General features: G+C 40.3%; 2 protein-coding genes and 1 long non-coding RNA gene across 12 annotated transcripts in view; 2 read left to right on the plus strand and 1 right to left on the minus strand.

Moving 5' to 3' along the window:
* Positions 1-3,686: 3,686 nt before the first annotated feature.
* Positions 3,687-42,345, minus strand: FAM120B (family with sequence similarity 120 member B). Of its 4 annotated transcripts, XM_087937674.1 has the most exons (12): positions 42,179-42,345; positions 40,524-40,605; positions 37,047-38,110; positions 36,302-36,482; positions 32,398-32,493; positions 26,217-26,389; positions 23,072-23,164; positions 11,832-12,038; positions 9,799-9,907; positions 9,152-9,289; positions 7,116-7,173; positions 3,687-6,669 (listed from the first exon to the last, which is right to left on the minus strand). In XM_087937674.1, exons 3-12 carry the CDS (start codon positions 38,070-38,072, stop codon positions 6,657-6,659), a joined length of 2,094 nt encoding a protein of 697 aa, XP_087793800.1. In that variant the 5' UTR covers positions 38,073-38,110; positions 40,524-40,605; positions 42,179-42,345; the 3' UTR covers positions 3,687-6,656. The 4 variants fall into 4 exon arrangements, with proteins under 4 accessions (XP_087793800.1, XP_026560936.1, XP_087793811.1 ...); XM_026705151.2 differs by lacking the exon at positions 40,524-40,605 and having other exon boundaries at positions 42,179-42,320; XM_087937685.1 differs by lacking the exon at positions 9,152-9,289 and having other exon boundaries at positions 6,390-6,669; positions 42,179-42,323.
* A 5,851-nt stretch (positions 42,346-48,196) lies between these two features.
* LOC113439324 (uncharacterized) lies at positions 48,197-55,407 on the plus strand. 7 transcript variants are annotated; one of them, XR_015744429.1, is made up of 8 exons: positions 48,197-48,532; positions 48,748-48,873; positions 49,048-49,181; positions 49,292-51,373; positions 51,579-51,738; positions 52,153-53,057; positions 54,540-54,687; positions 54,810-55,407. It is a non-coding gene; the product is annotated as an uncharacterized LOC113439324 (long non-coding RNA). The 7 variants fall into 7 exon arrangements; XR_015744410.1 differs by having other exon boundaries at positions 49,292-53,057; XR_015744422.1 differs by having other exon boundaries at positions 49,292-53,057; positions 54,618-54,687.
* Positions 55,408-58,252: 2,845 nt separating this feature from the next.
* DLL1 (delta like canonical Notch ligand 1) overlaps positions 58,253-72,089 on the plus strand; it is a 17,057-nt gene continuing 3,220 nt past the window's right edge. The window contains exons 1-8 of the mRNA XM_026705149.2: positions 58,253-59,896; positions 60,597-60,935; positions 62,941-63,001; positions 63,370-63,627; positions 68,874-68,934; positions 69,695-69,825; positions 69,968-70,137; positions 70,243-70,459. Of these exons, the coding sequence (XP_026560934.1) occupies positions 59,837-59,896; positions 60,597-60,935; positions 62,941-63,001; positions 63,370-63,627; positions 68,874-68,934; positions 69,695-69,825; positions 69,968-70,137; positions 70,243-70,459 (1,297 nt within the window). The 5' untranslated portion in view covers positions 58,253-59,836. The remainder of the gene's footprint in view (positions 59,897-60,596; positions 60,936-62,940; positions 63,002-63,369; positions 63,628-68,873; positions 68,935-69,694; positions 69,826-69,967; positions 70,138-70,242; positions 70,460-72,089) is intronic.

Raw genomic sequence — 72,089 nt, forward strand, 5'->3', positions numbered from 1 at the left:
CAAAATTGGGTTTTAAATAGTTACATCCATTTTGTTGGTGCAATTTCTAATCGTGGTTTGATCCAGCTCTGCTCTACGTGCCAACCTTATATAGCAAACTTTCCCAGGTTCAGAAGTGCTCCTGGCTTATTGGTAACAAAAGAATGAACAGCTCTTGCTTGGTATTTGCAGTGTTAAAACGTTTCCTGCTCTTCTTCAGTTTGACCCGAAGTTGAAACTGCCTTATCACATTTTCCACGAGCCATCTCCATCTCTTCCCTAATAGCTTGAATTTGAACTAACCATCCTAGGCTGCAAATATTGGGGCAATAACAAAAGATGCAACAAACCACTGTTGACCAGTCATCTGGATTTTTGCAATCCAGATTTAGTAGCCTAATTCTACTGCTAAAATATCAGAAGAGGATCTGGCTGAGAATTGCTTTATCTGTATAAACTGACACATTAGTGATACCCAATTTTAATCAAACCATTTGTATTTCAAAGCTCATGTGCATTGTAAGAAAATGTGTCTTTAGCCTTGTTTAAAGTGGCCTTATAGCCTTTTTTACTCCATAAAGGAGCATCGTAATACTAGTATTTAGAAGGGGAAAGCTGTGACCAGATCTTTGTTGGGAATGAAAATATCTCCATGTAACTATCTTCTGCTCTTCATTCAGATTTATTTATTTAAGACAATTTATATGGCTGTCCAACTCACTCTCAGGACTCAAAGTGATGCAAAGTTCATGTGTAAATTAAGCAAAGCTGCACACCACGTGTTCAGCTTAGGATATGATATAGTTGGTGCATAATGTATCACACACATTAATCCCAAACCCCAAATATTGAAAAGCAGTACTTCAGATTCAAACTCTATTGCTAGAATGATGTAAATATAATACTGTATATCAGAGTAAAGGCACTTACCTTGCTTGCCAATAATGGCCTAACATACAACATTGGGGTTTAGAGAGAATTTCGAGAATTAATGTGAGCCACAGTCAGAAATATATAATCTTGCTGCAAAGGAACTGAAAATAATAGCATTTAGATTTATACACTGCTCCATAGTGCTTTACAGCACTCTCTGAACAGTTGACAGAGTCAGCACATTGCTCACAACAATCTGGGTTCTCATTTTACTGACCTTGGAAAGCCAAGTCAACCTTGAACTGGTTAGGATCAAACACCAGGCAGCAGGTAGAGTTAGCCTGCAATACTGCATTCTAACCACTGCGCTATCAGTGCTCATTATACAATAAAATCAGTGCTCATTATAAAATAATAAATAACTGAAGACAATGTTTAATTTTTTTCCTTCAGGTTTTGTGAGTGCAAGAGCTAGTACAATCTCTTAATGATAAGGGAAATTGGATATAATTTGGATATAATCCCCTTCTGAATTGAGACTCACTTGTGGCAATGGAGCCAGGCAATTTACAAACATTGTCATTTTTCTATTGAGGATTTTAAAAAAATCAGAATTGCCAGGCAACAGGGAGTTATTTTGGGTCATTACTTGCTTTTCTGTCATTTGACTCAGAAAGTGGATTTTCCCTGGGTTTGCTTTTTTTCCCCTTTTAGTTTCACCTGAATGTTACCTTGTCATCTTCACATGAGAAATATTTTTGTTTGAATGGCTTGTATTCTGGCTCCCAGGGTGGTCTGCCTTTTTGAACTATTCTTATTCGTCTTTATCAGCATACATAGATAGCATGAATGTTAGAAGGCTTTTCATCTTAGGCCAAGTGGTTTGTTACAAATGGTTTCCACACATTCCATGTAGCTTTTACTGGGAATGGAATACTCCTTGTGGAATATTGAAAAGGGAAGGAGAGGTTCTAAGGCTCCAAGATATTCTGAAATTAAACTTTATAATTTAACAATAGTCCCTCAGTTGGCAATAGTTTTCAAATGCTGCATGTGTGAATAATTGTATATTTGATATAACTTCAGACCTCAGTAACTTAATAGCATCCATGTGGAGATTTGACTGCATCCTGCAAAATCAAATGCCAATTTTTCTACGGGCAATTTCATTGTTCCTTTGCTCCTCTTGTAGGACAGAGGTGAGCATTTTATACTCAGAATGACCTGGAGCCCCTGAATCTTCTTGTCACTTCCCTGGTGCCCATTTGGATCAAGACAACTGCAAACTGAGGGTCCTGTTTTCCTATCCCTTTGAGATGGTGGACAGATGAAAGCTAGAACTCTGCAATTAAAAACAATGTAATGAGCTGTGAGAATAACCTTGGGAGACAGGCTCTTAGCCTCGACTACCATATGATAAGAGACATCCAAAAGGCCTCCCAGGCTTGAGAATTCTGTATTATACTAAGGTAGTATTAATACTCATGGTTTGTCTGGACAATCTCAAAAGGGCTGATAGCAAGGGTGGGATTCAAATCTTTTAACCACCGGTTCTGTGGGCGTGGCTTGGTGGGAGTGGCTTGGTGGTCATGTGACTGGGTGGACGTGGCTTGGTGCTCATGTTATTGACTGGGCGTGGCCAACTCAATATCACTCACACTGAGGCACGCATCTCCTCGCCTGGCCTCTCATGACTGTGGGGATGCTGCAACAGTCGTCAGTGTGAAAAATGGTCATAAGTCACTTTTTTCAGTGCCATTGTAACTTTAAATGGTCACTCCACACAAGCAAAGTACCAGCAAAGGAAGGGAAAAAAAACTCCAGAGAAGTTCCTGAGATAGGAAGTCTAGTCCTGCCAAGAATGTAATAAGGGTTAACCGAAAGGCAGTTTCTGTAGGCAACACCACCAAAATGTTTCCTTCCTGCCTTCCTTACAGGATTAGGCCAGTAATTTCTTCTGACAACCAGTTCTCTGAACTGTTTAGAATGTTAACAGCCGGTTCTAGCGAATAGGTGCGAACTGGTAGAATCCCACCCCTGGCTGATAGACTCACCCAATTCCTCCCCAACCTTCCCTGTGTGATAACCCTACCCACTTTGCATCTCTCTTCCTCCCTCCCCCTTATTAATGTACCTCTTGGCCGCCAAAAGGTTCCCCACTAAAGCAACAGAAGATGATGCAATATTTTGTGCTGAGACATTAATATTTTCCCACTCTTTAAAATGCAACAAACAGATGATGCCTGGGCAGTCTTTTCCCATTCCTACTACTCTTTCTTTTCTTTTGGGAAAATACCAAGCAGATGCACAAAACTTGCAATAAAGATTGGTGGAAGTAGAAGAAAATTAACTGAATGCCACTATAGCAGTCTCCAACCGAGGGAGCAAAGATTGATTTATGGTATTCTCAGCACTTAAGAGCTTTGAAAATCATCAGATATGGGTTGGGGTTTTTTTGCGGGGAAAAAGGGGAACTGGAAATTGGGATACTTGTTGGTGACCGTAGCTGCTTCTTAAAAACCCTGGCCTCTCATGGAACTTGTAACATAAATGTCAAATTATAAAAGCATGTTAAAATATGTAAACCAAAGATGAACCCATAATAATGAAATCAAAATGAAGACAACCAACTGATCATGACATACAGTAATTAGGTTGACATTTCAATAGTTAAAAAAGTTAATTTGGCCTGAAGTACAGGGGCAATTAAAATAAGTCACAAAAATAACAACATAAAGAATTGATCCTGAAAGTTATGTTGAAGTTCCTGAATAAGTAAAAATAGATATTTCCACATAGATTCATGGAAAAATGAAACAAAATAGGTGCGGTAGATAGGTAAGGATTTTTATATGGATATTTCCAATAATAAGTTATAATTATCAGGAAATAAAAAGATCTAGTACAGACACAATTCCTAAGAACTTTTTTATCATAAATATTCTCAGTTTATCTGAATACTCTCTGCTTACATGTTAAATCTACAGTATTTGAGAGCTGTACAGTAGTTTATTTAATTAATTTTAAGTGCTGCTTTTGTACAAGCGACATCCAATTTAAATTCTTATTTTGCAATTATATCCACAAGGACAAGTATGAGCTACAGGCCATATTTACATGGACTAATGCCAGAGATCAGCTTAGTAAGCCAGAAAAATAAATGATAGTAGACCCAGCTTGCATTTGAATCTCTTTGATTCCTGCGTATTGCCAACTGGCATCCATCCAAGGTGCTTTCTGGGTATGCTAATGTATAGACATGGAAATGATTGTGCTAATAAACGGCATAGCTATTTCCTGAGTGACTTGCCAGGAAAAAAAAATAAAACTACTTTTACAAGATCAGTTATGTGTGATTGATTGTTGCAAATGAGAATAAAAACAGAAAAAAAACCCATATTATTTGCTGTATTCAGACATGCCACTGGTTTCTTTTTTCCTGTGATGTCTATGTTCACAAGTCACATAACCCTTTTTTTTTTTTTACAATAATAAAGAAAACAGTTCCTTCCTATTCTTTCCCATGTTTGATCTGATATTCACGACAAGATATTCTGGACAAGCTTGGATTGTTTTATTATCTAAACCCAACAAACTGTGGTTAAACTTAACCACAGTAAAGCTATTCTTTACGTACAACAGCAATTGGCACTGGAATTTGGATATACATTGTAGTAGTTGTAACTAATGACCAAATTTTTGACAGATTTTTTTTTTTTACAGTGGATGTAAATAAAAGGCACTCTCCCAAATGGCCAGGTTTTACCAGAAACCAGCAAAAAATCTGGAAGCCAGCTCTCTCTCTCTATATATATATATCTCAAATAATGACTCCATGACCATGGTAAACTTCACCAATTGTAAATGTGAGCTGGTTGCCAAGTGCCCAAAATATGGGCGGGGAGACAACGCAACATTTTAAGACAACCAGAAATGCTCCATAGGCCATAAGGCATCCTTCCCAAAGCTGTCATGACTCAGAATGGTCTTTAAACAATTGATGACAAGTTGAGGACTATCGGTAGTCCTCTACTTACAACCACTTACAACCAAGCGGTTATTAAGCAAATGACTGAGATTGTTAAATAACTTACCAATGGTTAAGTGAATCCACTTTCTCCCATTGACTTTGCTTGTCAGAAACTGGCTGGGAAGGTCACAAAGGACAATCTCAAGACCCTGGGAGTCTGACTGTTGTAAATACAGGTAGTCTTCAACTTACGACCACAATGGAGCCCAAAATTTATGTTGTTAAGTGAAACATTTGTTGAGTTTTGCCCCATTTTACACCTTTTCTTGCCACATTTGTTAAGTGAATCACTGCAGTTGTTAAATTAGTAAATTTAACAAAATGAAATTCAATGTAGAGAAAAATCCTACACTTAGGCAAGAAAAACCAAAAGTACACATATAGACTGGGTGAAACCAGGCTCAATAGCAGTAACTGTGAGAGGGATCTTGGAGTCTCAGTGGACAAACAGCTAAATATGAGCCAGCCGTGTGCAGCAGCCGCCAAAAAAGATAATGCAATTCTAAATTGCATTAACAGAGGGATACAATCAAGATCAAGTGAGGTACTAATACCACTCTGTAAAGCCCTAATAAGACCACACCTAGAGTACTGCATCCAGTTTTGTTCACCACATTATAAAAAAAGATGTTGAGACTCTAGAAAAAGTACAGAGAAGAGCAACCAGGATGATTAGGGAACTGGAGACTAAAACATACGATGAACGGTTGCAGGAACTGGGCTTGGCTAGTCTAGTAAAGAGAAGGACCAGGGGAGACATGATAGCAGTCTTCCAATATTTGTGGGGCTGTCACAGAGAGGAGGGGGTCAAGCTATTTTCTAAGGCGCCTGTAAGCCAGACAAGGAATAATGGAAATGGATGTAAACTGAACAAGGAGAGATTTAACCTGGAAATAAGGAGAAACTTTCTGACAGGGAGAACAATCAACCAATGGAACAGCTTGCCCTTGGAAGTTGTGGGAGCGTCATCACTTGAGACTTTCCAGAAGAGATTGGACTCCCATTTGTCAGAAATGGTGTAGGATCGCCTGATTGGGCAGGGGGTTGGACTAGTTGACTTACAAGGTCCCTTCCAACTCTGATTATCAGTTACCTGTTAGTAACATGTTTGTTAAGTGAATCTGGTTTCCCTATTGACTTTGCTTGTCAGAAGGTCACAAAATGACTCTTGAACTCTGCAATCGTCATAAAGATGAGTCGGTTATCAAGCATTTGAAGGTAAATCACGTGACCATTGGGATGCTGCAATGGTCGTAAGTGTGAAAAATGGTCGTAAGTCACTCTTTTCAGTGCCGTTGTAACTTCAAACGGTCACCGATGAACTGTTGTAAGCTAACGGCTGCCTGTACATGTGTTATCAGTGCCGAAATTTTGATCAGGTGGCCCTGGGGATGCTGCAACCGTTGTGAGCATAAAAACTGGTCGTAGGTCATTTTTCAGTGCTGTTATAACTTCGAACAGTTGCTAAATGAATGGCTGCAAGTCAAGGACCACCTGTACTTGTATATTTAGAGTTGTAGGTTTTGAAAAACGATTTATTTAGGAAGAAAGCCTATTGGCAATGGGTGCAACAATATGAGGACATGCAACTTTAAAGGGAAAGGCATCTCCCATCTTTTTTTTGTTGAAAGAGATATTGTGCCTCACTAAGCTTTGCAAATCATAAGAACAAATCAGTCAAAACTCCCATTTGTTCAAAAATTAACTGCATACATTATAAGAACAGAACTTCTCTGCTCAAACTCTTCTTATTCATTGATAGCCTTGAGAGGCGTCATCTTGGCCATCTAAAAATCAAAAGGAAATAGTTAGGAAGCCCAAATGAACACTTCATTCTAATAAGAGAGAACCTCTCCCCTGTCATTATTTACATGGGAAATAACAAAAACAACAACAATACAGACAATCCTGTTTAGCAACCACAACTGGGATAAATCTTCCATCATACAACTGGCTCCTAGGTGACCATTCACTCCTCAAAGACTTTCAGAAACAGTTACGGGTTCATTTTCAGTCTGTTTCATTCCACGTAGCTCTGAACAGCCTCCATTTACTAGGTCAAGATTCTGATAGCATCTGCAGCTTGGTCCAGGATAAAGATGTACAGATGAGTATCATCAGAGCATTGATGATAACTCACCTGAATCAACAGATGGCTTCTCCCAGTGGCTTTATACAAATGTTAAAATGGACTTTTTCATCCCTTATCCCCTTTCTTCAAAAAATTACTTACCGAGGAGCAAACCGGAATTGTCCCCTCAAGGATTGGTGTCTTGGTCTATATTGTGAACCTGAGGTGTGGGAACAGACTAACTTATAACATGCGCAAGAAATGAAGAAACAATAGCAATAGCACTTAGACTTATATACTGCTTCATCAGCATATTGCCCCCAACAATCTGGCTCCTCATTTTACCAATCTCGGAAGGATGGAAGGCTGAGTCAACCTTGAGCCTGATGAGATTCAAATTGCCAAATTGCAGGCAGCCGAAGTCAGCAGAAGTAGCTGCAGTTCTGCATTCTAACCACTGTGTCACCGTGGCTCATATTGAAGAAATATTGTTATTGGTAGAAATATTTGGTATTCTTCAAATATGGAAGAAATGAAGAAATATTCTAAAGAATATTGCAAATACTGTTTATTTCTTTTAGGAAGTGATAGTCCCTCAAAATGCTCAGAGTTCTTGATCCATCTCCATGCAATCTTTCTGTTTCAGTCCTTGCTATTTTAACTCATATGTAACTGAAGGCCTTCTCATCAATCACAAAACATTTCAGTATTAAAAAGACATGAGTGGGAAAAAACCCTGGAAGGACAGATTGTAGATTTTACCATGGATCATGTGATCAATAGTCTGAGAAAAGAATGTTCATTTTTACAGAGGGGAGAAGAGAGAGAAAGAGATTGAGGAAGTAACATAACAAACAATGAAGCCAATATTCCACATATAGTTTCTCTGTTACCTAGCAAGTCTCTAGACCAGGAGTCCCCAACCCCGGTCTATGGACTAGCACCAGTCCAAAGCATGCCAGAAACCGGGCTGCACAAACTAAGTGAAGCCCTATCTGTGGGATGTAGGCAGCATGCAAAACCAAGCCCCCTCGGGTCCATGGAAAAACCTCTCTCTATGGAACTGGTCCTTGTTGCCCAAAAGGTTTGAGAACCTCTGCTTTAGATCAGGGGTCTCCAACCTTGTCAACTTTAAGCCAGAATTCTGGGAGTTGAAGTCTTCCAGACTTAAAGTTTACAAGGTTGGAGACCCCTGATCTAGATCACCCTTCTCCATTCTGGCACTGCAACTCTTGGAATTAGCCATCAGCATGGCCTTTGTTTCAAAAAGTAAGATAAATGTCTATCGAAAATATTGCAGAGGGATAATCTTTTCCTCAAAATTATTTGAATGTGGTAAAGTAGTTGGGAAGTCCCAGATGACTTCTACTTCTCTTCCAAGGAGCTTGAAGGCAGATTAAGCTAAAACATGATGACCATTAAAAAGCCTTCCTAATGTTACTATTAAAAAAAATCTTTTTACTAATATCGTTTTTCAGCCCATAAAGCAGCTAAGAAGTGCTAGTGAGAGAGACTTGATCAAACTGTGGTTTAAAATGGTAAATCACACTTTTGTCATTTCAGCTGATAAATTAACAGATGCTCTAAGCTTGATGTTTTAAGAGGACTAATAATATAAGGCTGCCAACTACAGACAATTACAAAGCCAAATTGCAGACAATTAAGTGTGATATTTTAATTGTCCCATTGAAAAACTGAAGAAAACTCAAGCTTGAAAGTGGGAACCGCCTTTATTGCAATTCAGAGCTCATTTTCAAGTATGTCCAAGAACCATTCAATAGAGATTCTGGACAAAAGCTTTACTCAACTGAGGAACAAATTAGGATAAGAGAACACAGGCAATTGGTGGGCTGGCTAGTGAAATTCCTTAAGAATTTGATACAAAACAAACACAGAACATCTTTGCTTAAACAGGGAACTCCTGCTGATATGTGAGAAAGAAAGATGTGCTGGAATAAAATAACTTTGCTTTGATGCGGTTATTTCTTTTGCTTAGAAAAGTTAGCTTTGTCTTATAATTAAAATAAGCCCTTTTCTTGTTTACTCAATATTTTCACTGTATAAAAATCAACTGACCATTCTCAGGGGTTATGATCAAGACCTTGACTCATACTTTAACTTAAAAAAAAAAAGGTGTGAGTACATAATTTCAAAAATTGTAGCTTGGTATTTTTAGTTTTGTGTGATTTTGTTTTTACCTGAGGGCTGAAATTCAGAGAAGGAACCAGTTGGTTGAGGCTCTCTCCATTGGGTTTCCCTGCCCTGGGGCTGATAAGAATGAGATGGATTTCCACTCAGAAGTCTCCGGTGAGAACTTCTTCCCCTTCCATGCTTCCCTAAAGAAAATATTGGACTGTGATAAAATGAAGTTTCTATGGACAAAAACAGTTAGGATCCTGTTTTTAAGCTAGCGTGGAAAAAATATGGAACATGTAACTACCAGTTCTTTAAATTATAGAAGCAACAGAGGTGAGATTATGCACATGTTTCAAGCAAGTTAAGATTTTATCAATTTCTTGAATAAGCAAGATTTGGTATACTCTGCATGCTGTCCTACAGGAAGAATGTATATCTCTTTTTGAAAGAACACATTCTCCCATATCCATGGAGCACATTTGTTCTTTTGCATGGAATTCAATTTACACAGGAAATCAAATACGGCATTTATTTCCAATTTGCTTCTCCCATGACTACTCAGTTTTTATAACAAATGCTGTTGGCCTACAGCGCATCAACATTTTATCTGCCAAGCTTTGATTCATTGGAACTTAAGTCTTGGCAAAGGGGGTTATATTCCCATGAGTCACATGCAGTGGATTTCCTGAAGAATTCAGGTAACACCTACTTATCATGAAGCTGCTTGGCCTTGGTCTGCTCTGGATTTTCCTCCCATTTGCTGAGCTTGCTTTGCAAATAAGGTCCAATAGATTATGAAACTTTGTGCACCGTAACTCCTATAGGTGAAATAATATTGAATAACTCTGAGAAATTTTCACTTGAGTCAAATTAAGATGAAATCATTAAACTTTGTTTCAGATGTTAAAGATAAAAGTATGTGCTAGTTACCAGTCCATCCCTAGTCCAGCCAAAGAAAAGGGCAAAATATGGTTAGATCAGGCTTTCTAAAAGTTGACAATTTTTTAAGATGGGTGCATTTCAACTCCCAGAATTCCCCAGCCAACATGGGGAATTTTTACCCATCTTAAAAGTTCCCAAGTTTGAGAAACACTGGATTAGACTAAACCAGTGTCTACTTTCCTCTTCCTGTGTTCTGTATATCCAATTCAAGGTATGGCTTCATTTAAAAAAATAGCTTATGGTCTAATTATGATATCAGATCTGCCATCCTCAGCATACTTCGCTTCACTGGCATCCTGCCATAAAATGCAGGGAGGGGGGAGATAGAAGGTAGAAAGGGGGATGACAGGGGATGATGACAGGAACCAGAGGTGTCAATCCAGCACAGATTGGCCAATGAGGGATGGAGCCATGGGAATGGAATGCGAAGCTCCACCAAAGAGGCACCAAGTCTCAAAGCCGTTTCCAAAATATCTAATTCGAATATCATTGGACTGGTCAAGGGGGGAGGGCCAGGGAAGAGGGGAAAATGCCGGCTTTGCATGGGAATATTGAGATCCAGCTTATGCTGTAACTGCCTGACTTTAGAAAAATAAACCTTGAGCTTAAAAGTGGAGTAGAGAGTCTTTCTTTCCTAAATGCTCAAGTGGGCACAAAACCTGACAGAATGAATCAAAACTCAACTGTCTTTTAATCTTCACCACGCACAGGGGAAAGAGTGAAATGGTGAGCATGAATCTTAAATTCACTTATCAAATATTTAATCATGATTTTGAACTATGCGTAAACCAGCCTCTGGGCTGGTATCTTAAAAGGCTAGTTTTAATTTAGGAAAGGCTGGGCTTTTTTAACCAAAGAGTTATTTCAGATAGAAGTGTTCATTTTTATGAAACACCTTGAAATATCAACATATCAGCTCTTCAGTGGACAGTTATCTTTGCATCAACATTTCAACATTTATATAGTCCAGTGTTTCTCGATCTCAGCCACTTTAAGATCTCCAGACTTCAATTCCTAGAATTCTAAGAGTTGAAGGCCAAACGTTTTATGGTTGCCATGGTGATCTAGTCCATTCTTTATAAACATAGAGTGCTTTTCGAAGTATCTGAAGAGAATACAAATATTCCATGATTGTACAGCACTTCTAAAATTAATAACCTGATTAGTAATGCTTAGAAAAGATTGTGACAAACTTGTGTCCCACCAAATTAATAATGTCACCTCTAATTATGATTAAAGCTGAGGTCCATTTCTCCACATTAAACAAATATTACTATCAACCTGAAGCCATATCGGAAGCCATCTTCAGGGCTGCCATAGTGAGGCTGGTTGAAGCTGTAGTAATGGGAGGGGGAAAATAAAGATAGCTGGGGTGTGTGTGTAGCCAAAATAAAATTCTTTCTTCTGGAAACCAAGGATGTTCTCACCAGGTGTGGGGAAGGCATCGACTGAAGCCAGCTGAAGTTGGGACTGTGACCTGGTTGGACCATGTGATGGACGTGTGACTTGGGGGCATGGACTTTGGGTTTTAATTTGGAAAACCTCGGGTCCTTCAGAGTTGGGTTTTCACCAGCTGTGCCAATATGACATTCCTAATAAATTCATACTTCGAGAAACTCCAGGCCTCAGAATTTTGATTGTGTTGGGCTTGTTACTTGGAACCCTGACAGTTAGTCAGGAAACTCTGGGAGGCTTCAGAGGCTAAATGTCATATATACATCATACATATATACATGTTTCACTCATCTTTTTAAGTACAAAAAGGTTTTCCTCAACATAAAACCAAGACTGTATACTTGCATTATGTTCTAGGAGCTGATATAAAGGACATCCTCTATGAGCTTGGTCGTATTTCTCTTGAAAAAGTTTTCCATCAAATACATGCCATGGCATCAAATCATCCATTTGAAAGGGGAAACCGCAGGCACTATTGGCCATCAGCAACACGCCAAGGCCCCGGACAAAGAGAGAACCAAGCTGTACTGCTCTTGAATCAATTTGGGCAAGCTGTTAAAAAGAGAAAGGGAAAGCAGCAATTATTGGCATTTAATACGGTTCCTGTAGGTAAGCATGGTAGAATCTTATATTTTAATACAATACATTCTCATCTTGATGGCTTGGCATGAATGAAAAATGCAGTAGTTCAATGTTTTGCAACAAGATTTTCCGGGCCTGTTTTTTGATCACTGGGGGACTCATCAAGCAGATCATCGACAAGAAAGGACACCCAGAAGGCCACCGCACAGCCTTCCCGGCCTCCTTTTTCATCACTGGAGGCCTCGTCAAGCCTTTTGCTGATGAGAAGGGAGGAAGCAGGCAAAGAAACAGGCTGGAGAGGAGCCAGATCTTCATAAAGTAAGTCACCTGGTGCAGCAGGATTGGGGGTGGGGGGAGCAATTGTGGGGACCCCAAGGGAGGGAGAATGAGGTATCTTTGGATCAGGAGAGGCCTTGGGTGGTTTGAAGCAGGTCGCCTGTTCCATCACTAGCCCCCCCCGATAGCCTTCCCCACCCCAAAATACCTCATGTACACTAACAAGCCACACATTCGATTATTGAATGCGTGGGTGAAAGCAGGGACTGATTGCATTCAAGATATGAGATTCACTTCTACGAATCCTCAGGTCACGAATGGAATGGGCAGGCTCAAGGACTACTTTTATGTCCTATGACTTATGTATTCGTAACTCAAGGACTACCTTTATGCCCTATGACAGGGGTCCCCAACCACCGGGCCCCGGACCGGTACCGGTCCGCGGAACATTTTCTACCGGGCCGCCGGTTTGCTGGGCGCCGCCATCTTGTTTTGATGAGAAAGTGCTTCGGGTGAGCTTTTCCGGTTGGAAAGCGGCATTTGGGTCCTGAAGGAATCCTCGCGCCTTAGTTTCATCGAAGGGCGGGGGCGGCTTCGAACAAAACTAAGGCACGAGGATTCTTTCAGCACCCAAGGCAAGGCGAGCCGAGCGACCGTCCCGAAGCCGTCCCGAAGCCCATCGACAAAGGTACAAAGGAGGAGTTGAAGGTGGCGTGGAGAAGCGGGGGATGGCTGGCTGGCCGGTCGCTCGGCTCATCTTGCCATGCGTGCTGATGCCGGTACTGGGCCGCGGATCATTTTGTGATGCAGATACTGGGCCGTGGCACAAAAAAGGTTGGAGGCCACTGCTCTATGACACATGTAGGCCAATATGACATATGGCCTATGTTCCTATTCTTTCGTTGTCTAGATGTTGGTATGGGTGTGTTTTTAATTAAACCACATAATAAATGGCTGATTCCAAATGTAGTGGTGAATAGGCCCATCTACTTGGAAAATAAAAGAGTTGTATTGATCCAGAATGGCAGATGTAGAAGTCATTTCCAGTCAATATAATGCAATCAGATGATAGCATAATGAGCTCTATAAGAATTTTTAAAACAAACACATACAGGTTTAAGGTTATTGGTAGCACCAGCATTGTATAGCTGGCAGAACTGAATTCTGATTACCAATAATTGGATGAAGATGTTTGTTTTGATAGAGACAACTTAATTTTACTTTACCAAATGATCTAGCAAAAGAACAAATTGAGTTTAATTTATTATGAGCATGTTAACAAGGAGAAAGCTGAAGCAAGGATATGGTGATAAAAAGCTTTAAGGTACTATTTCTGCTTTGGACATTTTAGTAAAATTAATTTACTTTGTGCTGAAAGTGAAACATCTTAAAATAATTATTTTCTTCCTAATGTCCTTTTTTTAATAAAAATGCTACTCATTGCCTAGGACCATAGAAATTTGTAGGCTGTTAATATATATCTAATATACCAGTTCCTCCAAAGAGATGATGAGTTCAGTTCCCTTCAGTCAGTTTAAGTGACATCAAACATACCGAATATTAATTCTGTGTTCTCTTTTCCCACCAGAATGCAGTGTTATTTATTTTGAAAATACAGTTATATTATGTGTGCATTAAAGATTAGAGCTCATGTTAGTCCTTCCTGCCTAATCAAAGAAGTAGCACAGACAAGAGGACTAAAAATAAGAAAGTTCTTACAAACTACAGCATTTGCTAGAAGAGACAAACTAGAATAACCAGTTTTTAAAAGTCCATAGTGCTTCACAGTAAATATTTAACAGTAAACAAATCATCAGTTTGGGGTTTATATGCTAGAAAGGTTTATTTGCTGAGCTTCACAAAGGCAGATTTGTGTAAAGTGATACTTTGGTAGGACAAAACTCATATTTACTGTAAGCCGAAGCTCAGAGTTGAACCTAAACAGTCAACCCAAATATCGCTTTACATTTCAGTGTTCCAACGAAGAAGAATTCAAAAATAAAAACAGACCAAGGAACTCACTACAAATAAAGCCATGTTTATTCATCAAACTCAAGCCAATTAAATTCCTTTCCAAAGTTCAAAAGGGTTTCTGCTTGAACCAAAGAACTCCCAGAACCTCCCAACCAGTATGGCTTTTACCAAGAATTCTGGATTATGAAAATCATACACTGGGGGGCACTCAGATCAGAGAAAGCTGATGCAGAAATGACAAATCCCCAATTTTCACTTCTAACGTAATGCTAGGAAGTCACTCACTACATGTGTTTCAGGAAGGCAACTCCCACCAACAAGCCCCTTACCCTCCTTTCTCAAGTATGGAATAGAAAATACTAATCTGATAGGGCTGTTTGTTATGTATGCTGGAACTCAAGCCTGCTAAACAAAGCCTATTTTTGTTATTGCAAAGAACACATGTTAACAGATTTATGTACTTATTTTCTGAAACTCAGAAATTGAAGCCTTTGTTTTTCTGATGCCACTCCTCATTTTTAAAAAAAATAGGGTATGCCTCCAATGTGACCTATTTCAGATATGTCAGATTAGGCATTCATTCCAGATCTAAATTTTACTGTAAACCTAGGCAGAAAAGACAAAATTAAAAAGTAGAGTCCAAAATGGAAAAATTCTTTAAAAAATAATAATAATCTGCATTAGTGCAACCTTGTAGAGTAACACAAATACTCTATGCAGATAGTCCTGGACTTACAAGCCACAACTGAGCTCCGAATTTCCATTGCTAAAGGATACAGTTGTTAAGTGAGTTTTGCCCCATTTTACAACCTTTCTTGCTCCACTGTTATGTTAATAACACGGTTGTTAAATGAATGTGGCTTCTCCATGGACTTTGCTTGTCAGCAGGTCACAAAGGGTGATCAGATGGCCTCAGGAACCGTCATCAATACATGCCAGTTGCCAAGTGTCCAAATTTTGATCACGTAACCATGGGGATGCTGCAATGGTTGTAAGAATGAGAAACAGTCACAAGTCGCTTTTTTTCGGTGATGTTGTAACTTTGAGGGGTCACTATATGAATGATTGTAAGTCAAGGACTACCTGTGAATTGGTTTTAATGCAGAATTGAAGGCAGGTGTTGGTACAGGACCGAGGATCAACACAAAGTAAGAGATCCAAAGTCTGGAAGTGCTCCCTGATCCTCATTTGATACTGGACTCATAGGAAGGAACTGTAGTTGGTTAGGAGTGCTTCTGCATCATTACATCTACTGTAGTAAAAATACACTTTATTATTGCAATGGTGTTACCACTGAAAAGTGTTCAGGAATCATATAATCATACCGGCTAGTACAGATACAAGGATCACATAATGCTTGAAATTAAAGATCTACACGGGTTGTTTATTGTCATGCCCCAGTTGGAATCTGATTCCGAGGGAGAGGTGGAACAGCTGACAGGGAATGGGAGTGTGGCTCCGGTGGCTGTGGAGGAAACTAGGGAAGGATATAGGCCGGCTGGGCATTCAGAGGAAAACCCAGGCCCACCCCCTCTTCATCCTAGGGCACACAGGGAGGAACGGATAAGGGAGCAAGGTGGTTTACGGGGGAGGAAAGGGTCCTGATCCCCTTCATGGGCTGCAGCTGGGAAGACTGTCTAAAAGGGCAAACTGCGCATGGCAAAGTTGCTGGAAGCAAAGCGTGCATTAACTCTGTCGAGGCTTATCTGGGTTTTGGCGTCCTCCCAACTGTGTGTGCTTCATTATCTTTTGGAAGTCTGCAAGTTCTTATCCTGGTCTGTCATGTTAATTACTTCAGCGTGGTTTGTGTTGGTTTTTTTATTTCTACTTTATCTGTATTTTGGGTTTGGACTGCATTTCTTTCCTTTGTAGACGGTTTTTGGAAGAGTTTGATCTTCTGCTGAGGATAATTGGACATTGTGGGCCAAGTTGGAGGCACTAAAGGGAATGTATCAACTTTGGTGACTTTGGTTATTTTTGTGCCACGCCCCGGGTCATCACATTTACTGTGCACAATTTAAGATGCTAGTATTCACTTTTAAATGCAACAAAAACTTTAAAAAAGCAGAATTATATTGAATATCATTGTTACACCCATGATATGGACAACTTTCTATCCCCTTGGAGTGGAACATGTCTAGAGCCACCTGTAGGTGAGTGGGACCGCTCAAACTGCTTCCCCCCATCTTTGTCATTCTCTCCTGCTCTTACATAGTCATACTGTAAGAGCGGAAGTTGACGAAGAGGGAACCAATGGGCCTTGGATCAGACAGACTTATGTCCTTAGGTGTCTTCTAGTCTCAAGGGTGGCTAAACCTATAATCCCCCCATCATCATCACTCTCATCTTTTTAATTACAATAATCTACCATCTCTCTCTCTCCGTATAATCGCTCTATCACTACAGTTCTATGTTTTGTAGTTTACGTTTTTGCTACTATTTTATGAATGTGGGGCTGGGCTTCTGGAGTACAGAGATTTACAGTAGCATTTCATATATCCAAGTTATGCTTCTCCCCACAAAGTCATAAATGTTCAAGAGGGAAAAAAAACTAACACGAGGTGCAAAGGATGCATCCCTCTATCTTTGTGTATGTCAAACATTATAAACAAACCTTTGCCAGGTTATGCAGAGCACAACTTTCATGGAAAAATATGGGAGAAGCAGATGGGGAAATTTAAAAGGTTTGAACCCTTCTGGTGGGCTGTAATGGAGGCCTTCTAACAGACTGTGCTCTCCACTGAAATAAATGCTGAGATAAAGTCATAAATATCTTTTTTTTTTACATTGCATTGTCTGAATTAGTTTTAAAATGATAAGAGGAAATGCCAGTTGACATAGCAACATCCATCCATTCAATACTAATACAATCATGAATGAAAAATGAAATGTTTCATTGACTAAAATATGTCTCGCTCCTGCAACAATAGTGAGAAATGGAGGTATATAAATGATTTCTTTTTCTTATTTCAACTTAGGGCAGTTCCACACCACCAAACTTTTCACTGATCTGCAACAATCTTCCCTTCTCTCCTGACCTTGAAACACAGAGAACACTATGAATCAATCAGTGTTTACTCACTCCAGCTGGCCAATAGAAAAACACAAAAAGTATAATCAAATCAGTATCTTGCCTCCTGAGCTACCATCAATCATGGAGTAATAAACATTTCATTTTCACTTTGCATAAAAAAAGAAAATAGCTAGCACCCTGTCCTTATTTGTTAATAAAAACAAAATATTTATTTGTGCATCATCATCTGCTAGCTAACTAAAAATATGGGAGGTTACTATGAGGGGGAGCTATATAGATGGTGGTGTGTAGAAAAGAATGCAAACCCGTGCAGCAGCACGGGTGACTCAGGAGTAAGGCTGCAAGGTAATGGCCCCTCCTTCAGGAAGATAAAAGCCAGCTGTGAATCGGATGTTCTTTGTATGAAGCAAAGACGTTTTGGAACTCCAGCCTCGTGGACATTGCAGTATCTTAAGTTGGTATTTGAAGATTCTTGTGTTGTAAAAATTTTCTTATCTATTATTTTTGGCAGCCTTGCACAATTTTGGCGAGGCTTGTGCTTATCAAAGTTAATTAGTTTGCAGCCTTTAGTTCGTGTTTGTTTTATTGGAAAAGGGTTTGGGTCAGAACAAGTGTATTGGCTGGAAAGTTGAATTCCAATCCATTTGAAGGGCGCCATTTGGGAAATGACTGGACAGCAGAGGCTTGGTGGTATAGGAACATTGTATAAGGATAGTTTGAGTGTAGATGTAATAGCAGCAATATCGCCTTTAGAGACAACTAATTAATCTTCTGATTCCAGTTCAACACGATTCAGAAAACATTGTAGCTAGGCTACCACAGTTTTACCTGACAATATGCCTAATTTCAGACATAGTGCCCATGACTGATATGGAACAACAGTAGATGAAAGAATGCTTTCCTATGTACCGAATATAATACAGGTAGTCCTCCACTTACAACAATTCATTTGGTAACTGTTTGAACGGCACTGAAAAAACGTGACTTATGACCGTTTTTCACACTTACAACCTTTGCAGCATTCCCATGGTCTCATGATTTACATTCAGATGCTTGACAACTGGTTCATTTGTATGATGGTTGCAATGTCCCTGAGTCACGTAATCCCATTGCTTGACCTTCTGATGCGCAAAGTCAACAGGGAGGCCAGATTCACTCAAGAACCACATTAACTAATTCGACAACTGCAGTGGTTCACTGAACAACGGTGGCAAGAAAGAGAATAAAATAGGGCAAAACTCACCTAACCAATTTCTCATTGAGCAATGTAAATTGCTGAGCTCCATTGTAGTCGTAAGTTGAGGACTGCCTGTATAAAGTCAAGTATTCCTACCACTGGAAGAAAAATGGAAAGCAACTGTACCCGGTATGGGAATGGCTGTTACAGGAACCTTTCAGTCCTCGCTGAATATTCAGCAAACATGTTCCCTGACTTGCATTTTAATTATTGCTAGAATTGTATAATTGTTTTAAGCTGTAAAATCAAAAGTTAGGCCCTTTTGAGTTTTTCGATTGTCGGCCCAGAAACCAGGCCAGTAAATATGTAGAACGTGCCATACACGCATTCTTGATCTTCTTGAGTTTCACCGTTAGCCTTTCACCCTACCTCAAGCATAGGTAGATGTGAAAATTTGCATTCCTGCTCTTGTGTAACAAAGATAGGAAGACAGGTGCAGAGGAACGCAAGAGCAGATGTCCAGCAGGTGTGCCTGCTGTGACTTGCTTACTACTGGCTCCCTTCCCCCCATACTACACCTGCCAAGCACAGGTCACTGCTGGTGCAGTATAGTTTAGCCCAATAAATGCTATCTTCTCTCTGTATCCCAACCCTTTTCTGATTCGCCTAAAGAAAGAGTGCTTTTCAGATTCTCCACTATCTAGTCATTATATGCCAGAAGTTGGTGTAATATTTAACAGGCAAGGCCAACTGATACATGGTTGTCAATTGTGTCCATCAGTTATGTTTTTGGAAGCTAGCCTTCACCATTTTTTTTTAACTGACAGGAGTTGACAAAAAGAAAAAAAAACGACATATGTTCTGCCGGGTTTGAGAATGCAATCTTAAATCTCTTTACTTATAATAAACCTTATAGGACAACAGAACTTACTTCCTAGTACAATAGTGCAAGTCTAGCTAAACAAAATGGAACTTGCTTCTGATTACTTAAGCCCACCATCGCCTGCCAAATGAATTACTCCAGTGAGCAAAATTATCCTTCTCCATTTGTTGAAATACACTTCAGAACCCAGGCATATAAAAATTAGTATCTGCTCCACTGGAAAGCAAATATAAGGGATACACTATGCTAACAGAGTGATTCAAGGAAAATGTAATAAATCATCAATAACATCCCAAGGCTGTGAAGTATATTTTGAATAACATGCTTTTAAAACTACATTTTAAAAACATACTTAGATGCATTCAGAGAATAGCAGTCAAGAGAATTTATAAAACTATCACAGAGACTGGAAGCAATAAAAGGTGAGGAGAAGCTGAAACATTTATTAGACACCAGAGTCTGTATTTTCAGAGCTATTTGGAACTACAAAATTATAGTATTTGAACTGAAAATAATCCAAATTGTTAGGCACACCAGTCTTGTAGACAACAAGATTTATTAAGGGGCATAAGAAAATTAAACAATAAAGTGAACCCAAATTGGGGAATGACCCAGGTAAGATTATTTAATAGGAAAAAAACTTTCTCTGTTTTGTCTCATTCTTTTTCTTGTACACATTTAGAATTCTACAGAATGCTTAATGAAACAAACAAAAGAAAGCATGATCTCAATTTTCTCCAAAAGCTGTTTGGATATATAGCAATAGCATTTAGATTTATATACCACTTCACAGTGCTTTACAGCACTCTCTAAGTCAGGGGTCATCAAACTTGACAGCTTTAAGACTTGTGGACTTTAACTCCCAGAATTCCTCCTCCAATCATGTTAGCTCAAGAATTCTGGGATTTGAAGTCCTCAAGTCTTAAACTTGCCAAGTTTGAAGATCCTTGCTCTAAGTCATTTACAAATGTCAGCTTATTGCCCCAACAATCTGGGTCCTCATTTTACTGACCTTGGAAGGTTGGAAGGCTGAGTCAATCTCAAACTCCTGGCTGTGGGCAAAGTTTGTCTCCAATACTGCACTCTAACTACTGCACCACCATAGCGCAGTAGATTTAGTTACTTCTCCAAATGATTTTTTGATCATTGTATTAGCAATGGCCAGTAGTAATCCATGTAAGTTAACAAGTTTAATTCCAGTTTAATTAGAATTTAACTAATTTAATTAAAAGTATTCAACAGAGATTGAATACCTCAAGTTATGTTATTACTTATTTAATAAGCCATAACGTGGGTTTACATGTAAATGCTCTACCAAAAACCATGATTTACAAATTACAATGTCTAAATTTGCTCATCACAGTAAAACAAAACAATGAACTATTCTCAGGTCTTAGTACGATGTCTAAATATATTTGAATATTCATTGGTCTTCTGTTAGGCTAGTAGAAGGAAAAAACCAAAGCTAAGCTAAGAATGCCTAATGATACTGTATTTAAAATAGGAAGGCTGCCTTACGCTTACTGAGAATATATGTATGTGTGTGTGTGTATTTATTTCAATGTATTCCTTTAGTTATTTCATTACTTTATGTATAGAATGTAGAAATGAAGGCAGATAAAAATGCAATGTTGTTTTTTAGTCAGATAATTTTCTTTTCAATGAAACGTATTCAGCAATTTTAATCTAAGTTATTCATTTTTATATGGGTTTTAGTATGGTACTTTATAAACATTGATTTCTGTAAATGTTTACACGATTTCTATAATTTCTCTTATGGAATTCAAATTGACAATATTTGATTATGTAATTCTCGTGCTGAAAACAGCAGCATGGTAGCCCTAATTCCCTGCCGGAATAAAGCAGAAATGGCACAGGCACACTTGATAATGTTTTGTTGACTTATTGCCATCATTATTTGACGATTTTTCATTGACAATAACAATAGCAAATGTGAAATGGGGAAAACTGTTCACAGCTTTCTGATTTTAGTGGGCGGCATTATGTATACAAGCTTTAGGAACGGTTATCCAAGAACAGCTGCTTACAGCAATTTGTAAGCGTATCTAAAAAGTGCTCATAAATATGCCAATAAAATATGTCAACATTACATGTTCACATTCTATTTGCTTTAGGTGTTTTTACAACTGACGGCCATAAAGCCAGGCAGTTAACAGTTCTGTAATGTAAAGTCACTTGCTTCTCCCCCTACTACAATTAAATTAAAAGCCACACTGTTTTAATTACAACCCTGGGTCTTTTTCTTGCATGATGTAGATATATGATGCTCAAATTCTTTGTTTGACTGAGCAGTTAGAGCTGCCAAATTTAAAAAAAAAACCAACAAAAATGTTTGTAGCTGTTGAGAACAAGACAAGTAGTGACAAGATATAGAAGGAAGGCAAAGGATGATTGGAATTTCAGAGTAAATACGGTATATACCAGAGAACAATGGGAAATGGCATGGACACACGACTGGTGGGAGGCTCATTTACCTTGCAGTCAAACAAGGGAGTGTTAAATGAGAATGTAGAATCAGTTCAAAGCAGCCCAACATTCCAAAGGTGAGGCTGGTTGGTAAAGATGCCCCACCTACTGCCTTCCCCAAGAAGTGGCACATGCCCAAAACTGCTAAGCATGCAGTCATTAAATGAGAAAAGGACATACACAAACACCCTGTTTAACAGACAAGTGTATCACAAGCCCACAATATATTTTAAATGCATATTGTGCAGTTTGCTCGACTGCAACACAAACCCTAACAAATTAACTTATGACTGCCCAAAGTGATTTTCCATACAGGCATAGATAATTAACCAAAAGCTTGCATATTTACTTGCATACGTTGAGCGGGCAGTACTATAGATACAGACTATGTACATGAAGACATGTTTATCTCTGGGATAAAGTAAACCACACTTTACAGGATTGCCAGAATTAGAACGACAATGTAAACAATAATATGTCAGTTGGCTTTCTGCAACACAGTGAATTACAGGCTAGTCAGCTCATCTGGGCTTAGTACGTTATGCAAACCCAGTCATTGGAATTCAGGTTATCAATGAAGAAGTGTCTGTCATTCATGTTCTTCCATAGAAATTTCTAAAATTCAATTATGGGTTAAAACCAACATAAGTAATATTTGCCCTAGGAAGTCTTAATGACTGTCAGACAATGGCCACACCATTTGAGAACTCTGTGCATGTAAAGGGGAACCAAGATCCAATATAGCTAGAAGAATTAAGAAACCTATCTTAAGAGGATTGATGAAAATTTGGACAAGTTGCCCTTCTCAAAATGCAAGTGAAAGTACTTGACCTTTCATATTGTTTGATATATCTGATCTGCCCCAAAATATTACACAAACAAGAACTGACAGATAAAGGAGAAATGAGAGTTTGAATTACTTTCCAACTAAACAATCTGGGTCACAGTCCTTGAGAAGCAAGGACTCCAATATGGCAGATCTTTCTAAAGTTTTAGCCAGATCAAAATGAAATAAGAATTTCAGATAAATAGTTCATCAGCGAAACAAAGCAGGAGAGACCTCCTGACCCCCAAATCTAATCTCCTGCATATCTGAGTCAAGTCAAGAGAACGCCATGCAATGTTCACCTTAGGGACATCGTATTACATTAAGATTTGGGTCAAGTCTATACCTGCAAGTCTGCAAGCTGAGCAGCTGATTTCTCCTGGAGGCACAGAGCCTGAGCCATAAATGCATGCATGTCTTCCAAAGAAAGGCTGTCCACCTAAGAGGTAAAGTTTTAAGACAGAAGCTTAGCTTTTGTTACAAATAAGCAGAAAAATTCTTGCTTTGTTCATTATCTGCATTCCTTTTTAGGGGAATGTCAATCTTATACCTTATCTTATTTTGTACAAGCTGCTTTTAAAATCTGAATCTGCATCAGATCTTCACAGCTGCAGTTGGTATACCCTGTTGTACATTCATTTTCCCTAGGGTCCTAGTAAACTTTAAATACATACAGTATGTGTATACACACACATACATACACGGAGACGTACCACTTTGGCATAAGTCAGAAGTACAATCCAATATTAAGCACTTTAGAAATGCTACTTTTGCTCAATTGTAGTTTAATTTTGAAAAAGGTTGGCTTGGTCTTTGTTAACCAGTTTTGTTATTTTATGCAACATTATAAAAAGGAGTTACCTTTGAAAAATAACTTCCTTAATGTCTTGACTAAATTAATACATGATAGAAAGGTGACGGAGTAAAAGCAATCTGATCTGAATGTTCGCTACAAAGGCAAGAACAAAGATCCAAGCCACAGCAATTTCCTTTAGTTAGCTCCCTAGCAGTAGGCAACGGGAATTTAGTCTGGTGATATTAATGTGAATCACAACACATTCTTGAACTAGAATCTAGCTTTCCCAGTCTAGTATTATTCATTTTTGGAACTGCAATTTGCAGAATTTTCAACTAGCTAGTATGAAGATCGGGATGGGTAGGAATTCTGGGATTCACAGCTCGTGTGAATATAGCATCCAGTGAGGACTGTCAGCTGGAAGTAGGGTAGCATGTAAATTTAATGCAATAACAATAACAATAATAATACACAAAAAATGACAGCGTACATAGCAAACGAGATAACTATGCTGGGTTTCATATCACAGATCACGAGTCGAACACTTCCCAAGCGTTTAGGACTGCGTGATGTATTGGCAGATTATGCAAGCAGATCCCAGTAAGGTGGCCTTCTGCAGCTGACCAATGGTGATTTTGTCAGCACCAATTGTTTTTAAGTGCTTGCCTAAGTCTTTAGGCATGGCACCCAGTGTGCCAAGTACCACTGGAACCACCTGCACTGGTTTATGCCAGAATCTCTGCAGTTCGATTTTCAAGTCCTGATATCTGGTGATTTTTTCAAGTTGTTTCTCGTGGATTCTGCTGTCACCAGGTATGGCAATGTTGACAATCCACACTTTTTTCTTCTCCACAATCATAATATCCAGGGTGTTGTGTTCCAAAACTTTGTCAGTCTGTATTTGGAAGTCCCACAGTAGTTTTGCATGCTCATTTTCTATCACTTTTTCAGGCTTATGATCCCACCAGTTCTTTGCTACAGGTAGATGGTAGTTGTGATACAAGTTCCAGTGGACCATCTGAGCAACTGTGTTATGACGTTGTTTGTAGTCAGCCTGAGCGATCGTCTTGCAAAAGCTCAGTATGTGATCGATGGTTTCGTATGCTTCTTTGCAGAGTCTGCATTTGGGGTCATCAGCAGATTTTTCTATTCTGGCTTTGACTGCATTCGTTCTGAAGGCTTGTTCTTGGGCTGCAAGAATCAGTCTCTTTCTTCAGCGTTCTGTTGGTCAGCCATAACCAGGTCTTTTCCTTATCTACTTTTCCTTGGATCTTTTCAAGGAACTGTCCATGCAGTGCTTTGTTACACCAGCTGTCAGCCCGAGTTTGCATCGCTGTTTGCCTGTATTGATTCTTGGTTTGCTGCACTTTGAGCAGCTTCCTATTGTTGACCTCTATCAAAGCTGGTTCAACACTGTCTTTCATGTAATCTGCAAAAGCATGCTTTTCGTCTTTGACTGTCTGCTTCACTTGCAAAAGTCCTCTGCCACCTGCTTCTGCTTTTCTGGGCAATTTATTATTATTATTATTATTATTATTATTATTATTATTATTATTATTATTAAATCTTTAGTGAGGTTCACAGCCTTTGGGGCTGGTTGATAGTGCAACAGCTTGAGTCCTAGCCAAGGACCTAGGAACTTTCAGGTAATATCGGAGGATATAAGCTGTTCTAAGTAAGGTGGGTTTTTTTGTAGAATCATGGTATTCAAATCTAATAAATTCAAAATTTCCAAATAGCGAGTAACCTTTTAGGTATTGCTCCAAGGGCTCCTATTACAATTGTGATAACACACAATTTCTTTTTCCAAAGTTTCTCAACTTCAATTTGTAAGTCCCGATACTTTGTGATTTTTTTCTTGCTGCGTGTCTACAATTCATGTATCACCAGGTATTGCAAGGTCAATGAACCAACCCTTTTTCTTTTCAACTATTGTTACGTCAGGTGTGTTGTGGGCCAAGTGTCTCTCCATCTGAATTCTGAAGTCCCACAAGATCTTGACTTTTTCATTCTCCAGAACCTCAACCTGATATTCCCGGTAGTTGTTACTATACTCAAATCCAAACTTTTGGCATAGTTTCCAATGAATGATTTTAGCTGTTGTTGTTATTATTATTATCATCATCAGCAACAAAATCCTTACAACATATTTTTCCCAACAGTTTTTCTTTTTATGAACCATCTTCAATATTACAATCCCATTAATGTATCCATCTCCACGGATGTGAGATGGATACATAACTAGAATCAGTATTAAAATGGGTAGTGGTATCTTTCAGCAAAGGAAATGGTAACATACCCATAATCTCAGATTACACAACCTTCCACAGATGTAAAGTGTGCAAGCCATAATTTTAAGATAGGGAAATCCCATTCCATGTCCTCTTCAGCAATTCAGTGTATGACTGGAGATAGACCCAATCCAAGACATCAAATAATTCAATTTGCAATTTACTTATTCTAGAGCAGGGATCCCCAACCTCCAGTCTGTTGCATGCCAGCAACCGGGCCATGTAAACAAGTGAAGCCCCACCCTTGGGATGCAGGCAGCACATAAAACCATGCTCCCTCCGGTCCACAGAAAAACCTCTTTCCACAGAACTGATCCCTGGTGCCCAAAAGCTTGGGGTTTGCTTGCCTAAAGTACATAGAAAAACAGGTTGAACATGCAAGGAAGAACTTGGGTTTTCTTTACTTGCAAAACGAGGTAGAATAACAAGGAACAGAGAACAAAGAAAGGAGTTTCCAGAGCCCTGAGGTCCTCTGCTGAATCTTGAAGGTGAAAGCATGCCAGAAATGTCCAAAGACGTTGCTTCTCAGTCTCGGCGCTCCTGTTGAGCCACAGGGTTCTCAAATTAGGATTGCCACCTAGGAAAGAAATCCATCAAGGTGTCACCATTGTAGAAGCAAGCTATTGAGGGTAAGGCCATGGCATTTCAATGAGAAACATCACACTTGCAAAAAAACTGTAATGAGCTACAAAGAGTACTAGAGAAGGGACTGGTACAGGTGGTAGTCCTTGACTTACAACAGTTCATTTAGTGACTAGTCAAAGCACTGAAATGGCATGGAAAAAAGTGAGTTATGACCAATAGACCCGGTTTACCCAGGGTTAGGTTGGCTAATGTGAGAGGCGTGGCCCATCCTCATCCTCCAGCTATGCTGCACATGCAGGACAAGCCTCCAGCGACAGCCAACCTGACCCTGTGTGAACTGGTTGTTAAATTAACCCTTCCACTATCAAAGTGGATCCTGGGCGCTGCGCTGCGCTGGAGAAATGGGCAAAGGAGCAGCCAGCACGACGGAAGGAGGAGGGAGAAGAAAGAGGGAAAGTGGCCTTTTCCTTCCCTCGCCCCAGCCACTCTGTTGCCCCTTTCTCCACTGCAGTGCGGATTTAATCTGCATATTGGAAATAGTCTCAAAATAAGGGCACAATGGTTTATTAATCTTATTATCTAAGGGATAATTAGAGAATGCAAAACCAGAGTACCTCCATGAAGCTATTACATACAATGTTTAACAAGAACACTTTTTAGTCCCTTATGTTAAACTGCATTTTATATATCTTATAATTACTGCCTCCCAAAAAACAGAGATTCAAATCTTACTGTTTATCATGTTTACTTAACCGCCAAAATAATGATGAATCTGAAGTTAAAATTTTACATCTAGTAAGGGGGTAAATTCTTGCCAGAGAATATTTTAATTCTGTATTTTAGACAAACTGGGTACCATTTTAAGACCCAATTGTCCAAGCTACATTTAGCAGCGTAACTTCCCCCCCCCTTTTTAATCATTACAAACAGGAATTGCATTCCTCTGAGTAAACTGCTTGGCTGCTATAAATGATTACAGTGTTGAGGTATAACTGAGTGAAAAAAGAGCTTGTTTATTTAGCAAACAAAACTCACTTAACCAAATGGTACTTTTTTCTGAGGATCCAAAACAGAAAAATAAATATTTTGTTTTTCACCCTTAAGACTACTTTCTTTCCAGGTGTGAATTTTCTTAAGTTTAAGGCCCCAGGTTTAAAGAAAATGTGTACTTTCCCACCCAAAGCTACATGGAATTCAGGAGTATCACACCATGCTCTACCACAAGAATATCTAAATATCCCACAATTAAAGGCATTTCTGTTTTTCTCTCTTTCATTTCTTGTACATATTGCTCACAATTTTTTTTCTTTTCTAAAAAAATGAAGGTCATATGCACAAATTTCTGTAGGAGCCTTTGAACTGAGAAGTAATTCAGGAATACTTTTAATTAGCAAAATAATACATGAGCAAAAAGTTATAAAACAGAAAGAAAGTTTATCATTAAAAGCTAATGTGACAGTCTTCAGGTAACCTCTAAAAATCACTTGACACTTATAATGGTGGCAATAATACAAATATTTTAGGAGGCAATCTTAAATCTGTTCATGCAAAAGACTTGCTGGATTCCATTGGGGTTTCTTCCTAATAAATGTATTTAATACTGCAGCCTAGGCTATTTAGGAATAAGTCCCACTAAAATATTATATAAAATCTCAAACCTTTAACTCCCTGAACAGCCTGAGGTCTGATTATCTGAAAAAATATCTTGCCCCATACTCAAACTCTTCAGAAATCCTTTTCCAGATACCACTGATGAATCTGATAAGGCAAGTGGTTATTAAGAACTGGGCCTTTTCCGGAGTATCATATTGTGCCAGACAGTTTCTGGTGTTTCTACCTTTTAGAACCAAATAAAACTTATCATTCTTTTTATTCTTATTTATTTATAAATAAGATCAGAATTTCAAATTTTAGAATGTGAACTTTAAGCGAAGGAGAAAGATCACCCTATCTTTAGATTTTTGGGTCACAATTTTCTATCTGATTCTGTCTAATAAGCCACAGGTTTTAGTAAAGGACAAAAACAAAACAGATTCTAGAACCCTCAAATGATGCTCATTTCTGTGCAAGTTGCCACACAGCTGCCTGGCAATTTCCCTTGAAAGCATCTTAATGTGCATTCAGCAAAGAATTATGTAAGATATAGATGCACAGTAGATATGGAAAGCTGTTTCTGACTTTGATCTTAGATTGAAGAAGGATGTCCCTTGAGAATTAGCATCAGCCAATACCTCATGCAAATGTGTGTGATCAACTAAAATCTAAAGGATTCTTTTCTACTAAATTAATTTTTAAAAATCAGAATTTTTTTTGTTGATTTACCAATTTAATCACAATTTAGTAAGTTAGTAAAGACTGCATGACTGGATTCTGACCAGTCACAACATCATTTTTTTGCTATAGATTATTATTTTCTGGGAGCTAAAATGTTGTCTTATAAATAGACATTTATTAATCAAACTATGATTAGCATCAGGTTATGAGTTTAATCATTGTTAAATAGCAATAGAGTTTAATGGAACATGATTTTAACTAGTTTTGTTTTGTAATGCGTGCAACTATATATATATCCATATGTACATGTATTGATTAAAAATACTGTTTAAACAAATGTGAACTTGAATTTGTCTTTCTTCATTGACTTCAATTGAAATGCAGTAGTAAAACATTTTATGATTAAAGTGTCCCAGTGCCAAACTCCTTATTTGGTGAACTATAGTTTCATCCTGCCGAAAATAAAAGTGACCAGTCTAAATTAATAAAAGTGCATGAGAAAATTTCAGGCATATAAAATTAGACTGCTCATTTAGAAAAAAAAATATTTGCTTTGGAATATTGTACTAAAAATAAACTGGAACTTTTCTTTTCTGAAAAAGAACACAACAGACTTTCCTTTCTGAGGAAATAGCAAAGATTGCTCAAAGGCAACCTGTACTATAAATCCTCCTTTTGAGGGAATGTTTTATTGAAATTTCTCATACTTATAAGTCAGCCCAAATATAATTTTCTGCAAGCAAATTCCATAAGAGATCGCTCAGTTGTTGCATCCTTAGAAGGAAAAAAATAGCAGAGTATAAAATTATTTCCACATGCTGCATGCTGCCTGCATTTTAAAAACAGGCTATTCCTTTTTTCACTGTCACTCCTTTCTCTAGATTTAGGGCAGATTTTTCCGCCATAATTGAAATTGATTCATTCTCACCTAAAGAATATAGACCATTCCTCAGCAGTCTGGCCCAATAAGAGAAACAGGCTCAGTTTTTAAGTGTCTTAATTTCAAGGCATATTATTCAGGCAGAGTGTTCAGAACAAAAATGAGAATTAGAATTAAGAGTTCATCCAGACTGACTTTTTCTTAAATCAAATTTCTACTGTTGTTGTTGTTTTGCATACAATGCACATAATTTCTCCTCATTGTCATCCTCATTACCAAGGCGATGAATGACTGAATCGGCACAAGGTGCCCTAAGGATGCTCCTACAGTATGTTTTTGATTGTCCTAGATATGAAACGGGAAAGTGGCTGATTCATGTTAGATCACTCACCATCTACTTCATGTGAGCTATGCTAATTCCTAGCAGGTTTTCATGCTATCCTAGCTCTACCTGCAAATATCAGGAACAGAGCAGGAAACCTTTGGCACACAGAGCATCTGTTTTATTACTGAAATAATAATTTCCTCAATTATGCTAATTACTATTTTCTTTTTATTTAGAGAGGAAGGATTTACTTGACACCTCAGCGAATGTTTATACTGGTTTCCCTGGGGATGGTGAGAAGAATGGAATCTATCAGATAAATCTATTGGGCAGAATATCCTTAATCATTAAGCTGAAGCTCAATCAACCACTTAAATTAAACTTAAGTCCCCTGGCATCTGATAAACTAGATTCTTATTAGGAAAACTTTATGTCATGCTGTATTTGCTAATAGGGGGCACGATAGCTCAGCCATTAAACGGCTGAGTTTTTTTGGCTGGAAAGCAGACAGCCAGAGTTTGAGACCTGAGCGCTGTATGACAGGGTGAGCTCCTGTTATTTGCTCCAACTCCTGACAACCTAGCAGTTCGAAAGCATGCAAAATGTAGATAAATAGGCGCCACTTTGGCTGGAAGGTTACTGAAGTCTGTATTTTTATACTGGCCCATATCATGATGACAAAACCATCTCAGACAACACAAGCTCCTTCAGCTTGAGAATTGGAGATGAGACAAGCACCATCTCCTTGAGTCAGTCACGACTGACAGGAGAACCCTTTAATATTAGCTAATAGTGAAGATCAAACAAACATCTCTTTATACAGACTAAACCTCTTGAATTATATACTGTTTCAAATCCTAATCTAACATGAAGACTTTGTTAGAAATGTAATAAATATGCAGATCTATCGCAAGTAATAAGGATTGAGAGGTTGAGATTATCTGGATCAGCCTTTTCTAATCTACGATTTTAGTGTATCTGGAGGACAACAGGGGAAGCCTAATCTAGACCCCGAGCACTCTAGTTTATGGTTAAATAATTATGAACATAAATTGTACTACCGTTTCTCCAACAATACGGCCTCCCCCAATAGGAAGTCCCAGCATGTTTTATAGGCATGAAATGAAATTAAGCCCCTCCCCCCAAATTAAGGCCTATATTAAAACATGCGAAATGGTGGGGAATGGTGGTGGGGGCTTGCCGTTAGGAAGTACTTTTGTTGCACACCTGGATATGGTGATGCCTGCGTTGACCCCGATACGAAGTGCTCCACCAATGCCGAGGTCAACATCCACGCCGTCGCCGCCCGCCCGAAGATGCAAGGGGGGGGGAAATTAAGTCACCCCGCAAAAAGACGGCCTAGCCATTTTTTCGGGGCTCAAAAAAAAAAATAAGACCCAGCCTTATTATATGAGAAACATGGTAGTTTACTCTGGGTAAAGATGTCTTACCAGGAGAAAGGGAAATTGTTCCTTGTTACAGTCTCTTGATTTCTCCTTATTGTTCAATAGCATTAACTGTAAGGGTTGTATTCTTGAAAGGAATAGAAATACAGTCTTGGGATATTTTGGGATTCCACCATGAGTAATTTGTAAATTTTCTTAAGTACGGTGCACACATCATTATGGCTGCTTCCAGTAATGTGTGATTGTGTGCACATACGCTTGGTGGGTGTGGCTTGGTGGGCATGGCAGGGGAAGGATACTGTAAAATCTCCATTCCCACCCCACCCCAGGGGAAGATTACTGCAAAATCCCCATTCCCTCCCCACCCCCTAACCTGCTTTCCAGCTCCGTTCTCCTGTGCAGGGCAACATAAGAAGACCCAGTCGATAGCTGGAACTCGGGAGGCAGAGAATAGATGGGGGCGGAACTAGTCAGAGGTGGTATTTGCCAGTTCTCCGAACTACTCAAAAATTCTGCTACCGGTTCTCCAGAACTGGTTAGAGCCTGCTGAATACTACCTCTGCCCAATCTATTGTTCAGAGTTCATTCTTGGTAATTAAAAGTATATGGGTAATGTTCAGGATTCTGCAGTGAATGCTTCTATCAAATATGACTGAGTACTAAATTAGGGTTGGCTGGACTCATAAATAGCAGGGCTTTATTAGAAGTGGCATCTTAACTTAAGATTTCATCCTTAAAAAGAAAAAGGTGACTCTTCTCACTTTAGGACAAAACTATTTTTACCTACCCACATATGAAAATTGACCCACTCTGAATCTTTCTTGCTTCCTCTCCTTATGTTTTACTTTGGAACAATGCTGTTTGGATTTTTTAAAATTATTAAAAGAGTTGTTCTTCTGGTTCTTGATGCATGGAATTTTACTGATGTTTATTATGTTTAGGGGTCATAAACTTTTCTGAGGTTTACAAATCTTCTTGGCATACTACGATTAAAAATTTTTTTAACTTGAGTTAGTAATCCCTGATTCTCAAAATTACAATGTCAGATAGGATATTTTTTAACAAACATTTTATATTTAGTTCATATTTTAATACAGAAGGAAATCACGTTCTACCTGGCAGCTGTTTGGGTTGCACTAGGTCTGGCTGCTGCAAGGAATTTCCAGCATATACAAACCATTCCTTGACTACAGGATAAGCTCCACTGGCATCTAAAGAATAGAAAATTGGCTTAATGAGTTTAGATGAGAACAGATATTGTATGATTTGTAAATATAAGGGTATGATGATTTAGGCTCATTCTCATATCTTAATGAGGATTAAACCTCAATGGATCTTACATACAAATTTCCTCAGAATTGTACATTTAGAGCAGGGATTCCCAAAACTTTTGCCATCACACCTCTCTTTATTATAATCTTAATGCATATGCTTCCCCTAAAAATCCAAACACCCAAATGAAGAAAAATAAACTATAAAAATGCATTGAAACTTTGGAAAAGATTTATTGTAACAATATAACTAAAAGATTCTTCATACCCCGAGCTCCATCTGCACCTACCCAAGGGAGGTAAACAGCATTCCATATTTTAAGAGCCGGTATTGTACAGAACAATGCCGGCTGCTTGCAATTTGGCAGTTCAAATCCCACCAGGCTTAAGGATGACTCAGCCTTCCACCCTTCCAAGGTCAGTAAAATGAGGACCCAGATTGTTGGGGGGCAATATGCTGACTCTGTAAACCGCTTAGAAAGGGTTGTAAAGCACTGTAAAGTGGTATATAAGTCTAAGTGCTATTGCTCTTTGATTGTTCTGCAATTTTCAATACCACTGAATATGGCATCTCTCTTGATCACCTAAGAGGCTCAGGAATAGGGTGCATTGCTTTGCAGGTTTCAGGTCCCATCTGCCAAGTTACTTTCAGATAGTGTCCCTTGCAAACAGATATTCATGAAAACAGGAAAAACCTGCACAGTGTCTATTTGAATTGAGCATGTCAAGAATTTTTGGGTTACCCCACATCAAAATTGTGCAAAATTACCATCGTTTTTGAGCTATCGTGATCCAAATGGACAGAAAAAAAGATTCAGTGTGCTGCATGCTGTCCTTGGTATACAATGGTCACCCTAGCCCTACACCAGGAACAAAGGAACTGTGAAATTGTCCTTGAAAAAAGGCCCATGTGCATTGGAAGGATGCAATCAAATCTTCACATGGATGCTATTAGCTGCTGAGATCTACAGCTTGCATTAAAGTTATGATTATTCACGCAGGCAGCATGCACACAGGAAACCAGAAGAGCAGCTCCCAGTGCGTGCATGTGCACCGACCACCTGGTCTTTCAGCTTCTAACGCACATGCACACGCGAAGACCAGGTGGCAGCCAGTTTCTAGTATGCATGTGTGCATGAAGACCAGCTGGCCGGCACGTGTATGCGCGTTAGAAACTGGCCAGCCAGCTGGTTTTTGTGTGCGCCTGTGTGTTAGAAGCTGGAAGACCAGGTGGCCAGTGCACATGCACACACTGGGGGCTGCTCTTCCGGTTTCTGGTGTTCCCACAAGCGAAGACCAGTTGGCTGGAAGAGCAACAAGCGATGGCTGGCGTGCCTGGGAGAGATGGCTCTATGACCCACTTCTGGCACGCGTGCCATAGGTTTTGCCATCACAGGTATAGGGTCTCCTGCTTGAGCAGGAGGTTGGGCTAAGACCTCCAAGGCCCCTTCCAGCTCTATTCTAGTCTAAATTATGAAACGTTTGGTACGATTACAGAGTTGATGATTGCTTAATGAGTGCGGTGAGAATGGCATATGATGAAATTAGAGTACGCAGGAGAATAATTAGTGAATGGTAATACTCAGTAGGAAGTAAGATAAGGATGTATGCAGGGGTGGGCTTCAAAAATGTCAGCAATGGGTTCTCTGCCCTGTTGCTGGGTGGGCGTGGCCATGGTGAGGTGACCTACTGGAACTTCTGGGAGGCCATTTTTTTCATCCTCTCCAGGCTCCGGAGGCTTTCCTCGAGACTCTGGGAGGGCAAAAACTCCCCCCACAGACTACGGAGGCCCTCCAGAGGCCAGAAACGGGCTCATTTCCAGGAGGCCCATTTCCCCCCCTCGGAGCCTCTGCATGGGCCCTGCAGTTACCTCACATCCAAAACGGGTCACATGGAGACTCCCGGGAGGGGCAGGGCGGGATGGGTGGAACTAACCAGGGGTGGGATTTGGTGGTTCGACGAACCAGCCCTAACGTTAGCAATGGGTCTGCCCGAACCCGGGCGAACCCTTAGCAGTCCACACCTATGTATGGTATTCCCTTGGCTTCTTAATGCATTTATGAATACAGTACCTTCACGAAGAATTATTTGTTACATTGGAGGTGTTTGGCTGGGGACATGAAAGTACAAGTACTTTTGTAGCAGATGATACCATGTTAGCTGACAAATTGAGTAATTTGCATGAATGTTAGATAGCTTATATAATGCAAAGAGAGGTCTTTATTTGAAAATTATTCTATCAAAGATCAAGGTAACTGTATGTTCTGACCCAAACCCTTTTCCAATAAAATAAACACAAACGAAAGGAACAGAAACCTTTTAATGATTCATATGAATCACCAGTTAAAAGGCTGCTGCACTAATTAACTTTGATGAGCACAAGCCTCGCCAAAACTGCACAAGGCTGGCAAGAATAACAGATAAGAAATATTTTAAAACACAAGAGTCTTCAAATATAAACTTAAGATACTGCAATGTCCATGAGGCTGGAGTTTTAAAACATTTTTGTTTCCTACAAAGAACATTCGATTCACAGCTGGCTTTTATCTTCTTGAAGGAGGGACCATTACCTTGAAGCCTTAACCCTGAGTTGCCCATGCTGCTGCAGCTGCTCTTTCCTGCGAGCAGACCTGAGCACACACACACTTGGCACAGGCTCCTCGGGAATCTCCTCATCGCTGCTGCCAGCCACCACAATCTCTGAAGGCAGCAGTCCACTCCCTAATGGTCCCGGCCCCTCATCTGATTCCTCGCTTTCCTCAGCCGTCCACACCTGCTGCTAGCTAACCACAACACTGTATTCCATATATCTGGAATAAAAAATGTATGCTTCCAAAAACTAAAAAGTCATACATAATGTTTCTGTTTCATCCCAGGTTTTGTGCTAATACCCAGAGGTGATATTCAGCAGATTCTGACCAGTTCTGGAGAACCAGTAGCAGAAATTTTGAGTAGTTCAGAGAACCAGCAAATACCACCTCTGATTGGCCCTGCTCCATCTATTCTCTAACTCCCGAGTCCCAGCTGATTGGCTGGGTCTTCTTTTGTTGCCCTGCACAGGAGAACGGAGCTGGAAAGCAGGTTAGTGGGGTGCAGAGGAAATAGGGATTTTGTAGTAACCTTCCCCTGGAATGGGATGGGAATGGAGATTTTACAGTATCCTTCCCCTGCCACGCCCGCCAAGCCAAGCCATGCCCATCAAACCATGCCATGCCCGCCAAGCCATGCCTACAGAACCGGTAGTAAAAATGTTTTAATCCCACCACTGCTAATACCGGTGTGACTACGCAATCTATTTGCAGAATTGCTTCACCTTAAGTTGTACTATCTTTTTCCTGTCAAATTTCTACTAAAATTCATTTTCCTTCATTATTATTCTAAACATATTTTTTGAAAATAAACATTTAAAAGAATCTGCTATACTAGGCTACACTGTTTTGCTCTGCTTGCTGATTATTAACATCTTTCATAAGTATTTGATGATGGGGTTTTACAAAATCTCCTTAAAAGGTTCAAAAATGCCCCAGCCTTCAAGTGCACACAACTCCCTTTAAATTATTTCCAATGGTCTTCTAATTAATTACATGTGCCTTGCCGATAGTATTAAGGGCTAATCTGTATATCTATGCGAGCCTTGCATTTAGAAACTGCACATATCGCTTTTTCAAAGCTTGTGCATAAGGATATAACCCAATTCATTACTCCCAGCTTTGAGGATTCAACAGTAAATTTCTATTGCACCCTTTACCTTTTGCAGACTCCAGCAGGATGGAATAGATGTGCTGGCGAGCAGGGCAATAGATAAGCGCCTGTCCAGGAAGGGATGTATCATATTCATCTTCCAACGTGTTGCTGCATTCAACTTCTGCATGGCTTAGGATATTGTATATCATATGATTTTCAGCTCGTATGTGTTGTTCTTTAGCTATCTGTCATAAGCAAAATAAAAAAAAAATGCTTTTGCTGTTGTCATTCTATGCTTAATGGGTTTTGTTTTTGTTTTTACCTTCAGAACACACCTTTAATTCTTCTTCCAGTTTATGAATGCCACAGAGACCCTAGAAATGATGTTGGTGACACCTGGAAGGAATAAAATTTTCAGCCCTTTTGTTATGGGAGATTAAAATAAACTAGATGGACTAAACCTAGCATTGATTTTCTGTAGTTATGTTACTGTTTGTTTCACTGATGTTTGCCTCTCTCCCTCCCTCCCCTTATGCCATCTTCAAAACCACTGAACTGTTCCACAAAGGCCACAAAAATTAACCTAAGGGACATAGATGGACTATGAGTAGTCCAACTTTGTTGTGTATCATGGGGAGACTAATGAGGATTTAGTGTAAAAGGAGAACAGACTATCCTGTACTCCCTCCAAAGAAAACAACATAGAGAAGTACTAATATTTAATACGGTAGATAAAATATCCATCTATGTAGCCAAAGTACCAGCTCTTTGTAATTGCCTGAATTCGGGTAACCCAGGTAAGGAATTACCTGAAAGATTTCTTGATCTAAACAAATAGGGAAATCTTTCTTCTGCTCTTCTGCTAACTGTAATGTAGACCTGAAGTCACAAGGAAGCCACGGAGAATGCTGTTCAGGTAGCAGATAAGATTCTATTCCTTTGCGCAATATTAATTTGTCTGATCCCAAAGGCAGCATTTTTTCCAGATCCATCAAACTTTCACAAACACGTGGAATAGTTGAAATATAATTTGCCACAGCAATAATAGCATCTGCTTTCTTGTCACAGCTTTGCCTTTTTGCCCGATATGAAGATAAACATTGATTCCTAAAACCTTCCATTGCTCTTTCTGGGACAATGTCTGTGCCAAGGAGGCAAGCAAAAAGAGGAAGGTCTGGGACACTGAGACCAAGCCAATGGCAGAGATTTTGTCTTGAGTACATTACTGTTTCCAGTGAATCCAAGTGTAGCTTACCAATGGAAAAATAAGGAACAGTATCGTAAATCAGGTAATCTGTGTCTTCTCCAAGAATCCCCATGCAATTGTTCTTTTGTGCGTAAGTTGCTATTTCATAGTCTGCTTCTTGCAGTGAACATATCGTCTCCTGGCCAAGAGTTTTCAAGGCAAAACGTGTGAATGTGGCCAGCCCAGATGGTATAAAGAACATTCCTCTTCCAGGTTGCTGTTTATTCGCTTTGATGAACTCAAAGATCTTAGCTATTTCTTTGTTATTTCTCAATCTTCGTTTGACCCATTCGTTTCGCTTTTTTTGCTCCACAAGGCCATCAAAACAGAATACTAGTTTGATACCGGCAGTTGTAAAGCGATTTATGAAACTGTCCAAATAAGAACGATATTCACGCCATTGGCCCCCACAGACCCAAGATTCTGGTGTATACCAGTGTCGAAGACAAGACATAGCATCTACCACAAGGACAGGAACAGATCCAGGATAAGTCCTACAATGATTTTCAGCCACATCTTTCAGATTCATCACTAGGCATCCATCCGGACAGGCAGTGACCATAAACGTATACAAGCCTTTAACACCCATACTTGTACTACATAGAAAAGCTCAATTTCTTCTCCCAGCTAAAAAAGAGAAAGAAGAGAATAGTTGTCATAATGCAATTTCAATCCATTTCAATTTCATCCTAAGGAGAGATAAGATGATAGGATTTTGAAGAAGTATTCTATTAAGCTGATCTCAGCATTATTGTTCACGCTTTAAAATACAACTGACTTTCATAAATCTTCAGATAGTATTTTTATTCATGGTACCACCTAACATCAGAGTCTTCACACTTTGAGAAATATGTTTAATTTGGGAAACAATATACTATTTTTGAGAAATGTTGAGGAATGCTTTCAGGGGTATGATAATGTCAAAGTAAATGTGGACTTTGAAAATAATGTTAGATATGTCCTATAAGCCAAAATAGTCTTCTAAAATGGCTGTCACCCCAAGAAGCCTTTTCTAGAAAGGTAATGATAATTAAACAAAATTGGTTAACCTAGGCTGAATTGCTAAATTTTGTAAAGAAGAATTTAACTTAAAAATAAGAGGAAAATTATAATTTGAAAACAATAAAACTAAATTTGAAGGAGAGCTCCACACAGATGATGATCATATTATTGTTAGTATGTATAAATTTATTGAAAATGGTTCAGAAGATAAATTAAAGATTGCATGATACAATGGGCAAAAAGATTTAAGATATAATATACAGTTGGATCAATGGAACAGCATGTGCAACAATGGGTTGAAATTTAGACTGAACTATAATCTTACAGATAATTTTTATAAAATGGTGTATTATTGGTACCGGATAAATTGTCAAGAATGCATAAAGGAATTTCAAATATTTATTGGAAATGTAATCAAACTGAGAGAACAGTTTTTCACCTTTAGTGGATATGTAACAAAGCTAGAAAATAACAAGATCAAGTATTTATTTTGATGTAGGAGATTTTAAAAGAGAATTGGATCTTGCTGGCAATTTGCCATTTGTACAAATATAAATATAATGCATTATTGATAGAAGGCAATTTAAATTTAAAATTAAAAAATATATTTAAGACTTTTTTTTAAACCAAAAGCAAGCCTTATAATTCTGGTTCTTGGTCAGAAAAAAAATCTTCTGTTTTTTATGCTACAGAAAATAAAGTTTCTTCATTTCTAATACAGAGAGAGTAGAGATTAGCAGCACTTAATTAGTGCCACATCATTCTTTCACGCTGCTGATTTTGCACATTTTCGTTACTGTACAAACTACCTTGGAAGTGTTATATTCAGTATTTACTATTCATGAAAGTGACTGCGGATTTTTAACTTGCAACTTTAAAAGATGCCTCTAGGTTTTCTTTAATCATTTCTACCCCTTATGTGCTATTATCACATTCCTTTTTGCTATAGTGTTGTCTCAATCAGTCTAGAAATAATATGAAGCTATTGATGGTTGCTTTCTATTGTAGTCTTGGGAACACAATCTTCTTTTCTTTAACCTGAGAACTATTTATGAACCTAGTCTGTGCCACAATAATCTTCATTTATAGCTGATTCTTTATATGCAAAGGTAAAAATACCAGACTAATGAATTTTTTTTAAAATCTATTCAAGATAGACAATCAGATATAATTCTAAGTGATAATCAGGATTTTACCATGAGATAATGGGTTGGCTATCAACCTGGTTTTCTTTAAAACAGGGGTGAGCCAATTCATGAAAGTAATGGGGATCACTGCTTAAGCCTTTACGGTAGCATGACTATTAACCAAGAAACAAAGGGTGTAAAGGTGCAAAAGAAAGGGGGATTGAACACAAGGAATTTAACCCGTTAATTAATTAATGCACAAAGTATGGATAACAAGCTAGCTGAAAGTCCTGAAGCACAAATATGATATAAGGGGAATTACTAGAACAGGGTAAGATAAATTCTGTCAGTGGAATATTGGGCTTGAGCAACAGCAATATAGCTGCTGATGTAGTGCAGTCCATCAGCAATGAACTTACTTGTTAGAGTACATGGCTGATCGTAGCATTAATGTTAAAATTACCTGGGCTTAGATAAAAGGCAAGCCAACAAAGAAATACAGTATATTGGTAATCAGTGGTGGGATTCTACCGGTTTGCATCAGTTCCAGTGAACTGGTAGTTTCCTGTCTTATATTTCTGTTTTTTTAGCTCAGGTGATTCGTGCACATAGCAGATTGCCACATGTCAGCTCTTTTACTCACCAGTACTGACATAGAAGGTAAATTTTTATGCTTAAAATGGGTGGTTTTTGAATGCTACACATGCAAAGCATGTGCTCACTGAACCAGTTATTAAACTGGTTGCATCCCACCACTGTTGGTAATAGTCTACTAGAGACCATCAACCCAGCCAGAAGGAGATGGAGCACATAAAAGCAATTCTGCACTTGGCACAAAAGCATCTGTCTATCCCAGAAAATATTATGCCATTTCATTTCCACCCTATGACAGACTGATAAAAAGTACTAACCAGGTTTAATGGCCTCTTTGCCTTCCTTTACTAGGATGAGAAGGGCTCCAGTCTGCAATGTATTTCCAGAGACTTCTGGTTCCTGATTGTTTTTCATACATGTGTGGTGAGATACATAGAACTTAAATATAAAACTTTAAACAAAGCAGGTAGCATTTTGAAACAAAACTAAAAACAAACACCAACTCCTTTCAACCCCATATAAGGATATTTTATTTCAATGGCATTTACTTTTCTTCTGGTTTTTAGTCTCAAAGCAAAAATTGTAAAATATTATTATTTATGAAAAGGGTTTTGTTAACTGTCTATATCTGATTTCAAAGTTAAAGACACAACAATACAGCACATTTAGCTATTAAGCACAGATGATATTCTATCAACAAATAAACTAGATATATAAGATTAAAATAATGTCAATAGGCTATAACCTCCTACCACATTCAAAAATGTGTGATAACCAAAAATTTCATCAGTGCAGCTCTCCTCTTATAATGGAAATAAAAAAAATCCGGAATCTGGATCTATATTTTTATGTATACTGTTACATTGTTGGTGTTCATTTCATTTTTGACACAAGGGCAAATGATGCTAAATCAGAAGTTAATTATTATTTTTGAAAATAACTGGGCATAAATGCCTGGCCCACTCAAAACTGTGGCGTATATTGCTCCTGCTCATGCACATTATATCTTATTGTAATATCTGCATCCAATAAAATAGTTTAAGTATATTACTCAACAGTAAGGACAGCTCAGCTTAACTTTACATGCTCTCATGCTTACTGAGTAAGCCAATACAAGATTTCAAATTTTGATTGATGTCTATCCAGCAAACTTCATTAAACCTGAGAATGTATTTAGGATTTTAAGTTTTAAATGTCATCTGATACGCAAATATATTTAGGATTGCATCTCACCATAGCATGAATGAACAGCTGAGTAAGCTAAATACTTGGACATTCAGCATAACAGCCACAATACCACTGAACCTCTGGCAGTTTTGGCCTGTCTTGCATATGCATCACACATAAAAGCACCCAAAACTTTGATCACACTCCATGGTCATCCCTTGATGCCCTGTGCATCCTGCTTTCCATTCTGCCCCTTGCACTGTTTTTCTCCTCTGAAAAATATCTCAATGTCCAAGATGCATATTGTTCATTATTGCCTTCAATAAATCATTGCATTTGCTGGAGACTCTTCCATGGTTCACCCAAAAATACTTAACTCAATTAACTTAGGTTCCCATAACTCACTGCTGGATAAACTGACCAAATGGCTGGATCCGTACAATGTTGCATGAACCCATCGTATTCCCTATCAGCTCTTAAGGTTCTTCTTTCTCTCAGCAGACCCAAAGTCCACGAGCCGGAGGAAACAGACTTAGCTCTCTTAGCCGAGAGGAACGGGAACAACCCCCTGCAAAGAACGGTATTTCCCTCGGACAGATTGCCAACTAAGCAAAGCCCTTATCGGGGGCTGCAACGTCCGACCAGCCTCCTGGGAAACTCTTGAGTGTATGATCCTCCCAAAAGACTTTTTATTCCACCCTACAGCACATTCAGAACAATGTCACGGCCCTTGATTGAAAAATCTGTCGGAGGGAATTGGCACTCTAAAATAAGTACTCTTAGGACAGCAGCCTCAAGGTTGTACCTTATGTCTCTTAACTCTCGGGATTCTAGGCCGGAATACTAAGACGTCAACTCAGAACCAGATGCCGAGTTTGCACTGAACGCTTCCTTTCAATGTATCCCTTTGCAGTACTGTTGATGGAGCTTGCGCACACTTAAGTCTCTATGATTCTTTCCCCAGGAAGACGGGATCGGCGGCGGTCACGTGATTCTCTACCAGACGCTCTCCTTGCTGCTAAAGCATAAAGAGCTGGCGGACGAGAAGGCAGTTGACAAATACAAAATATAGTGTTTAGGAAAAGGACGTGTGTCTGTTATATGACACTACAGCGTGGAAGTTAAATCTCCTCTGACAGCTACGGAAATTAATAGAAACAGAGCAAGAGCTCAAGATCGCTCTGAGTGATGCCGATAGTTGCTACAATTTTGTATAGTTTTTGTTTTGGACATAAAATACTATTTTCATATTGTATTTCTCTTAAACAACTTGTTATCTATGTAAAAGTTTCTCTACCCTTCCATTGGAAACAATAAAATAATGCTTACAGATGTTGTTTTTAATCTCAATTATACATTGTAGTTAAAGTTCCCTCATTTATACATTGCGGTTAAGGTGAAATAGTTCAATGCACAAATAACAATGAGGCTTAAATTTGAAAAGGCTTGACTGTTTTTATGTTAGTCGCTGATGCAGGAGGTGAGGAATTGGATATTTCTAAAAAAAGATGCATGCCCTCAAATATTCTGCTGTTGCAGATTTTTTTTTTTAAAAAAAGACTTGTTTAAACAAAGCAAGAGGAAAACTTTTTTTGCTTTATTTTTATTGGGGGTCCCTTTTTTTGAAGCTAGGCTTTAAAAAGTTGGTTTCCTAGCAGCAGAATGCAGAAGGCCCATTTATACAACAATAGACAGAGAGGAAAGAAAGGGGCTGGTTTGTTTAAACCGCTTCTGTCTTTGTTCACAGCCTGATATCCATGGGCATTATGTGGGTTACAATGGAGCTAACAGATGCATTGTGGGTGAAAACAAATCAAAACAGAGGAAGGGATAATAGAACAAAATTTTCCCCAAAATTGAAATCTTACACCTGAGATTAGGGTTATTTTTTTAGCTGCTTAGTATATTGACCAAAGTTTCTATTATAGTATTAAAAGTTTAATAAACAAAAGTTTACATGGGGATTTTGACCATTTGCAAGAGGCAAAAAGGTACACTTGCAGTGATGTTTTGTTCCTTCACCATTTTCCTTCTAGTGTTATAGGAATTTTGTGCAAAAGGGCATTAGTAATTTCTCCAGAAAGTTTCTTTATTGGTGGTTAATAATTTGTTTTTACTAAATTTTAAAATATTCTCTAAGATGTATTAAATAGACTGCCTTCATAGCAGAATTATGAGTGTCTCTCTGAAAATTTTGATGATGCCATAACTGACTTCAATATGCAACAGGTGGAAACTTGAATAACTTCACATATCTTTCCAGGGGAAAATGGGCACAGTAGGGAGCCAATTGGAGGATTAGATTAGATGTTATTGCCAATGAAGAAATTAAATGGGGCAGTGCTCAGGGGAACACAGATTAATATATTTAGTGACTTTGCATATACAAAAGCTTACCATTGTAGCCATAACTGAATGCCTATGAATAATGTGGATCATGTGCAGCCTGTCACTGCAGGTGCTCACATCTGTTCTTCTACAGGCAGATGCTAAAGAAAAAAGACCCCCGCTCCAGAAGCGAAGGGTCTGTATCATTCCCAAACTCCCAAATCACATCTGAAAAAGGACTGAAAATCATTTTCTGAAAATAACTTCTGCTTTAGGTGAAAAACAAAGCTATGAGAAAAGCATTAAAAGAAAATTCAGTTTTTCTGCAAATCGTGAAAAAGAAGCAAAAGAGATATTCTAGAGTATTTATTAGCAAATAGAGATTTTCTGTGAGATTGCGATTTTAAGTGCACTTACTTTGAATATAGTTCCAGTGAATTCTAAAGAAAATGTAATATGTTTGCGTTATATTAACAGAAAAAATGGATAAGTAGACTTCCCTTTAATAATGCGATTCATTCCATGCTTAATTGCACATACATTAGTGGATTATATTCTGCGTTTGCTATTAAAAGCTTCATGTTGAAAAGCCTGGTATAAAAATATACTCTTGGATATGACCTTTGCATATATTTCACAATGGAGCAGAATAACATTACAACAACCTAATATTTAAAATTAATGTTTAATAGAACTAAATGAGATTTTTGAAGTCAAAATAGATACGTTAAGGAACTAATATAGTTAAGTTACACAAATAATATACATTATGATATGTGATAAGTGTGTTAATATTGCTATAAGCTATATTTTAATGAATAATTTTAACAAATAAACATCAATAATACAATACACTAAACATTCTTGATAAGTTTTTAGGGTGATTTGGGCGGGGCATTAACTTAAAATGGTAATATCTTTTTACTGGTAAATTAAAACAAATCTTCAATATATTAAGATAATATTCTGTTGAAAAGAAAATTCATATTTTTTACAGGTGGTAAAAAATCCAAATTGCATGGAATATACAGTATTTTGAAAAACATGCAATCCCTTCTTCATTTTATTTTTTGTGATATGTATAACTGTAGTTTACAAGTGTAGTTTATATTCGTTCTAAGACTGATATCTGGTCCTTGTGGTAAATATTTATTCCTAAAAGCAACATATTAGCCAGAGGTGGTATTCGGTAGGTTCTGGACAGTTCTGGAGAACCGGTAGCAGAAATTTTGAGTAGTTCATAGAACCGGCAAAGACCATCTCTGACTGGAGGTTTTACAGTATCCTTCCCCTGCCACACCCACCAAGCCACACCCACAGAACCAGTAATAAAAAAATTGAATCCCACCACTGATATTAGCATATGTTCAGAGGGACAATGAACACAATTTAAAAATTCTAAAGACACATTTTTACATAAATTATGGGTCCTGCATAATGTACATGCTTATTTCTTATCACCAAAATTATTGACAAGTTATGACAAGCCATGGTTTACAATCCCTATTGTCTACAATTGTTAGAGCTTTATCACCCAGTATGCCTAATGTCTTCCTTATACTAGGCGTCACAATCTAGACATGTTATATTGGGGCCTAAATGTTGCTGCGTGATTCTAAATACATTTCTCTGCACATGCTTCGTTCAAAGCAAGTCCAGTGCAGAATGTAGGATTTCAATGGAGCTTATTCCGTGAGTTCCACAGATTGCACTTCAGATGGCCTTATATAGTGAACTTTATTTTTTTGCATTCTTTTTTTATCTTGGTTTATAATAGATATTGTTGATTGCTTTTCTGATTTTAATAGGGGAGGGAGGAATTGTATCTGGGTTCTTAGAGGAGGAAGAGGTTGATACTAATGATTATATTAATGTATGCATAGAGTCTGGCTTATGTTTTCTATTGATTTCTTAATTAATTGTGGATCTAGATTTAACAGTCTAGAGTCCATCCCCCTTTTCAATAATACATAAAATAAGTCAACGTCTGGTAGTGAAATGTTCTGACAACCAGTGCTTTTGTTCTGACAGGTGAAACTCGAAAAATTAGAATATCGTGCAAAAGTTCATTTATTTCAGTAATGCAACTTAAAAGGTGAAGCTAATATATGAGATAGACTCATTACATGCAAAGCAAGATAGTTCAAGCCGTGATTTGTCTTAATTGAGATGATTATGGCTTACAGCTCATGAAAATCCCAAATCTCAGAAAATTAAATATTACTCAATAAAACAAGAATTGTACATAGAACACTATTGGACAAGTATAAGCATGCATATGTACTCAGTACTTGGTTTGGGCCCCTTTTGCAGCAATTACTGCCTCAATGCGGCCTGGCATGGAAGCTATCAGCCTGTGGCACTGCTGAGGTGTTATGGAAGACCAGGATGCTTCAATAGCGGCCTTCAGCTCTTCTGCATTGTTTGGTCTCATGTCTCTCATCTTTCTCTTGGCAATGCCCCATAGATTCTCTATGGGGTTCAGGTCAGGTGACTTTGCTGGCCAATCAAGCACAGAAATCCCACGGTCACTGAACCAGGTTTTGGTGCTTTTGGCAGTGTGGGCAGGTGCCAAGTCCTGCTGGAAAATGAAGTCAGCATCCCCATAAAACTCATCTGCAGAAGGAAGCATGAAGTGCTCCAAAATCTCTCGGTAGATGGTTGCGTTGATCCTGGACTTAATGAAGCACAGTGTACCAATACCAGCAGATGACATGGCTCCCCAAATCAACACAGGCTGTGGAAACTTCACACTGGACTTCAAGCATCTTGCAGTGTGTGCGTCTCCATTCTTCCTCCAGACTCTGGGTCCTTGGTTTCCAAATGAGATGCAAAAGTTGCTTTCATCAGAAAAGAGGGCTTTGGACCACTGAGCAACAGACCAGTTCTGTTTTTCTTTAGCCCAGGTAAGGCGCTTCTGACGTTTGTTGTTCAGGAGTGGCTTGGCAAGAGGAATATGACATTCGAAGCCCATGTCCAGGATCCGTCTGTGTGTGGTGGCTCTTGATGCACTGACTCCAGCCTCAGTCCACTCCTTGTGAAAGTCCCCAACACTTTTGAATGGCCTTTTCCTGACAATCCTCTCCAGGCTACAGTCATCCCTGCTGCTTGTGCACCTTTTTCTTCCACACTTTTCCCTTCCACATAACTTTCTATTAATGTGCTTTGATACAGCACTTTGGGAACATCCAACTTCTTCTGCAATTACCTTTTGAGGCTTTCCCTCTTTATGGAGGGTATCAGTGATGGCTTTCTGCACAACTGTCAGGTCAGCAGTCTTTCCCATGATTGTGCTTCCTACTGAACCAGACTGAGAGACCATTTAAAGGCTTGGAAACCCTTTGTAGGTGTTATGGCTTAATTAGCTGATTAGAGTGGGACACTTTGAGCCTAAAATATTGAACCTTTTCACAATATTCTAATTTTCTGAAATTGTGGATTTGGGGTTTTCATGAGCTGTAAGCCATAATCATCTCAATTACAACAAATCACGGCTTGAACTATCTTGCTTTGCATGTAATGAGTCTATCTCATATATTAGTTTCACCTTTTAAGTTGCATTACCGAAATAAATGAACTTTTGCACGATATTCTAATTTTTCGAGTTTCACCTGTATTACAGCCATATTATATATCTAATTAGAATGAGTACAAAGGTCAAGCCTGAGCTCATATCATCTGATGACATCACAAATGTTCTAGATTAAGAGCCTTATAAGCAAAAATTGCTGCCAAGTTATTGTTTATGTGACAAAGGAAAACTTATTTCTAAAATATGCTTAATTTTACTTAGCTTCAGGTCAGTTTTAGGTTATACTTTTAGGCCTAAAATGATAGGCTCTCTATAGTACAAATGGAGAAATGGGATAAGAGCTCTAATTTTACATTAGTTTTGTACAGGTAATATTTTAATTTATGAATATAGTAGATTGCAAGTGTATATGTCTTAATTTTTGAGAACATATTGGTATTTGATTAATTCTATTTTTTCTTCCTAGTGTTTTCCTGCAAGTGCAGGGCCCACTTTTTTCAGATCAACCAAACATTACAGGAATTTACTGACCACCAGCATCATGGACTGAGAATGACTGGGCCAAGGTCAACTAGCTATCTTTCATAGCTAAAGTGAGACTAGAACTCAACTGGTCTCCTGGTTTCTAGTCTGGTGCTTTAACCATTGGAACAAACTGTCTCTCCTATTTGATCCATTTTGAAATGTTCTACAAACAGTACTGTTTAATATGGAAATTTGGACTTGGAAAAACAAGTGTCCTCCAAAAGTCTACAATGCAGATTTTACCACATTCTGCCCATCATGGGCAAAATGTCCTGGAAATAAATATTCTAAGAGGAAGCACTCATGCCACTACTTGCATCCAGTTCTCTCCAATTATTAATTTTACTTGATTTCTTTCAACCTTTTCTCCCATTAACCTGTTGGTTGGTTAAGGTGCAGTTCAGTCCAGGGAATCAACACAGAGGGTATTGAATAGTACTAGGCAGATAATGAATGCACGGACATCTAAGAATCAGCTCTAAAATTTCGGTTCGTTATATTTATGGCTAAAACTCTAAAGATGCCCTTGCTCTCCACCCACCAAGAAAGCTAAGCTTCCATTTTCCGCTGGGGAGTCCTACGAGCAATCTGGGGGAGAGGTTGAAACAGGATTCCACGGGAAACGGCATCCTGCCTCGGTAGGCGGATCTGTAATGCTTGCTAAGCCTCAGAGAGGTCTCTTCTCGCGGCCCCGGGAAAACTGGTTTTTGATTTGCTCAGCAGCCCCGGGAGATGCTCCCAGGGGTCGACGGCCAGGCACGCGACTGACCTCAGGTTCGGGAAAAGAAAGAAAGAAAGAAAAAATCCACCAAAAAGCCCTTTCCGGGTTGGGGGGAAATCAGGGGAGGGGGGGAGCGGGCGTGGAGGAGGAGGCGGGGGGAAGGGAGGGAGCCCCAAGTAGGCTCTCTCCATTGAAATCAACGGAGGAGAAGGTGAGTGAGACTTCTTTGCCTTCCTTCCTAACTCAAGGATTTTTCCCTGGGCCACAGTTTAGGCGCCCCCTCCTCCCCCCACCCCCCCGATCAGATCTGCTGAAGCAAGGGCTGGAAAGAGCAGCTGGCGGCAGCAATCTGATGAAGAAACAAAGGAATGCCCCGCCGGTTCTGCGATCCCAGGTAAACACGCCTGCTTTATTATGGAGAGGAGAGGAGCAGATGATTCGCGATTGGAAAACTGGGAGGGAGAGGCGGAGAGAGGGAGAAGCGGAACCGGGGGAAGTCGCGGAGGGGGTGGGGGAGCGGTCACAGGGAGCTGGTGCTTATCTGTCATCTGGCTTCTCTGTGTGCCAGCTGAGCCACGCGACCGCCCTTTCTTATTCTAATCAGCACATGCCTTTACAACTTTCGACAAACCTGCAGAGCAGCCGAAACTTATTCGCCCGGCTCTCTTAAAAAATCAATACGTGGGCTTCGACCTTTCCAAGGTGGGTGAGAGGGAGGGAGAACTCCCCCCCCCCCACAATTCGGTGGGTGCCGGCTCATTGTGTTCCCCATTTTCTCCCTTTCCCAACTCCCATCGTTTTCATTTTTGCAGCATGTGAAAGTCCGGAATTGCTGGAGGAGGAGAGGAGAGGATTCCTTTCCCACATTAATTCTCAGTGACCTGCACAAAAGAAGCAGGAGAGAGGGAGGAAGATTGAAGATTGTTGCAGGAATAGGCTATCAGAAGCCAAGAAACTAGTGATTACATCTGTGAAGCCAGATCCTGCTCAAATCAAGGACATTTTAATTGCCATTCTGTTCAATTGGGATTACTCTCAAGTGAAGTGTGTTTTGAACTACACCTGATAATGCCCCTTTGAATTGGTTTCCTTCTAGAGCAGGGGTCACCAACCGTTTGGACCTCAGGGACCACCAAACTCATAATTTTAAATCCCAGGGACCACTAACCAGTTCCTAATTTGTGGGTACGGCCTAATTTGTGGGTGTAGCTTGGTGGTCATGTGACTGGCTGGGCATGGCATGTATGTAAATATAAGTATATAAATATTGATTTTTTTATTAAAAAAGAGCAACTTTTACCCAAAATCAGGCAAAGCACACAGGCAGATGGAGTTGCTCACAGAATCATTCAGTGATCTATCTACCTGCCATCGGCTAGCTCAGTCTCTCAAATTTGCTTGCGGTGGGCCTGCACTGAATAATAGAACCTTCAGTCCTAAGGGAAGTTCGGCTGTGCTTAAAAGCAGAGCTGAAGATCTAAAGGCTAGCTAGAATGAAAGAAATCCAACCATTTCCTGCTTCCTAGTTAATCTAAATCTCACAGCTGATGGTCAGAAAAATAGCAATTTAGCAGGCAAGTTTGCTGGTAAGGAGTTAGTGGGCGGGGAGGGTTCCTGTGGGCCACATGGGCGGTGCAGCCATGTGTTACTGCGCAGCCTGGATTAATTGCTTTGGGGGGTGCTCTGGGCGTGAGATTTCTCTGCGGCCCACCAAAACTTTCTCGCGGCCCACTGGTTGGTGACCGCTGTTCCAGAGACCACCAGGGTCACCTGTGAACGTGGACTGTTTCTGTTCATTGAGTTTGTCTTTGCAGCTATCTTATCATTGACACCCCATTCTAGTCCCTGAAACAGATGGGCATCTGAGGCAGTGGCTTCAAGTGAGTACCCTAAGGAATAAATTTGATCCCTGGAGATGATTTAGTGTGAGGCGGTGTCAAAACAAACATAATCTTGGTAACAATTTCGATTTTTTGATTGAGCAGTTAAAAAGACACCAAACTGGCTTTGTGTGGGTGTTTAAAATCTATTTTTGTGTGTGGTGAAACTAAGATCTTTATCAAAAATTAATCCTACTTTCTTGTAAATCTTATCAGTCACTGATTGTTAGAGCTGGCACAAGACCTGCTGATGCAGGAATATAAAATGTGCAGGAGCCTTCTGGTAAAGTAATGTCAGTATCTAGAGTAGGAAAAAATAATAATACAAATGCCATTCCCTGGTAGCTGTCACTAAAAACTGGGGAACAACCAAAAACTATTTTCAAAGAAATGCCCAAGCTGATCCCTCTGAGGCAATTTTTTTTTTTGCCTAACAGCAGAGCTGACCTTGCGGGTTATTATATTTACAACGCGACAAAGAACATTACTTAGTATGAAATCCCTCTCCCATAATAATAGCTGTTTAGAACAGAGGTCTTCAAACTTGGCAACTTTAAGACTTGTGGACTTCAACTCCCAGAATTCTCCAGCCAGCTATGCTTAAAGTCCACAAGTCTTAAAGTTGCCAAGTTTGGGGACCCCTGGTTTAGACCTTCCAGATTGGTAAGAGTAGGCTTTCTCTGCTGTGAATCCTGATTATGCTAGATGGGTATTCTGGATTCATAGAGAGAAAGAGTTGTTGGAAGATCAACACTTCTCGGAACTTGCATATTTCATGAAGAAATAAATGCTTTGTTCACCTTTGAGTTAATCTTGCAGGCTGTAGTGATTTTTGTCAAAGTGGAAAATCACCTCTTTCTGTTTTCATTTTTTTATTCCATTTGATTGTATTAAGATTCTTGTAGACTGCCTGGACAGATCCCTGCGGTTTTTTTTCCCCTCAAGATTTTTCAGAAGTGGTTTGCTATTGCCTCTTTTCTTTGAGAAGATTACCCAGCTGGCTTTGTGCCTAAGGTGGGTATAAATTTTTTCATATTAATATCAGCTAAATATTCCACTGTGCTCAACCCATATGAAAGTTGTGGACCTATCACAAACATGTTTTTAAGATAATATTGGGGAGCATCTACTTCATTTCCAAGTTCTCTGCACAGAAATGATTGATGTCCATTTTCCAATTATTTGAATTATGATCTATATATACTTTTGACTTTAGCAGAATTGAACTCCAAGACAGATAAAAGTAACCCTAATCTCCAAGCCTACACGATCCATTCAAGCTCTTGCGAATGCAGAGTTTACTTGAAAGTAAATGCAGTTGAAAAATGAGACACATGACCTCTGGGAAAAGAAACTAAAGCCACATCTATTCAGCCAAGGTGGTTTTTGCCAATATTTGATCTTGGTTGTGGATTGATCCCTAAATCCATTTAGGATAAGCAAATTGGAACTCTCCAGATGTTTTGGACTATGACCCTCTTAATTCCTTGCTATGTTGCAGGGAATTCCAAGAGCTGGAGTTACCATGTTTCTTACCTTAAACTGAATCATAGTTCACCCAGCCAGTGTACATGAAAATATCTAGCTTATTATATTAATCAATATAGCTTGGACCACAAAGCATTTTCCTCCAAGTCAATGCCTCGTGCCTTAGAGTTATCTTTTGTGGGTGGAGAGCCTTCCAGGAGATTAAATTAATGGCAAACTAGGTGATGCTACCACTAATTAATAACAATACTTTGGGTTGATTTTTTTTTTGTATTTATAAAAAAACCCATCTAATCCTATTTTAGCCCACTGCCTATACTGCTGAGGATGATGATGGAAGTTGCTGTCTGTTTCTTCTGGAAGACACTGGGATTGGGAAGGATGGTTGCATTAGCCCGACATCAAGCTTTCCCACCAGCGATGAGCCATTATATAATCCGTACCTCAAGTAAGTAATGTTAACCATACCACCCTTCTTAAAAGTGTCATTTTACTTACTCAGTGGATCCATATAGGATGCCGGGGTGGGGTGGGGGGATGACATTGACTAATCCTAAGAGTCAAGAGGTTCCAAATGGAATTACTGAGTCATTCTGACTTGGATTCTATGGATATTGAATTAATGGAATCAATGGAATCTGCTGCTATAACCATATAAGACCTCTCCTCCAAGTCTTTAATTTCATCTAGCCCATACTGTATCTGGAAATAGAAATAATACCATAACTGGGCTGCCCAGATTGAAGATTTTGTGTTCGTATCACTATGCCAGGCATGTTATGATGTAGATCCCAATATTTTCAGGTCAGTGATTATTCAATGTCCAGTTAGTGGCATGACTTATAGACTGCTGCTGGCCATTAACCTAGTGATAAGAGGCTGAGCACATGCTCACATCACATCTGATTGTATCCAGCAAAAGTTTACCTGATTTTACTTCTCCCAAACTGGCTGGATAATTGGCAGTTCTTGATAATGAGGGCTCCAGTTTTCCAGGAGAAATAGGACTTTTACAATGTGGTGCAATCTTGTTTGTAGTTATCTTACCCAGGGTGCCTGCTGTCCACCTATGTAACAGCATTCTGCGTGCCTTCAGCGTTTAGTCATGCTAGCCACATGACCATGGAGACGTCTTCGGACAGCGCTGACTCTTCGGCTCTGTAACGGAGATGAGCACCGACCCCTAGAGGCAGGAACAATGGACTAGCATGTATGTGTGAGGGGAACTTTTACCTTTACGTTTTAGAAAGCTCCATTCCATCCTCTTTTCCATTTCCCTTCAACAGTCTGCATCCTGTGCCCCTTAACTCGGTTTTTAATAGTTTTTTTTAAAAAAACATCTGTACATTTTGCTATTTCCTTCTTTAAACGGATGCTTCCTTTTTGTATTACTTCCATAGCTACCTTAATTCTGGCTATGTAGAGATCCGTACAAATTTAGTATGAATATGACAGTTAAACTGAACTCTCTGTGTTCAAGGAACAAATGGGAGAGGAAATATATGTTGCCTTGATGGTTATAAACTTCATGTTTTAGGAATATAGAAAAGAATCTTAAAAAACCATATTAATGAATCCAGGTAGCCCCCTATCATTGATATCTAGTACAGGTACCACTTGTCCAAGGGCTCCCTAAAGCTTCTTACTTGGAGGTGTCTTGGGCTGAACTTTTTCCAGATCAAACAAGTTCTCTGCCCCTTAGTTATGACTGTTGCGTAGAAAAGGCCGCTCACGATCTTGCTGGAGAAAGGTAACTACAAGGGTTCTTTGCATCCCCCTTAGAAGGAAGTCGCAAATCTTCCACTTCTTAGATCACCAGACTTTCCAATCTGAAATTCTTTCAGAGCCTTTTGGAGCCAACTGGCCAAATTCTCAGGCTGCTCAAAGGACAGGGTTTCTTTTCTCTCTGCCCCTCCCTCCACAGAAAGAGCTTCAGGTTCCCCCCCCCATCTCAGATCTTGCTTCCTCCTCCCTCCCTCCCCCCCTCTAAACAGGAACAAATTCACCTTGTCTTCTGCTTCTAACATTTTGTCAGCACTGGTTAATGAGTTCAACATAGTACAGTAAATTTGCTGAGGAATCAAAAAGTATTTAAAAGGGGCTTGTGGTGCTGCCTTAATGAAAAAGGTAAGGATTTATCACTTTTTTTTCCCCTGGTTGGGTTTTTTCCAATCACCCTCCCTTCTCCCCCCCCCCCCCCAGTCTATTCAACATACTTTAACTTAAGCTGCCTTTGCATTGAGTTTGGGGGGCGGGGGGGGGCGGGGAAGAGCCAGCTAGAAAGACTGAAGCTGAAAGTGTGAGAGCGGAATCTAGAGACATGCAGGAGCTAGGATGAAAAAACGCCATTTGGTTAGGAGCAGATGGCTGGCCAGGGGGGTGGATTGCATCTAAAGGCGTGTCATCCCCCTTCAGCTCGAATCCCTGAGGGCTCCCCTTGTCTTCAAAATCAATGAAAATTAAAGCGCGGAGAAAGGATGAATGGAGAGACCTCGAGTCTCCTCTTTGTTCAGCCCAGCTACTGGTGGGCAGGAGTTAAACTACAACAGCCTCCTATAGAAACACTTAAGTTAAACAGTCTCCCTGTTAGCCCAGAAGCATCTGAGAAGGGGGGGGGGGGGCAAAGCAAAGAGGAAGGGGAGAGCAAGGGAAAAAAAAAAAAAGAGCTTTCTGCTTGATTTCCCCAATACAGAATCGCGTGGCATAAATTAAGTTGGAAGAGAATAAGCGCTTTGGGCAGGATTCTGATGGATTTTATGACGCCTTTCAGTTCCACTTTGCAGACCTAATCGAGAAATCTGTGCTGCGTCAATTTAACAAATCCTTGAGAGAGAAGGCAGGTTAGTCAAAAAAGGTTTGGGAAGACTTTTTTTTAATGGGGGGGCAGGGGTGATCCAAGAGAATCAAGGCCTTTTAAGCCCTTGCACGCGTTAACTTTGATTCACACTCCTTCCCATAACAGGAATGTCAAATGAACCTCCAGAAAGTCTGGCCTCTAAGACCAAATCACCATGGATCCTAACTCTACTGCGCCTTTATTCTACAACACCCCTGACTTAACTGACCTAAGAAAAGATGCCATCACAACAAATTTCTCTTTGCATCTCTTCATTCTCCAGCCTGGCAAATGTCTATGAAAAACAAACAGAGGGTTTCTCTTGCACAAGAGGACATGTTTTGCACAAGGGTCTTTGGTATTAATGAGATCCAGAAGGGTGGTTTTTAATCTTTTGTACTCCAGCTCCACTTCGTTTTGATAGTACCCCTGGTGACAGAAATGCTTCTGGCTCAGTTTTTGGAGGGTATTTCCAGTATATTTCTTAGCTGTTGTAGATGGTATGCTTATAAGTTCTCTGAACATTGCCTCAAAGGCCAATAAGGAACCTAAAGCATTTGAAGAATGAGTCTTATTCACCCTGTTTACAATCTCTGAAGACAACTGCTACAATGAAATCTCTTGAGCTTTTACAAAAACTCTGAATAATAATGTTACTTCAATGTACTGAATTAATTACAGATGAATAGACGATATTCCTTGTTTAAATAAAACTTTACGTGAATCAGTGGTATAAAATTAAAATATGTGTCCAAACTCGAAAAACTTGCCAACACTTGCAACCCTAAATGAAACACTACAAGATTTCAGCCAGTGGGTTCAAGAGGAAGTGCTGCCTAGGGCCTTAAAGTAGTTAGAAAAAATTCCTTTTCTTTCTAAACAGGTTGCATCAGACCAATAATGTAATGCAACCACAATTATTTTCTTCAGAAAACATTTACATTTGCGGTATACAACTACAAACATATCTGCTGTTTTGTGATTCTGAGCAGCAAAGGATCAATTTACACTTCTGTGGAAATGCACTTACCCAGGCATACCATACTTTAATTTATTCCACGCTCAGATTTCCTTCTGTATACTTTTCCTTGTGTTTTTTTCCACAGGCATTTCCTATTTTAGATTAATCTATCTTCCATATATCTTGTCCATCAGCATTCCCCATCCAGATGCTCTTCTTGTTCATTGGACTACAATCCCCATCTTTTGTAGGCCAATATACACGAAAAGCACCAGATGCAGAAAACTTACAATAAGGTATAGGTTAGCAGAGTAACCAGATGAATTTTCAAGATACCCAGATGACTATTCTGACTAATTTATTTCTCAGTTATTGGGATTTTTTTTAAATGAATCTCTGCCTGGAAAAAGAGAAGACAAATAGGAAGCTAAATGTACAAACCCGTATCCATGCATTTGACATGCAAACTTAAATAAACAGCATTTCTTCACTGGTTCTGTGGTATATTTGGATCATTTATTGTTCTGGAGCAGCCTGCATTCCTTAAATATAGGACCTTTTAAAAGCAGGCATGCATACTGTGGCTAAAGTGAAAATCACTGTGCCGTTTTGAGGTGATTAGTTTGAGGTGAAGATGATGGTCATTTTATTGTTTTTTTGCCTTGGTTGGCTCTCTGAATCTCCTTTCATAAACTCAGACTGCTTGGTGCAAGATGATGTGTACCATCTCCAAAATCTGACCATTGGGCCTCTAGTCAGTGTGTTCCAACCAACAGATTATGTGCACCGAGGCAAAAACTTATCCAGACCTATCAGAGACCAAGCAACATGGCTGGAATGTTGCCTCTCTGCTTGTGAACTATTTTCGTATACCCTCCAGTGCAAACCTAGCAAAAAGAACACAAGTTTAAGATATTTGATCAGGAAGAGCCAACATTTTGCAGAAAATGCATCCCCTATGCTGTGCTTTGACACCTTGCATTAAACTAAGGTTTGTTTAACAACAGTCTTCTCCCTCCAAAAACTACCCCCTTAATTGGCTAAACGTACATAATCAAAAACCACTATTTTATGGCATACCATGGTGGATAAACCCAGCTATTATATTCACAGGAAAAGTAGACTTGTCTTCTCCAATGCATATCCAATTAGTGATTTTCTTTTAATTGACCTTCAACAGCAATTGGATTTGATGAAGTGGTTTAGATTTTTTTTCCCCCCTCTTGCGCTCCTCACTCCACCCCCTCCTCCGCACGCCCAACACGCACATTGTAAGGCAATTTGTGATCAAGCCATCTGCTTCAATGAAAGTCGCATTTTATCATTGGAAAGGCCGTTCAAATCCCATAATGCGGCCATAAAGATTTCCAGCGGGCCGTAGGAACAGGGAGCTCAGCTAGCCCTTCGTAGCCAAACCTCTCTCTTTCACCATCCTAAGCTGCCCCGGAATCTCTAGCATTTCAAATGACGTTTGCGCACAGTTCAGGCTGCCTTAAAACTGCCTGTTTGTGGAGGGGTTTTGCAAGGAGGCGCATCTTCCTTGCCCTATCAAGGCCAACTTCCTGGCGTTGCTGTTGCTTAATTTGCTTCCAGGAATGCACTTACTAAATTTTGCTCTGATAGCGGGGCGTTCTTTTTTCTTACACGTGTGCATTTTAACCAATATAAAAGTTTCCGCGTTGATAAATGCATTAAAAAGAAAGGGGGGGGGAGGAGAAGAGAGGGGAAAAAAATAAGGTTGACACAGAGTAGCCCCCCCCCATTTCGGATAAGGTGGGGGGGGGGGAAGGAAGGCCGTGGAAAGGGATTTCTTTTTAAAATGGGCGCACATTGTTGTAGAGTCAGTAGCGTGCGCTGAGGGGAGCTCTTTCTCTCGGTTGCATTGTGCAGAGAGCAGGTGCTTGTCCACATTACCATACAGCTGAGGGCACAAAGCGCCAACTGATGCAGGCCTCCCATAATAACAAACTGCCTTAATGACAGCCACGCGAACGACCCACACCGCTCACGTTAAACACACACACAACACAAAAAAGTAAGCTCAGAGAAGGGGGGAAAAAGGCAGAAAGAGACAGCTCAAGGCACGGGGAGAGAAGGGGAGAAGAAACGAAGTCGGGGCTTCGACCGTTGCAAGTTCGCCAAGAATTCAGGGGAAAGGGAAAAAGGAGGGGGGGGGCTGGAGTGGAGCGAGGGACTGAAAGAGCTTCTTTTTGGGGTCTTTAAAAAGCAAGGCTGTTTACCCAGCCAAACTTCTCTCGTCCATCCCTCCCCCTTCTCCCCGCTCTTGGAACTTAACACAAGGCAAAGGGTCTTTTCCGGATTGTTTGCAACTGAACGTCTTCGGGGTGGGGGTGGGGGTTATTGCGCGTAAGGATCCAGGGAAAAGCGCGCAGGGACTTTTTGGAACCTTCCCATCTAACTCATCGCCCGTATCCCTGGCTCTAGGATCCCCCAAACCCCATAGCGCAACTAACCGAGGGTTTAACCGCCTTTGAAAAAAAAAAAAAAACCAACAAGACTGTACAACAAGACACTTTGGGAATCTGACTGCGTCCACGTCTCCCGAAATCGCGTTTCCTTCCCTTGTCTCGTTTCTCCCAAGACTTGGGACATTATGAAACATAAAAGGAGAGTTCAAAGAGATGCCGGATTCCCAGCGGAAGAGAGACTCCTCTGCGCTGGATAGATGCGTTGTACTACAGTTCCCATCACTTTGGGTCAAGGTGATGGGAATTGTAATCCGATGTCGGAAAGGCTCGAGGACACTGGGCGGATTTACGCATCCCTGCAGACTCTTTGCTTAAGAAAAGAAGCGAGAAGAAAAAAGCCCGGTGCGCGCACGCGAACGCATAGGCGCGTTTTAAAGACGTTTCCAATAATCCATCGGTTTTTTTCTTGTTGCTTGAAAGGTTTTTTCTATTCGGAGAAGAAAAAGCGCGAGCGAGCCTCTGTATTGGGAAAGAAGAGCAAGGGTGTTCGTGTGGCGGGGAAGGTCGGTTCTTGCGGTTACCAAATTTGCAGGCATGTAAATCAGCGCCCCCTCCTCCCCCTTAAAGATTTTGGTGGGAGCTGGAGCGGGCGGGGGGGGAGAAGACGACGAGGGTTGCCCATTTTACAGCTCACTGACCATTTGGCGATCCATTGAGAGGGAGGCTTGGAAAAGTGGTTCCTTTGTGACCGCTCTAGCCAGATTGGGGGGCTGCTCATTTGCATCTCATTAGCCATGCAGGCGGCCGGCGAGATATAAGGCAGGCAGGCGCCCGAACGCAGGCAGATCCTTAGCGCTACAGAGCAAGCCAGTGGGCAAAAAATTAAAAAGAAAAAAAAAACCGGAAAAAAAAGAAAAAGGAAAAAAAAGGGAAAATAATTTTACCCCAATCACGCGGGCAGTTTCAAGGCGAAAGCTCACCCATGACTAAAGCGGAGAGTAGACATTAACGCGGGCACCGCTGAGCCATCGACTTTGGAAACCTACGAAGCAACGTTTTGCCTTTTTTTTTTTTTTTTGCGCGGGTGGTGGTGGTGAAATTCGGCTTGGATTTTTTTTTTTTGGTTAAAAAAAAAAAGCAACACATCGATTGGAATTCATTGCCAGAAAGTGGCAACCAGCAAAAGCTTGGGGGATTTGAAAACGGCTGCTTGTGCGTAATCGCCAACCCCCTCTGCAAAACTAAAAACACATGCACGCCAAAACAAAAAACCCGCCACTCTTCGCCTGAAGCCACCGGGAATTATCTTCTCGTCCCCTGAGGGATTTCCAGATCGTTCATTATTTTAATCTGCTTTGGGAAGTTTTTTTCTTCGTCCCTGGGAATTAAAGTGGCTTTTTCTCTGCTTTGGTTGGAGCCAGAGCAACCAAAGCGCCAAGAGGAGGGTAGTCCTTTTTCCTTGCGCCTAATTCATCTTTAAAACAAGATCTGTCAGTCAACTAAAGGGCGTATCTGAAAGGCATCGGCGAGGGGGGTCGCGGGGGGGAGAAAGAGAGAGCGAGAGAGAGACTCCAAACAAATAAATCTTCATTCTAATCCCCCTCCGGCCAGGCTCGGAGCGGAGAAACGTCCGGATCTTCGACTTGACAGAAGCTCGTCTTGGTTTGCCGCTTCTTCCTTTGGAAAGGAAAACCGGGGACAAGAAGGGAAGAAGCCCAGACCTCTTTTCCTTCCCCTTCCCCCGCTTCATCAGCCCTGCCAAAATGGGTGGACGGTCCACGCTGGCTTTCGTAGTCTTTTGCGTGCTTCAGCTTCCCTGCCAGGTAAGCCCTCAGGGGCGATGAGGGGATGCGGAAGAGCGGGGGTGGGGGGGTTGTGCGTGCCGACGGGGCTCTGGGCATTCCACCATCCCCAAAAGTTGGCGGCTCCTCTCTGGGAGCGCAGTGGCGGTTTGGCGAAGGTCGGGGTGGGGAACGCGCGGGCAACCTGCGCCGGTCGTCCTCCCTCCGAGAATTTTTCCAGAACCGAGTACCGCGCGTTCCCACGAGGAGCTTCCGCGTTCGCGGTTAAGGGAAAAGCGCGGCTGGAGCGCTTCCTTAGGATTCCCGGGTCTGCGAGACTCGGGACACGTGCTCGCTCTCGCTCTCTCTCTCTCTTTCACCCACTCACACCCCCCCTCCGCGCGTTTCTTACCACCCACCCACCCACCTCACCGTCGGCATCAACCGGGCGCGTCGTCGTGGACAATTCGGCCTCCGCGCTCGGCTCGGCGGGAGGTTGCCCATTACGCGCGGCGGGCGGGGGGGGGGGCTCGGCGGGAGGTTGCCCATTACGCGCGCGCCTCGGACGAGCGCCGTTGTCCGCTTGCGGCGCCAGAACTTTAATTGACCCATTTGCCTCGCCCCTTCGAGGCGATCTAAGGCCCGACCGCGGCACTGCCCCAGATCAACCCTCGCTGCTGCAAAAGCCTCTCTAACCGGGTGCCTTTACCTCCCCCCTCCCCACCCCGGCCCTTCTCCGCAGGTTTGGACCTCCGGCGTCTTCGAGCTGAAGCTGCAAGAGTTTGTCAATAAGAAGGGGCTTCTGGGCAACCTCAACTGCTGCCGAGAGGGCCTGGGCTCCGCCAATCCCGGCGCTGGCGCTCCGGCTGGCTTGCAACAGTGCGACTGCAAAACTTTCTTCCGCGTGTGCCTTAAGCACTACCAAACTAGCGTGTCCCCAGAGCCGCCTTGTACCTACGGCAGTGCCGTCACGCCGGTTCTTGGAGCCAACTCGTTCAGCGTCCCAGACAGCGCCGCCATCAGCGGCAGCGAAGCCTCTTTCAGCAACCCCATCCGGTTCCCCTTCGGCTTCACCTGGCCGGTAAGATCGCCCGAGCTCCTGAGGAGAGGCCTAAGACTGAGGGAGGGGGAGGGTACCCTCAAGAGGGTAGACTTGACTTAAGTCCACATCAAAGAGGCTTAAACTGTGTTACAAACGTGTAATCAGGTAGCATTTTGAATGCAGTGGAAGAACCTGTCAATTATTTGGGAAATAGAATGCCACTCTGTTTAGTTACAGACACAGATGAGAGCCATCTTCTAATTAGGGCTGTCTTGCCAATGGTAAAAAGTGTAACCATTACTTTGGTGATCTGTATTGGGATAACACTGCTATATGTCTATGGAGATGAAGTCTATGGAGATTCTCAGTCATCCAGGTCATAGTTGTCCCAAAGGTGCTTTTTCAAGAGGCAAGGCGACTTTCTGGTTTTCCTTTACATTTTTCCCTTTGCATTCTTTCTAAAAGAATGCAAATGACCAGCTGTCCGCAAGGAATATAAATCCTTCCATTCCTCACCATCCAGTCACAGCTCAAGAAGCTTCTTGCAGGAGAAGCGAAACGTCTTCAAAGAAAAACAAGAAAGTTCACTTGCTTCTTGAAAAAGCACCTTTGAGACTGCTACAATATATACAGTATATACATTTTACACACACACACATACATCATTAGTGAGGAAATGACCTTGGAATGCCATTTTATCTAGGAAATGGATGTTCACAATGGAAAAAGCACGGGTCGAGAAGTCTAGAGAGGATGGATTATTTTTACTCTTTCCAAAAGGTGGAACACTTAATGGTACTCTTGAGTGCACTTAAATGGACAGATTCTGGGTTCAGAACCAAAGGATCTAATTTATTTCAAGTCAAGTCATAACTGAAGGAGCTTCCGTGAGAGGCTTTTATTGTGCAGTTCACAGACTATTATATGGGTTCAGATGTCATTTGTCTTGGCCACCTCCTGTGCCTTATTTTCCTCTTTCCCCATGATTTTCTTCATGCCAAAGGAAAGGAACAGCTCTGCACTCATTTAAAAATGCTAGAAGCCTCTTGTTTGCATGCTTTAAGAGCAGGGAACAGGTTATCCTCTAGAACAATATTTCTCCAACGAGGCAGCTTTTAAGATGTGTGGACTACATGGCTGCTTGGGGAATTCTGGGAGTTGAAGTCTACACATTTGAAAGTTGCCAAGCTGGAGAAACACTGATGTAAATGTTTTAGACTACACTTCCTGCAGTCCACTGCCATTGGCCTTTCTGGCTGTAGTTAATGAGAGTTGAAACCTCAGCAACCTGGATGGTACCAGGTTGCCTTCAGTGATGTAATCAAAATGGGTGTCTGTTTTGCAAGCATAGAACTTTTTCCTTATCCTACAAAAGGGTGTCTGGCCCTTTCTCAAGACCTTCAGTTAGGTGGGTCCTTTCCTGGTATTTCCTGGAGTATTCAGTGCAGCTGAATGGTTACCAGTGCTGTTGACTTGGAGGTGGTTCTTACCTATCAGGGACTATCCATCGTTCTACAGTTCTAACATCTTTCTCTAGATTGTATGGTATGCTGAAATTCTGCCACTGGAAATGCAATATTTTTTTGCAAACTGCTATTTGGCAGTGGCAAGTTGACAGTTGATCATCACTAGGAGCCACAGCTGATCCATTAAAGGAATGTTGAAGGCAGGATTGACTACTGTGGAAATATCAAAGCTGTTGCCAGTTTGGCCCACCACCACTCTTCTAGCATCCTTCCCCTCCCTCTCTCTACCCTCCCTCTTGGGGGAGGATTGGCAGTCAAGGCTCTTCTCAGGCCCTCCCTGTTTCCCCTCGCTGCTCCATTTTAATACCATATCCTGTATGAACAGGCTGAAAAAACAGGGCAGGAAGCAAGTTTTGAAAAAGTGCTGCCATTTCCTTGAGGGGAAAAAAAAGAGAGGCCTGAGTCAGGGGATTAGAGAGTCATGCTGGCTGTTGTGGCTGTAGTCTCCTGTGATTATAGTATTCTGCTGACTTGCAGGCCTTCTCATTCATTGTTTCTCCCTTCTCTGTATCGTGCAGGGCACTTTCTCTCTCATCATTGAAGCTCTGCACACTGACTCTCCTGATGACCTCAGCACAGGTAAATAATGTTTTCCCAAGTGGTATATTCAGGAGTCCTTCTTAACCTGGAGGACTGCCTAATTCATGACCTCTATGTTACCTTTCCATGATGGGGAAAACAGTCTGGCACACTTGGAAGGCAACAACAGTTGGGAAGACAATTTTACACATCCCTTCTAATCTAATTCCCTATTTAATGGACTTGTCTTACATTGTCTTCAGCCACTGGGCTAGAAGTCAAGCCAATAGCATTCTCTCATAAACACCTGTCTTCAGCAACATACTTAGAAACACCCAACCCTTCCCAAAGATCTTCTAGGTCTTTCTTAATTACTGAACTGTGTTGCTATTCCATTTCCTTATTCTACTCTACCCCTCCCTCTTCAGAGAATCCAGAACGTCTCATTAGCCGCCTGGCTACACAGAGACATTTGACTGTTGGGGAAGAATGGTCCAGTGACCTGCATACCAATGGTCACACTGACCTCAAGTACTCCTACCGATTTGTGTGTGATGAGCATTACTATGGAGAAGGCTGTTCTGTCTTTTGTCGCCCTCGGGATGATGCCTTTGGCCACTTCACTTGTGGAGAACGTGGGGAAAAGATCTGCAATCCAGGCTGGAAGGGACTCTACTGCAGTGACCGTGAGTATCCATAGATGAAAACTTCAATTTTCTTTCTGTTGATTCTGGTTACTTTGCATAAATTCAAACATGCCCCACTCAATGAATAATAAGGGAAATGATCCCTCTTTGCCATTGGACAAAATCATGGTGGTGTCCCTTGGGAGGTTGTCTGTTGGTATAGCCCATTGCCATTTCCAATTGATAAGAATGAAAATAAATTGTGTACATAACGACACTATATATACACACAAAACTATGAATCTGTACTCATTAAGATATTTGGCAAGCATAAAATACAGCATGAATAGCATTTGATCATGAAATGAGGTAAATTAACAAATAGCAATGATAAAAATTATACCAATTATTAATCATATAATTATATGTATGATAACTTCACTTACAAGGACAAAAGAATAAAGGCTTGCAAAGATCTCTCATTATTTTCAAAATTATGATCACAGTCCAGCTAACATGTCTTAAGGCTGTTTTTAAGAGTGATTTGGAAGAAAGAGACTGACTTTGAAGAAAAGGTCTCATTGTTTTAAGAATTGCCTTAATTTTGTTGAGCTGATTCCTTAAAACAAACATGTTTTCAAATTTTCATAGAACCCTGAAAAAAATCAAGCTGCTATAATGAATAGCAGAGAGATGCTGCAAGATCCAAAACAATTCTTTGTAATTTTGAATGCAGAGATCCATTAAGTATTAATCCGTTTAAAATCTGAGAATTGCAAGGGCTTAACATCAATGCCAGCTGGATTCTGTTCTTTGAAATTGCAAGTGAAACAATATCTGCAAAATGTAGGATCCTATCTTAAGTTAGAAATTTCCTTCATGAACATCAGCCAAATTATGTACAGCAACTTCTTCAACCTGTAGCCTCTAGCAGTTTTAGTCCTCAATTTCCATAATTCCCAACCAGGATACCATAGTCCAACACAGCTGGAGGGCATTACACTGGGAAAGGCTGATATAGAAGCTCTGGAACAAGTTGATAGTGTTTTAGAACTCTCATTCCTTCTTTCAAAAAGTGAAGAATTCCATAATTCCCTCTTGATCAATATAATAGTGGCCATTAGAGAATCAGAGTAACAGTCAAATTATTTTAATTGGAGGCCTGACCCTTCAGTGAATGAAGCAATTAAGGAAACTCACATACATATTCAGTGACAATTTAAACAAATTTGCTGTAGAATAAAGTTACTTGAAGTTCGTAATTTTTTCTTCGAATAAATGTAACTACATTTAATGGACATTAAATAAAGTTAGCCATACCATGAGCGTGATGAAGAGATGCCTCTAGCTGGTATCCCTGCTGCAATTCTTAAACTCCTCAGCTGCTTTTTTCTGCTATGGAACAAGACCCTGGATGCTAGACTGAACTGAGTCAAATATCAATGCCAAAATCAAAGTAAAAAAGGCATCTTGTTGGTTTCTTTGTATGGGAAAGGAAGATAATGCCATCTTGTCATTCATCTCGGGTGGCAAAATGTCTCAGACAACCCTGACATTAAACCTTACAAATCCCACAAAGGGCTGTATTGTTCATTAATTAATTAGTAATGTAAGCCAAATTGATCCACCTAATTCCCTCTATTATTTATTGAGTGCATCCAACAAACTGACATGCATCGAAATGGCTATCGTAATTTGGCTGTCCAATAAATGCATTTTGCTATGAGCAAAGAAGGCAGTTCTTATTTCTTTTATCTGAATTCCAATGTTTCTATTAGATGGCATGTTTATTAGACCATTAGACCATTGAATTAGGTCAGCTTTCAGATGCTGTAGAATTATACAGTGTTGGATAGTAAATGATCTAAGATATGGGTAGGGTAGTGTTGAGGAGAAGAACAGAAAAAGGTGACAAAATGTTCTCATTTTCTTCATTTTATCTCCCAACCATTTCCTTCACTTACTGTCTAGCAAGTAGTTCTATGACATCCTAGTGGCTTAGTAAATACATGGTTGCAATCTTATATTTGGAAAAGATATTAAAAACAACAACAAAATCCTAACTGTCTCCCCTATTTTTTGCCCTTGGCATGTTACTATTCTAGACCACAGGGGTCTTCAAACTGGACAGCTTTAAGACTTGTGAACTTCAACTCCCAGAATTCCTCCTCCAGTCGTGTTAGTTCAGGAATTCTGGGAATTGAAGTCCACAAGTCTTAAACTTGCCAAGTTTGAAGACCCTTGTTCTAGACTGTCCTCCTTTCTGAAAGACTAACTTAGTCTAGTAAGAAGAAACTAGCATAGGCTTAGGACTGGCTTAGGAAAGGCCTGGGTGACACAGGGAAAGCTTGATAGCTGATGTTTATACAAGGGGAAGTCCCCCAAATAGAAGTTGTACCCAGGATGGGTTTCTACCGGTTCTGTCCACCTCTGTAGAACCGGTAGCTCTGAAGAGCAGCAGACATAGAACCGGTTCTATGTCTGCTGATGTTTTTGCCCATCTGTCCGCCCGGGCTCTTACCTGATTTTTATTTCCTGATTTTTCAACTTCAGCTGCTGAACGAGGCACAGCTGCAGTTAAAAAATCAGAAAAAGAGGGCTGTTTCAAAGGCTGCTTCTCTGCAAGCAGCTGATGACAAGCAGGGAAGCACATCATAAATCACCAAACCTCGTAAATCCTGGTTGTACCCTTAATTTCAGTGGATTATCAGTCATGCCATTTTTAAAAGCAAAAAAAGTCTTTCTGAAATCAGTTTGTTCTCTAGACAATTATATTAAACGTCAATAGTGATAGTGAAATTCAGAAAAGTAAAGTTAGAAATATATTCCATTAAACCCAGATCTACTTCCAAGTGATCTGGATTACATTTTCCAGAATTCCTGGCTATCTTCTATGCCAGCTGCAGTTTATAAGGGTCGTGGCTCCAAACATCTGGAGGGCATCAGATGGCCTAACCTTGAACTAGACTCTCTTCATCCAAAGTCACACACTGATGCATTACAGGGACATAACTGCAAATATAAATATCCGGGAAGCAGAGCAAGTAAGCTCTCATATACTTAACTAGCCAGAGTGGATCGTAAATAACATGGAAAACAGCCAGCGGCAATACTGGCCAGATTCCAAGAAATTGCATGATTAATTCTTATTCTCAAGAGGTTTTAGGTTTGTACCTCTTAGCAGAGGACTTAATGGAATTTGCCCCTCCTCCCAGTTTAGTTCTTTATTATATCATTAATTTTCAGATGTCCAGCCAGCCCTAATCAGTTTGGTGCTATCCTTATGCTTCTTTAAAAAAATTCCTTCGCATTTGAATTCACAGATTAATAGGTTATGATTTAGCATGAAATCTTCCATCCTTTCATGAGAAATAAGTCTCTTTCCTTCTGGATGTTGCTTGATACTTTGCCTGGTGGGAGAGTGTTTAAAAGTAGTGGTGAAGTCAGCGCAGGATTTTTTTTTTTAAACAATTTTTACTGTATGCCTCAAGTAACTGTCTAAATTCAGGCTATTACGTTAAGCCATGGCCAGTGTGATTGTCCCCAATGAGAATTAGTATGGCATACCAACTTAATTACTAGTCTAGGAACTGGTATGTTGGCCTTGAGCTCCTGGAGGAAATACAACAAACAAAACACTGTTACGACTTCATAGGCCCAACATCTCTACTGGGGGGTTGTGCAGAGATGGGAAGGGGAATTTCAACTGGATGAAGCTTTGACCAAAGTACTTTGGCAAAAACACTGAATTGAAATGTCTCTCTTCAAAGTGATGAATCGAAACAATCGGCCATTTTAGTCTAGGCTATACAAAGGCCTGCTCTGCTCTTGAAGAGACCCCTTTCCAATGGATGGAAGCAGCCAGCTGAATTGAATCGGCCTAGTTGGGTGCTTCCATTTGATTTGTCCAAATGGAGTCATTTGATTTTCTTAATGAACGCTGCAATGGTCCAGATCAAGGAGTTGTCCCAGGATGGAGAGAAGCTACTTCGTACAGGCCCAAAATCTATTCTTCAGCAGGAGGGTCACCATGGTTCTGATTTGCTTATGGGTCAAGTTAGTAAGAAAAACCCCATCCAGTGTATGATGCCCCCTTTAATTAGATTTAGGGGAGGAGACGAGAAATAAGATGTTGTTGGAAGCCTTTGGAAAGAAAAAGAAAAAAAATCCTTCCTGCTTTTCTTTCCAAAAATTTCTGAACCTTGTGAGCAAGTTGTTAGAATGCATGGTGCATTTACTTGGTTGGGTTGGGGAGTGGGAAATGATGTCAACCCAAAAGCCTGTCCCAAAATTGGCAGGCTTGTCTCGTCCGCACACTTGCCCCATTCATTCCTTCTCTCTCTCTCTCTCTCTCTCTCTCTCACTCCCCACCCCCACCCCCTTTAACAATCTGATGATCAGTCCCATTCTTCTTCGTCTTCTGTTTCTCCTTCTGGGCTTGTCATTGTCTCTGGCTTGCTTTGTGGGGTTAAAACTCACAGTGCCTGCTTAATGAGTTCCATAACCAGGCAAAGTAATGAGCAGAAGTATTCCCTCCCCGCCCTGCTCCCATCCTCCCTCCTGCTGGCCTGCTTACCTCCTTCCTACGTCTGTGTTCTTCGGGCTCCACTCCCCCTCCTTCCTTTTGTGTGTGGTTGTGTGTGTGTGTGTGTGTGTGTGTGTGTGAAAGAACTTTAGACTTAATTATTTGAATAAGAAAAACCCTTCCCCTTTGCCCAGAAATCATGCGCGTGCCATAGATTAGATCTGGGTAGGGATAGGCTGATGAGAAAGCACATCTTGGCCCTGATTGGCTGTAAGGAGTTGGGGTATTGTTGCAGTGGGGCAGCTGCTGGGAGAGAATAGACAATGGAGCAGCTGTCCCGGCTGGCACCCTGCACACCAGCTGTCTATCCTTATCTGTGCATGCTCTCTCCCTCCCTCTCCCTCTCCCTCTCCCTCTCTCTTACACTTGCTGAGGATACCAAGAGGAGGAGCTCTGGTATTGAATGGGGTGGGGTGGGGTGGGGTGGGGGGGAAATAGGACTTCTGACCCTTGCTAGGAAGAAAAGGTGGATGGGATTTTATGTGGAAAGGAGTCATTGTGTGCTCTCTTTTGTTTGTCTGCAACTGCATTAAAGGGAATGCTCCTTCCTAGTGATAAGTAAAGCCCCCCTGTTACAAAAGCACAACTACTACTCTTAGCAAGCTCCGAAGATCCATTTAGCTGCTGTCACCAACTCGACTGTCAAACAGAAGAATTTGACCTAAGCTCACAAGGCTCCAAAAGTCTTACGGATATATTTTGGTTTCTTTGTGTTTTGCAGCAATTTGCTTGCCAGGCTGTGATGACCAACATGGATTCTGTGACAAGCCTGGAGAATGCAAGTAAGTTTCCAGACCTCTCCTGCTCCCTCTCCATCCTTCTGTCAGCAAACTTGATTTGAGAAGCCCAGATTTGATTATATTCAGGCCTGCTTTACTTCTTAGCCTAATGTCTGTGTGAGTCAAATAAGAGGGAGTCGAAGCACCACTCCAGAATTTATGGATATTTAGAAGAAGTTGAATGGGGCTTAGTGTCTAGTAGGAGCACATTAACTTTCAAACATAATGGATGCACTGTGCCTTGTATCTAGCCTTTTGAAATCATGGAAGAATTATAATTAATTTGATGGAATAATTAGATGGCGGTTTATGGGTGTGATTGCTGGAATAACTCAATCAAGGGGAGAATGGATGTGTTTTAGTTTGGACCAGGGAAGTCTACGCCTCACTGATGAATTATAAAAATATGTGGCCCTTGGGAAATCAATTTTTTTCTGTCAGCATAATCGTCTTTGCAGAGTTAATGTGGAGATTAAATGGGATTAGCATCCTTAGCGTCTTGGAAGAAGGGTGATTTATAAAAGTGATGGTTAATAAATCAAGGCTACTAGCAGAATAAGGACAACAAAAATCAAAGAGATTAGCTTGTTCACCTACCTAAAAAGTATTTCAGGGAGCGAAAAAGCTTCTGAGCTTTAGTAAAATCAATAACACTGTAAGAGGTACACTACTTAAGTTGGATGTTTGTTTAGTTTTAATTTAAATAATTTTCAGCTTGAGAGGGACTTCCTGTTGTAAAATTGTTTAAAATTTGTTTTCACAGATGCCGTGTTGGTTGGCAAGGGCGTTACTGTGATGAATGCATCCGATACCCAGGTTGTCTTCACGGTACCTGCCAACAACCTTGGCAGTGCAATTGTCAGGAAGGATGGGGCGGTCTTTTTTGTAACCAGGGTAAGTTCTATCATTTCTAACTTTTATACAAGTCCAGTTTTCTTAGGCTTGGATCTCTCTTAAACTAAACGTAGGTAACGTCCTTGCAGAGCCACAGGCAATCTTCTGGATGTAACCTTTTTGTCTGCAACTTCTCCCACAGATCTAAATTACTGTACGCACCATAAGCCTTGCAAAAATGCTGCCACTTGTACCAACACGGGCCAAGGAAGTTATACCTGTTCTTGCCGTCCTGGTTACACGGGTTCCAATTGTGAGATTGAAATCAACGAATGCGATGTCAGCCCTTGCAAGAACGGAGGAAGTTGTACTGTAAGTTAATGCTACCTCTGCACCTAGTCTGAAAAGAGGGATTCGTCCCAATTGTTAAGATACGTAGTAAAGATTGCTAAACAGGGTGGGTCTTCCTTCCAACAGGACCTTGAGAACAGCTACTCCTGTACCTGTCCACCTGGCTTTTATGGTAAAAACTGCGAGCTGGGTGCAATGACTTGTGCCGATGGGCCTTGCTTCAATGGAGGACGGTGTACAGACAACCCTGAAGGTGGATATAGTTGCCGTTGCCCTGTGGGTTACTCTGGATTTAACTGCGAAAAGAAAATTGACTATTGCAGCTCCAGTCCTTGTGCTAATGGTAAGCCAGACCGGTACCTGTATTTGATTACCCATTCAAATTAATGGCCATTTTGCCCTAAACATCCATGGGAAGTGAATGACCTTCTTGCTGCAGTTCACTTAACTTCTAAGGGGAAGCGAGTAAACCTCTCGCTGCCGTTCCCTTGACATGCTATAATAATGGGAGGTCTTGATTTAATGGAGGAAGAGAGAGAGATCCAAGCAGTGCTGAAGCGTGCTAAGCCACACTGGTTTCTGTGGGAAGAGAAGCAACCGTTTGTGAGTGTGTGATCTTCAAGAGTAAGCCTGACACTCTTCAGTGATTCTTAAACAATTCTGAAGCTGTTGTGCAGCTTTTTATAAAACCGGGAAACTGATAAGAACACAAAAAGACACCAACTCAATTTCCCCGTTTGGAGAAATTTTACTTTGGCCTTTCATAAGGAGAAGAAGGGTGCATTTAATATGAATGGCATTTCCCCGATAACATTTCTGATTTATCTGCCTTGCCCAGCTTCCTCTAGTCATGTTGCATTTCAATTCTTTCAATTCCCCAGTTCAGGTACCATTGAGTATGCTAGTTGAGGTTCAACATAGAGGGCATCAGATTCAGGAAAGCTGAGTTTCACATCTGTTTTATTTTTTCCTTTCCAAACTAGGCTAAAGTCAGAATCCAAAAAGAAACCTAGATATAAAAGGTTAATTTGAAAATTTAAATCAGTATAATTGCCGGCTGGAATGATCCAGTCATTGTGCAGTAAGACTAAAATTTGTAGACTCCAGACTAACATTTAAAACTAAAATTGTAAACTCCAGAGTTTTGTCTGAATTAATCTGAGAGGCTTGCTGTTCTTTAACCTAACGTTGAAAGCATGTAACCTTTATCAATCTATATGTGAAATAAGGCCAAAAGAGCCTGAAATCCCATTTGTAAGATTGTATGTGGGGATTTCCATTTAAGGGAGCCCTTGTAGGATGGCAGGGCATACCCCTCTTTAGCAAAAATACAGTCCTTATAAACGTGATGCTTAATGCCACCAAATCCATACATGATGCCTCCTTAAAGATGTTGGAGTCTCAGTCCATCTGGTTGGTGATGAAACTGGCTGTCAACTGATCTTGAAGTACCAGGCTCAATGACACTGACTTGATGAGTCGGTTTATCCTTTTTCAGTTAAAGCAGGAGTAACAATATGTTCTTGAATGCTCCACTTTTATCTATCGATGAAAAGTTCATATTTGGAAGTTTTCCCAAAGGTGCTTTTTCCGAAAGGCAATTGGGTTTTCTTGTTTTCTTTTTTTCCCTTTCAAAATGTTTCATTTCTCATCCAAGAACTGAAGAAGCTTCTTGGCTGAGAAGTAAAATGTTTTCAAAGGAAAAATAAACCAAGTCCAGTTGTCTTTGGATGATTGAAAATCTTTATAGTCAGTTGACCCTTGTCCCACAAATTTGCTGGTGGATTCTCATAGCAAATAGTCATATCTGGGAAGAGCAGAATCTCACCCGGTGCCTTTAGGAAGTACTCGGGACTTTGAGACCTGAACCCAAAGGCTACTGGCAAAGCTGTATTCCCTTCTCCTTGCCTAGAGATGCAGCATAGGGGAACGTTCAAGCACTTCGGTCAGAGTGTTTGGAAGGAATACTGTGT

Source organism: Pseudonaja textilis, chromosome 1 (genome assembly GCF_049901715.1).
Source record: "Pseudonaja textilis isolate UNSWEBS1 chromosome 1, rPseTex1.2, whole genome shotgun sequence".
Classification (NCBI taxonomy): Eukaryota; Metazoa; Chordata; class Lepidosauria; order Squamata; family Elapidae; genus Pseudonaja; species Pseudonaja textilis.

Coding starts and splice junctions, on each gene's coding strand:
- FAM120B (XM_087937674.1), bottom strand. CDS start 38,072: ATGGGTGTTAAAGGCTTGTATACGTTTATGGTCACTGCCTGTCCGGAT. Junction 32,494..36,301: donor CCTGCTGGAGTCTGCAAAAG/GTAAAGGGTGCA, acceptor TCTATTCTTTAG/ATGCCAGTGGAGCTTATCCT. Junction 9,908..11,831: donor ATCAGCTCCTAGAACATAAT/GCAAGTATACAG, acceptor TTTCACCTATAG/GAGTTACGGTGCACAAAGTT.